This window comes from Suillus clintonianus (assembly GCF_016758775.1).
Source record: "Suillus clintonianus strain FC179 chromosome Unknown DEU56scaffold_103, whole genome shotgun sequence".
NCBI lineage: Eukaryota > Fungi > Basidiomycota > Agaricomycetes > Boletales > Suillaceae > Suillus > Suillus clintonianus.
In genome coordinates, this window is record NW_024539327.1 from 1 (window position 1) to 65,073 (window position 65,073).

The 65,073-nt window shown below is 48.2% G+C and overlaps 17 protein-coding genes across 17 annotated transcripts; 12 read left to right on the forward strand and 5 right to left on the reverse strand.

The window, feature by feature from the left end:
* Positions 1-481: 481 nt before the first annotated feature.
* On the forward strand, positions 482-2,912 carry DEU56DRAFT_745016 (Pkinase-domain-containing protein; the record flags this gene model as incomplete). Its single annotated transcript, XM_041349124.1, has 2 exons — positions 482-590; positions 643-2,912. The coding sequence occupies 2 exons, from the start codon at positions 482-484 to the stop codon at positions 2,910-2,912; spliced, it is 2,379 nt and encodes a 792-aa protein (XP_041203798.1).
* DEU56DRAFT_828683 (uncharacterized protein) lies at positions 2,901-3,839 on the reverse strand. The gene is made up of 3 exons (XM_041354432.1): positions 3,601-3,839; positions 3,323-3,541; positions 2,901-3,272 (listed from the first exon to the last, which is right to left on the reverse strand). The coding sequence occupies exons 1-3, from the start codon at positions 3,758-3,760 to the stop codon at positions 2,992-2,994; spliced, it is 660 nt and encodes a 219-aa protein (XP_041203799.1). The 5' UTR covers positions 3,761-3,839; the 3' UTR covers positions 2,901-2,991.
* Positions 3,840-4,588, forward strand: DEU56DRAFT_828685 (mitotic-spindle organizing gamma-tubulin ring associated-domain-containing protein). The gene is made up of 4 exons (XM_041354433.1): positions 3,840-3,893; positions 3,950-4,012; positions 4,070-4,173; positions 4,228-4,588. The coding sequence occupies exons 2-4, from the start codon at positions 3,961-3,963 to the stop codon at positions 4,291-4,293; spliced, it is 222 nt and encodes a 73-aa protein (XP_041203800.1). The 5' UTR covers positions 3,840-3,893; positions 3,950-3,960; the 3' UTR covers positions 4,294-4,588.
* DEU56DRAFT_828687 (uncharacterized protein) lies at positions 4,589-7,981 on the forward strand. The gene is made up of 3 exons (XM_041354434.1): positions 4,589-5,424; positions 5,485-7,560; positions 7,616-7,981. The coding sequence occupies exons 1-2, from the start codon at positions 4,773-4,775 to the stop codon at positions 7,542-7,544; spliced, it is 2,712 nt and encodes a 903-aa protein (XP_041203801.1). The 5' UTR covers positions 4,589-4,772; the 3' UTR covers positions 7,545-7,560; positions 7,616-7,981.
* A 301-nt stretch (positions 7,982-8,282) lies between these two features.
* Positions 8,283-10,419, forward strand: DEU56DRAFT_923760 (FAD binding domain-containing protein; the record flags this gene model as incomplete). Its single annotated transcript, XM_041358539.1, has 10 exons — positions 8,283-8,399; positions 8,451-8,609; positions 8,661-8,874; positions 8,924-9,024; positions 9,074-9,108; positions 9,163-9,342; positions 9,393-9,458; positions 9,568-9,592; positions 9,645-9,671; positions 9,724-10,419. Coding segments are annotated over 10 exons (1,620 nt in total), but the record flags the coding sequence as incomplete, so codon positions are not given.
* A 111-nt stretch (positions 10,420-10,530) lies between these two features.
* DEU56DRAFT_863695 (glycoside hydrolase family 13 protein) lies at positions 10,531-16,237 on the forward strand. Its single transcript, XM_041355360.1, has 14 exons — positions 10,531-10,904; positions 10,959-11,104; positions 11,155-11,741; positions 11,792-12,380; positions 12,432-12,943; positions 12,998-13,404; positions 13,454-13,550; positions 13,606-14,146; positions 14,200-14,667; positions 14,723-15,237; positions 15,297-15,383; positions 15,432-15,754; positions 15,815-15,895; positions 15,956-16,237. Exons 1-14 carry the CDS (start codon positions 10,647-10,649, stop codon positions 16,157-16,159), a joined length of 4,815 nt encoding a protein of 1,604 aa, XP_041203803.1. The 5' UTR covers positions 10,531-10,646; the 3' UTR covers positions 16,160-16,237.
* A 102-nt stretch (positions 16,238-16,339) lies between these two features.
* On the forward strand, positions 16,340-19,926 carry DEU56DRAFT_828693 (topoisomerase II-associated protein PAT1). Its single transcript, XM_041354435.1, has 10 exons — positions 16,340-16,602; positions 16,662-16,796; positions 16,851-17,845; positions 17,896-18,208; positions 18,261-18,463; positions 18,516-18,667; positions 18,715-18,786; positions 18,842-19,178; positions 19,231-19,343; positions 19,401-19,926. The coding sequence occupies exons 1-10, from the start codon at positions 16,410-16,412 to the stop codon at positions 19,741-19,743; spliced, it is 2,856 nt and encodes a 951-aa protein (XP_041203804.1). The 5' UTR covers positions 16,340-16,409; the 3' UTR covers positions 19,744-19,926.
* Position 19,927: 1 nt separating this feature from the next.
* DEU56DRAFT_863702 (uncharacterized protein) lies at positions 19,928-22,360 on the reverse strand. Its single transcript, XM_041355361.1, has 3 exons — positions 21,199-22,360; positions 20,797-21,148; positions 19,928-20,741 (listed from the first exon to the last, which is right to left on the reverse strand). The coding sequence occupies exons 1-3, from the start codon at positions 22,331-22,333 to the stop codon at positions 20,033-20,035; spliced, it is 2,196 nt and encodes a 731-aa protein (XP_041203805.1). The 5' UTR covers positions 22,334-22,360; the 3' UTR covers positions 19,928-20,032.
* A 150-nt stretch (positions 22,361-22,510) lies between these two features.
* Positions 22,511-24,154, forward strand: DEU56DRAFT_828709 (uncharacterized protein). Its single transcript, XM_041354436.1, has 4 exons — positions 22,511-22,966; positions 23,042-23,234; positions 23,289-23,347; positions 23,421-24,154. Exons 1-4 carry the CDS (start codon positions 22,624-22,626, stop codon positions 24,083-24,085), a joined length of 1,260 nt encoding a protein of 419 aa, XP_041203806.1. The 5' UTR covers positions 22,511-22,623; the 3' UTR covers positions 24,086-24,154.
* DEU56DRAFT_893391 (ribosomal protein L37ae) lies at positions 24,155-24,980 on the reverse strand. The gene is made up of 6 exons (XM_041356347.1): positions 24,910-24,980; positions 24,807-24,851; positions 24,716-24,751; positions 24,618-24,665; positions 24,454-24,563; positions 24,155-24,401 (listed from the first exon to the last, which is right to left on the reverse strand). The coding sequence occupies exons 1-6, from the start codon at positions 24,910-24,912 to the stop codon at positions 24,365-24,367; spliced, it is 279 nt and encodes a 92-aa protein (XP_041203807.1). The 5' UTR covers positions 24,913-24,980; the 3' UTR covers positions 24,155-24,364.
* DEU56DRAFT_828715 (transmembrane protein 6/97) lies at positions 24,981-26,208 on the reverse strand. Its single transcript, XM_041354437.1, has 4 exons — positions 26,032-26,208; positions 25,784-25,974; positions 25,680-25,729; positions 24,981-25,626 (listed from the first exon to the last, which is right to left on the reverse strand). The coding sequence occupies exons 1-4, from the start codon at positions 26,092-26,094 to the stop codon at positions 25,349-25,351; spliced, it is 582 nt and encodes a 193-aa protein (XP_041203808.1). The 5' UTR covers positions 26,095-26,208; the 3' UTR covers positions 24,981-25,348.
* Positions 26,209-28,569, forward strand: DEU56DRAFT_828720 (WD40 repeat-like protein). Its single transcript, XM_041354438.1, has 8 exons — positions 26,209-26,353; positions 26,402-26,569; positions 26,619-26,702; positions 26,755-26,997; positions 27,050-27,466; positions 27,514-27,730; positions 27,789-27,846; positions 27,899-28,569. Exons 1-8 carry the CDS (start codon positions 26,265-26,267, stop codon positions 28,192-28,194), a joined length of 1,572 nt encoding a protein of 523 aa, XP_041203809.1. The 5' UTR covers positions 26,209-26,264; the 3' UTR covers positions 28,195-28,569.
* An 8,298-nt stretch (positions 28,570-36,867) lies between these two features.
* Positions 36,868-41,124, forward strand: DEU56DRAFT_873379 (uncharacterized protein; the record flags this gene model as incomplete). Its single annotated transcript, XM_041355855.1, has 13 exons — positions 36,868-36,928; positions 37,298-37,662; positions 37,709-37,729; positions 37,763-37,904; positions 38,041-38,201; positions 38,263-38,459; positions 38,520-38,697; positions 39,606-39,685; positions 39,715-39,749; positions 39,823-39,986; positions 40,037-40,246; positions 40,318-40,592; positions 40,701-41,124. The coding sequence occupies 13 exons, from the start codon at positions 36,868-36,870 to the stop codon at positions 41,122-41,124; spliced, it is 2,313 nt and encodes a 770-aa protein (XP_041203810.1).
* A 450-nt stretch (positions 41,125-41,574) lies between these two features.
* Positions 41,575-44,281, forward strand: DEU56DRAFT_759879 (uncharacterized protein; the record flags this gene model as incomplete). The annotated part of the gene is made up of 12 exons (XM_041350364.1): positions 41,575-41,754; positions 41,800-41,963; positions 42,042-42,159; positions 42,212-42,469; positions 42,507-42,650; positions 42,716-42,865; positions 42,959-43,034; positions 43,243-43,465; positions 43,645-43,785; positions 43,811-43,975; positions 44,001-44,090; positions 44,218-44,281. 12 exons carry the CDS (start codon positions 41,575-41,577, stop codon positions 44,279-44,281), a joined length of 1,773 nt encoding a protein of 590 aa, XP_041203811.1.
* Positions 44,282-53,636: 9,355 nt separating this feature from the next.
* Positions 53,637-54,346, forward strand: DEU56DRAFT_917257 (uncharacterized protein; the record flags this gene model as incomplete). The annotated part of the gene is made up of 3 exons (XM_041357966.1): positions 53,637-53,850; positions 53,909-54,117; positions 54,173-54,346. 3 exons carry the CDS (start codon positions 53,637-53,639, stop codon positions 54,344-54,346), a joined length of 597 nt encoding a protein of 198 aa, XP_041203812.1.
* A 3,735-nt stretch (positions 54,347-58,081) lies between these two features.
* DEU56DRAFT_759882 (uncharacterized protein) lies at positions 58,082-59,464 on the forward strand (the record flags this gene model as incomplete). Its single annotated transcript, XM_041350365.1, has 7 exons — positions 58,082-58,477; positions 58,522-58,538; positions 58,602-58,651; positions 58,806-58,947; positions 59,006-59,078; positions 59,136-59,256; positions 59,349-59,464. The coding sequence occupies 7 exons, from the start codon at positions 58,082-58,084 to the stop codon at positions 59,462-59,464; spliced, it is 915 nt and encodes a 304-aa protein (XP_041203813.1).
* A 2,905-nt stretch (positions 59,465-62,369) lies between these two features.
* DEU56DRAFT_917259 (uncharacterized protein) lies at positions 62,370-64,343 on the reverse strand (the record flags this gene model as incomplete). The annotated part of the gene is made up of 7 exons (XM_041357967.1): positions 62,370-62,794; positions 62,843-63,125; positions 63,228-63,244; positions 63,291-63,458; positions 63,525-63,662; positions 63,711-63,918; positions 63,969-64,343. 7 exons carry the CDS (start codon positions 64,341-64,343, stop codon positions 62,370-62,372), a joined length of 1,614 nt encoding a protein of 537 aa, XP_041203814.1.
* Between the last annotated feature and the right edge of the window lie 730 nt (positions 64,344-65,073).

A 65,073-nucleotide genomic window follows, 5' to 3' on the forward strand; every position in this document is an offset into this window, starting at 1 on the left:
CACGGAATGGATATTGATGGCGGGAACGGGACCCTCCGCACGTGCTACTGAAAAGAAGAAGAAAGTTGCTTGAAGGGCGTGCAACGCCCTTGGAGGGGAGTATGTGGCGAAGCTGACAAATAACGATGACGAAATCAGCTGAACAGCGGATGAGCGCTTATGACAGCGGAGAAGCGCGTATACCATTTTGACTTGTGATTGTTGTTTTCTTACATATGATTTGTTTATCACGGGCTTCATACTAAATACCTACTTAAGTAGTATACCCTTGTACTGAAGCCCTAGTTCTTTTCCAATCAACCCAGACTTTTACCTGGCTATTGCGTTGTGGGAAGACTCTTCTTACCTTGTGCCGATTACTCAAGCATTACCCTTCGAGCAAGCGTCACATATTTGGTCCTATTTGGTTACTTTTGCACTCGGCTCCGAGACTCGGCGGCGCCCAGATCCTGTCAGCCCCTCCTTCCTTTTACTGACCGCTATGGACGACGACGAATATCCAAGGCTTCCGAGGCGGAATCGTAGCGAGGATGACCCAAAGATGATTGGACTATGGAAAGTTGGCAGAACTATTGGCAAGGGAAGCTCAGGTATCTATTTGGGTTGCTGCAAAGACTATGCGCTTTCACTGACTTCAAACAGGACGCGTGAGGATCGCACGACATTCAAAAACAGGGCAATACGCCGCCGTAAAGATCGTGTCCAAAAACGCCCTCATGAACTCTATCACCAAGCTCGCCGACTCCGCGGAACACATGCTTCTCAGCATCGAGCGCGAAATCGTAATCATGAAGCTCATCGACCATCCTAACATAATGCGCCTCTATGATGTATGGGAGACATCCAGCGAGCTCTATCTGATCCTAGAGTATGTGGAGGGTGGCGAGCTCTTCGATTATCTGTGCAATAAGGGGCGGCTATCCACCTTCGAAACATTGGGCTATTTCCAGCAAATCATCTCTGCAATCGACTATTGTCATCGACTCAACATCGCGCATCGAGACCTAAAGCCTGAGAACCTTCTCATGGATCAAAACAAGAATATCAAGGTCGCAGACTTTGGCATGGCAGCTTGGCAGGCAAGCTCCAAAAACGGATTACTCCAGACGGCGTGTGGAAGCCCTCATTATGCGGCCCCGGAGGTTATCATGGGGAAAGAGTACAACGGACGCGCTTCTGATATCTGGTCTTGCGGTGTAATTCTATTTGCCTTGCTTGTGGGACGCCTTCCTTTCGATGACGAAGACCTACCGACACTGCTGGATAAAGTCAAGTCAGGAAAGTTTGACATGCCAGCCGGCATCGATCCCTTGGCCAAGGATCTTATCACGAAGATGCTGCAGAAGGATGTTGTAAAACGCATCACGATCCCTGAAATTCTCACACACCCATTCTACCTTTCCCAAAAGCCAAAGCCTGTGGACGCGAGCACACCGAGGCTTAATGATATTGCAAGACCTCTCTCTACTCTTGAAGAAATTGATCAAGATATTCTTGCGAATCTTCGCACGCTTTGGCACGGTACGTCCGAGGAAGACATCAAAGCTAGCCTCAAGAGCTCCGAGCCAAACTGGCAGAAAGGCGTCTACCGACTGCTCACAGAATATCGGGACAAACACCTAGAAGATTACGATGAGGACGAGGAGGTAGCGCACAGGAAGACACGCAAGAAGAAATCGATTAGGAATGACCCTCAGGGCATGGCAAGGATCTCATCTCAAATACCCCATCTGGCACGTGCGCCTTCATTTCTTCCTCCTCGCGCAGCCCCTCCGACCCCACGTAGGGCAGCTGGTCGCACACTCCCTCCGCACAAGGATGACAGCGACTACGTACAGCTGGGCGCTCCTCGTATAACCTTTTGTTCGCCGACACCGCCACGTCCAGAGGCTGATCTCCGCTCTCCCTTATCATCATATATCACATCTCTTACATCCCCATTATCACCAATGCTCGGTTCTACGAATTTGCCCGCGATTGAAGTGCCGGAGCTCAAGGATGATAAGATGCAGTATTTCTTCCAGCAAATCGTGGAGCACCTCAATGCGATGGAGGCGCGCACCGCAGGCACACCCCATCTTGGCATTGGCAACTCCTCAGCTCCACCCACACCCGTCAATATGGAATTCGGCAATCTTCACAAAGGAAAAGCTGCACAGACTAGAAACTATTCATCGCCTCGGGAGATCATATACAATGCAGATATGAGGCACGAACGACACAGCCAGTTCGGGGAGGACGACAAGGAGAACCTATCTCTTGGGGTCACTGGACCCGGAATCATCAAGAAGTCATCTCTGCGGAGCAACGATGGTGACAGACGCCCTGCGTTGCGTGTGCAAATCATCGAGCCACCACACAACAAGCTACGCAAGAAGGGCGGCGACACCCCGGCCGCCGTCTCACCAGCATTTTCTGACAGCTCATTCACGCTTCCCTCGACACCGCGGCGGCGTTGGCTTGACAGTGTTTTTAGGTTCAAGCCGGTAACGTACCAGCTTCTGTCTACGCATGATGGGTTCACAACACGCGAGGAGTGCCGCCGAATGCTGGTGAACATGGGCGTCCGCGTGGTGCTTACGCATGCGGAAAATGCAGGAGTACTCAAATGCAAAATGGATGAGACGAGGGATCCGTCTGGAATTTTGCCAGCGCTGAAGTCGGTGCGGTTTCGGGTAGAGGTGCAGAGGCCGACGCCCGTGCAAATCACTGCTGGATATCAGGTCGTACTACACTTGATACAGGAGAGGGGCGCGTCGTCAAGCTTCCAGGCGATTTATTACAGGCTGAGAAGGAACTGGGAGCTGGACATTCCGCGAATGTTGATGGCGCCAAATAGTCCACTTTTCAGCCCCACAGAAACCGAGATGGGAGGGTACGAGTTTAGCGAGAGGTTGGTGTACGCCGATTAGATTGCTTGGACGATCTGTATGACATGTACATTATTTATGGTAGATACTGCCAACACTGGTATTCAAATTTGTGCCTTGGCTATGAGAGTGGACCATCCATCATCATCATCGTACTTGCGAACCGCGATGGTGGTTCAATGAGGAGTGCCTCGTCACGATCAGTGACCATAGCTTCATCGATTGCTTGCGGAGGAACTGATTCTTTGAGGGAATGGTGTTCCCCTTGTTTTGATACTACTGCAGACGTAGAATCTACACTGTTGATTCGGATGAAACGTAGGAGTTGGATGTAAGCAATTTCCTTTTGATCCCATTTGCGGAATAGATCAACGGTAGCTTCATGTGTAAGATCTGGCACATCTGTGCAGTACCATCAGAAGCAACCAGGGAGAATGATGACTCGATCTTACCCATCCCTGTGCGGTATTGTTCTGATTCACGGAGCTTGATCTCCTCCAGCTTGAGCTCTTTAGTACTTTTCGGTCGACCCTTGCGGCGAGCAGCTCTCTCCTGCTCGAGCTCATCGTCGTGGCGTGTTAACCACACGTTGCTAATGATAGCATGCAGCTCTTCGAGGGAGAGCATGCCTTCTGGAGGTATAGCATGGTAGAAAAATCCGTATACATCGGCTGGGGGTCACCTGCGGCATGAGAATATGCATGACATCAATAAAACATGGGGTACACACCTTGTGCAGATTGCTTCTTTGTTCGCTTTGATGCTGCGTCCGCTAGTTTTGCTTTTCGCAGCTGGACGCGGCTCAGCTGGCCGGCCTTGCGTGAGTCTGGGTGAAAAACTTTTTCTTTCTTTGGCCTCGAGGTGCTTTTGGGTGCTTTTGAGGGAGCCATCCTTGAAGCTTCGGAAGCAGGGTACTATGTGGTGGCTTTCCGCGAAACTGAGAGAATAATAATATTTATCTCCTTTCTGGGACTGTTGTCACTTGGAAGTGCCTCCCTCAGTTAAACTTCATCTAGGAGGCTCGTAAGTCAAAATTTCTCATCCGCTCATGGCAGTTTATCTAAATACTCTTCAAACAGGCGTTGGCTTGATGTCGTCTAAAGAGGCAGACAGAATTAGTGCTGCTCAGCAGACCCTTGACAGTGCGTTATCGATGTTGCACATGCGCCGTATTGCGGCCTCATGAATGCGGTTCTCAGCCCTCTATGAGATCTCGCAGCTGCTTAACACGCAACTTGATAAGGACACACTTGCGACATGCGTGGGTATGATAGAGAGTGGCGTCAACCCAGAGGCCCTTGCAGTATGCTGATTGATGTCCGAGTCATCTAAAGGTAGCTAATAAACACCCATGCAGGCTGTTATCCAGGAGCTGCGCCGTGAAGCCGCTGCTGTACAGAATTCACAGTCGGATGGGCGGTGAACCGATAAGTAGCATGGCGGTGATGCAAATTTCTCATCCGTTCGACGGCCGTCGGGTCCGAGTGCATGCGGATTTGCTTCAGGTCCTTTTCTTATCTTGGTTGAACAACGTTCAGGCAGGCAGTCCTCACTGTGCCACCTAACCTACCCTTTGAGGAGACCAGGCTTCATTTGTAACTTGGTTTGTTCTGAATGTAGTTATTACCAGTAGGACATTTGTAGACTTGGAACGCATCCGAGCCAGTTTGAACTCAGTTTGATGGCATGCCGTAGTTGCCGCGCCGGTTCGGTTGATCAAGAAACGCTTGCAAGGAGAGCTTTAGCAAGCGTTAAATTTATACCACCGCAAGGCAACTTTGGCCAGTCTTCTCACTAGTACTGGCCACCATTATCAACCTCCTCAACGTTCAAATACCTTTTCACGACGACCACGCGATCTTACTGACACTCTTTTCTTCTTGACGCCCGCTTCTCCCAGGCATGCAGCCTTCGCAGTTGGAGATTCAGCGCGAGGTCGAGGCTTTGCGAGACATTAGGCGGCGTTCTACAGCACAAGGTGGACCAGGCGCTCTCATTCTCGACCCTGATCTTCCGAATCCATCGTCTCCGACATCACCAACATCCAGCTATTGGTCTGCCACTCCGCCTCAGCAGTTACCAGATGGTGACACCAGCAGCGGCTCTCACGAAGACAGCTCAAGCTCAGAGGAGCGAAGCGCGGGCTTAGACGATCCTTTTCATCTTTTTTGGCTCCCAGCTCGTCTTCATCCCGAAATCGATCCGGGCCAGTTTAGCGCCTTTCTCAAGGAACATGCCCGTACTCCACCCCCAGATGGAGCCGCTGGACTTGTTCGATCAAGTTCTTTGAGCGTCCCTTCCACAGGCTTGGGACGCAAGCGTTCAATGCTCAGCAGGCAGTATAAACCATCAGAAAATGACCAGGTCGAGGACGAGGATGAGAAGATTGTCCCTTCGCGCCCCAATCGCACACCCCTCGCAAATACGCCACAGCTGACTATCAGCGACTTACAAAGGCTAGAAGCACTGGCAGAAGAGGCGTCCAAGAGTGACGATCCTACAAAACTTAGGAACGTGCTCAGGCGAAGTTTAAGCCTTAATGTATCTCCTTCAGGTCAGTATGCAGAATAACTTCCGGTCATCCTTAGCATCCGCTCAAGGCCCTTGTCTGTAGCCATGGACAAGATGGACGATATTTCTGACATGCCAGATGAGGCTGATGCACCTATCATCGTTCCTCCTCCCGGCCTAATTCTTCGTCGAGCTGCGCGCACCAAGATCCGCAAGGCCACCTTGCCTGGTGATGGCGGTGGTCATCGGTTTGGGCCCGGCCGCAGGCCTCGTGCTGCCACGCAAGCAGAACCGCGCACCTCCAGTGACCTGTCTTCCAGTGATCACGTTTCTTCAAGTGATCACGGTGATGTCACGGAAACAGGTAGACGACCTCGCGCACTTTCTAACGAAAGCATGACAAGTGATGGGCATACTTCGCAAACTGACGTGTTCATAGATGAAACACTCATCCTCGAAGCATACCTTTGTGATGTACCTGATGGTGAAGCCCCTTCGACCTCATCGCTCAACTCCAACCCCCCGTTATTGTCACTTTCCCTAGCACATGACGAGCTTCTACCAGCCCAAACCGAACCGAACATGGACGCGTCTACTAATGCGCTAGTTTTGCATCATCCTCAACCCCAGAGACTTCTGAGCGCCCCTTCTGAGGAGTCGTCTCGAACGCCGTCCCCTGATGCCCCCACCTTAGCATCATCTACCGAGGCTATAGCGGCATCTGGCCTCCCCCAGAAGATCCCAAGTCCTGTGCCGAAGAAGGAGAAGGACAGAAAGGGGCTATTCAAATGGGGCAGCGACAAAGGTGGGAAGAAGAACGGCAAGGATAGGGAACGTGAGAAGGAAGTGCAACGGGTGGAAAAGGAGAAGGAGGGCGGGTTCTTCGGGTCCTTGTTCAGCAGTAAGAAGAAGGCTGACGAGCAGGCCTCTCAGCCGCATACATACGGGTCTGGGCGAGAGGCTGCTACTGCCTTGCTCGGCCAGTCAAAATCCTCAAAACAGTATGTTCCCTCGCCATCGCCACAACTGCCCGGCGGGCAGGGCACGTATGCTCGATACCCTATCCATGTGGAACGCGCAATCTATAGATTAAGTCATATCAAGCTGGCAAATCCCCGAAGGCCACTGTACGAGCAGGTTCTCATCAGCAATCTGATGTTCTGGTATCTAGGTGTCATCAACAAGACGCAGAACCCTGCGGCGACTCCCGCGGCGCAAAATCAGCCAGCGGCTACCGCCCCGACCGCGTCCAATCCTGATAATGAACAAGTAGAGAGGGAGAGTGAACGTCAAGAAGCGGAAGAGAGGCAGAGGGTCGAGAATGAGCGGCTTGAGAGGCTGAGGGTGACGGAGCGCGAAAGAGAGCTTCAACTTCAGCAGCAGCAGCAGCAGCAACCACAGAAAAAGGAGTCACAAAGGAGAGGCGCACTTACAAAGCCACCCAGCGGATCGCAAGGAGCTCGAAGGGTCGCTGAAATGCCAATCAAGGGTCCTCAGTACGAGATGCAGCATCGGGAAATGGAGCAGCAATACAATGGATCCAGCTACGGATATGGTTCCCCATCTCCGACGCCGCCTGGTGGTGATCCAAGGGTGCAGCGACAGTCGAGTCCGCCAGTGCATGCGCCTCAGATTGTCCAGCCGCCATCGACAAGTTATGTGTACCCTGGATACTCGAGGCCTGGGGCAGTAGATCAACAACAATTTCCACCTGACACCAACCAGCCCGCTGAACCATGGGCTTCGTCATCCACTTCGGGAGCTCCGCCCCTGTCGCGCACACGATTAACTCCATCACCCCCTCCTAATCATGGTCCAGGTATTGCTATCACTCCACAGCAAGCTCCTGCACGCCGTTCTCGGTCTCCACCAGCGCAAAATAATAACAGATACTCTGCCAATGTATCATCCGTCCCTAACCGTGTCCAAGCCACACGGAGCACAACACGCTCATTATCTGCGACGGCGACTGCGGGCGCTACTCCTTCGCCCCTCCCCGCAGATGGGAAGACCAGGAAGGTGACCAGTGCGCATGCTGTCATGGCAACGCCACACAACAGAAGACCAAGAGCACATGCAGAACCTCCACTTCCGCCCCGCACAGAGCGGGGCGAGGAGGAAGATGTCCCCCTAGCAGTGTGGCAACAGCAACGCCGAAAATGATTTCTGGGTGGTTAATGTGGGTGCAGGTCTCTTTGGTCGATACACGCTCTTTCACTGACGACATAATTAAGTTTTACCAATTTCGCGCTTTCGCCTTCCATTCGCTAAATTGCTTTTACATCTCCCTGAGCTTGTAACCCTGACATTGGTCTCAGCCATCTAAGACCCATCACGTTCAGGATATTCTTGGGATAAGTCATTCACCCATCGGACCATTTTACCATATAGTACTACTGCTTTATTCCCCCAGCATTACGTTGTATTTGCGTCGTTCAGCAGAAGCACCGCGGCATCTTCCTGCTTATACGTTCGTTGTATTCACAGTGGACTCGTAATCAAGGATCTATTAGAATTTGGACGTTAGTGATTCTTTCTGACATCGGTTTTTTTTTGGCGCAAGGAAGGAATTCAAGTTTCTTCCGGTGAGACAGTAGGAGAAGGCTCATGTCGTCATTGTGTGTAGTCGCCAGGGCAGGTGCTTTTTTATAACGTCTCGTTCCCTTCAGCATCTTTCATTTCACCAAACACCTCCAGCTTCCTCTCACAGGGTCTCGTGAGATGAGCCGCCCGCCGACTGATAACTCTATATAAATGGTGAGCCTGTGATATCGGACAGCTAGTGGAGGACCCGTCGTATCGAGTCATTGACTTTCAGCATGGACAGCTTGCCTCCAGTCCTCGTCGTGAGTTTGCTCGCGAATCTTACGTACTCCTGGCTGATCCTCTACCTTTGAGGTTGGGGCCGGTCTTTCTGGTCTTACTGTTGCCTTGACGCTCCTTCAAAATGGTATACCGGTGAGAATTATCGAAAGAAATGTCGAGCATAGACAAGGACAGCGGGGCGCAGGGATCGCAGTGCGTCAATTTTGCGCTTTGCTTTGAATTTCCTCCAATCACAAGTTGCAGCCTCGTGGCATGGAAGTGTACCATTTCCTTGGAGTAAATGAGATTGGCAGGGACAAGCAGCCAATCCTCCCGCTTCGGACATACCATGTGGGAGGAAAGGAACCATTGCAAACCCTACCCATGTTTCCGTCCTATGAGGCAACACCCTCACGGCCATATGTAAGTTGGCTTTAATAAACGATTATGACGGGTTGATTCAGTGTTTATCAGATTAACTACGCTTTTCTTGGTCAAGATATCATGGAGGGACATTTACGAGAACATCTTGCGAAGTACTCCTGTTTTGTGGAGCTCGGAACCGAGCTCCGTTCCTTCCAACAGTACTCGACACATGTTGAAGCACGGATCGGAAAGGTTTCTGATCCTGGCCACCCCGAAGAGGTTATAAATGTAGAATGGCTAATTGGAGCGGACGGCGCGAGGGGTGATTAACATGCTCATGGTACTGATATGTCTTAACGTTTGTCCCTTAGGTGTCGTACGAAAGAACCTCGGAGTAACGTTTTTAGGGGAGACACGAGATGAATCAGCGATGCTGGTTGGTGACGTTAAGGTAGGGGGTTTGGATGAGGATGTAAGAGAATCTTTGGGATTACTGTGATACTACTGACCGAGTTTATTAGCATTGGCATATATGGGGAACGATGGGCTCAGATCTGTGAGCATCATGTGCTTGTAGACTATTAGCCCTGCTGACTATGAAAGTCAATAGCGTCGCCCTCCGAGCAACGAAGGACTTGGGCGAGGGTGGATTTGTACTATTTGCAAGTGGCCGAGGAATCAACGCAAAAGTACTTGCTACTGACAATGACGCCCTCTTCGAATGGATGCAAACTGTGACAGAGAGGGACGATCTGACATTTGAGAGAGTACACTGGGTGTCCGAGTTTAGGTACGAGCTCTTTTTCAAAGCAAGTTTACATCTGAACGACTGTGATGCAGACCAAATATTCGGATGGCTAATAAGTTTGGGGATGGAAGAGTATTCATTGTTGGAGGTGCGTATGGGTACCGCGGGTTTCACCAATCCACTAATATCGTCCATTCGTAGATGCAGCACAGTCAGTAGCCATTTTGTCATTATCATATTCAGCTGATCACCCTTTTTATCTCGCAGCGTCCATAGCCCCACTGGCGGACAGGTGCATCCAAGTTCTTAGCTGGCTTTGAAGAGAGTTCTGATATTCTTCACAGGGAGCCAACTCCAGTGTCCAGGATTCTGTATGTTCCATACATCGGTCTGTGCCCACTCTGACGAACTTTGTGTTTCTAGCTCAACCTTGGATGGAAGCTTGCTCTCGTGGTTAAAGGATTCTCTCCCCCATCCTTGCTTGAAACCTACACCGAAGAACGCCTCCCCGTAATCGCCGAGATGTTGAAATTGACGACATTCCTGCTTGACAAAAATATCGAAACAGACAGGGAATGTCAAGGCACAAGCTGGCAGCGGGGCCACGAGTACTTTCAACTCGGCGTGAACTACAGAGGCAGCCGCATCACCCTCGATGAAGATCAGTCGGGACAGGTTGAAGCGAATCCTTATGGGGACTTCAAAGCTGAGACTCTACGATCAGGCGATCGGGCACCCGATGCGCCTGGACTGCGACCCCTTGGATCATTACACGACCCAAAATTGAGGCTGTTTGATGTGTTTAAATCGCATTGTCACACAGCCCTCGTCTTCGCCAATGATTCTATGCAGGCCGGGCCCATTCGGACCGAATTGGAAAGGCTTCCAAGGGGCATCCTCCATTCTCTTCTGTTACTTCCAGAAGGATCAAGCGATTCAAATCGCTATGGAGTCGATGGAGTGGTAATTGATACGCGAGGGCATGCTTATGATGCATATAAGGCAAAGAAGGGACAGTTGAAAGTTGTCATTGTGAGGCCAGATGGAACGATTGGAGCGATTGTTCGAGACATTGGGGGGATACGAAGATACTTCAGAATGATTCTCTGGAACATCGAAACGACTTGAAACGCGGCTGTGAAGCTAGAGTACAGAGTAGGGTCTAGACATTATCAATATCGTGTGTCGTGTAACAAGGGGAAGCCTTCCCATTTTGGCGGCCGGGCCCAGGTCTTGACGTCACTCTCACAACTTGCCATGAAAACATCATATACTAGGTCTATCAAGCTCCGCTCCGCGCCATTTCCACCGTATTCCTTGTATTACTTACCAGCTCCCTCAGTGTTATGGCGAATGCAGCGGATGAACTCGATAGAGTGACACAGAATCAAGTCCCATCTCTTCCACATCTAAATCAGACAGATTCAAGTACAAACATCGCATTCCACGGAGTCCAAGCGCTCGATGGCGATCCAATGACGCCAAAGACACCAGCAGATGAAGGAAAGGAATATTTTCTCAGTGAACGGAGCGCAGATGAGCGGCCGATATGCGTCTACGAGCTGAGATTGGATCCCGATGGTGGTCCCAACAAAGACCGATCTGTGAGTGCAACTGGTGTCGCTCTAATCCATCGCAACCAAGTTGAAATTACGTAGTATATCCGCCTTCCGCCAGCATATACGCCATATATCTTGCGTGTCTCTCTTGACGCAGGCACACCAGCTTCAAAGAATGGCGTGTTCAAGACTAATTTTCCTTTGGATGGCGGCGTGTTCGAACGGAACAAATTTGTTGAGCGCGAGTGAGTCTCGCATACGTATTCAAGACATGCTGATTTTAGACGTCGTATAGGCTTCCTAGTAACTTCTCGAAACCTATTCAAGTGGATTTGCCCATCTCTCATGCGGGAGCATTCAAGTATTGGGTCGAGTACGACGGTGAAGTTCCTGGAGAACGTGCTAAAGGGAGAGAAGGTTACTTCAATATAGATCCAATCTTGCGCACCAAAGCGCGATCCCCGATTCTTTCGTCAGATCTGAAGCCACTGACTCCTGCTCAGGGCGGCGCAGTTCTTTCACCAGAAACTGTATACTTACCTCTTGACGGTCTGGCTATACTCACTGTTGTCTCGAAATGGATGGGCCCAATTTCCAACTGGCGAGAACACTTCGCAGAGGCAGGCGATCGTGGTTATACCATGTTACATTGGACACCACTACAAGAACGGGGCTCGAGTGACAGTCCATATTCCATCAAGGACCAGAAACGCTATGATCCCTCGATCTTTATGGGCAGTGTCGACCCAGGTACTATCGACGCTCAGGTCGAGGAGATTCTGCGCGTGGCAAAAGAAGAATACGGTCTACTTAACTTAACAGATGTCGTGTTAAATCACACTGCTAGCGACAGCCCCTGGCTCGTCGATCACCCAGAGGCTGGTAAGTAGCAGGAACACGGTACTGGAAGTCGCAGTCTAACACATTGCCAGGGTACAGCCCAGCGAATACCCCGCATCTTACTCCCGCTTTGGAACTCGATACCGCGATCCTGGAATTTTCTTCATCTGTTGCATCGAAGGGCCTCCCTACACAAGTTCAATCCGAAGCAGATATTGACGTGCTCATGACTGGACTAGCCAAGTCCATCAAGGCGCGCGACATGTGGCAGTATTATGTCCTTGATGTTGAGCGGGAGAAAGAAGTGGTGAAAGGTGCGATAAAGAATGGGAAAATTGTACCATGGAGTGGCCCCGACGTGGCTGGAAAATCTATAATTGCACTGGCCAAAGTTGTTAAGACCTCATCTATTGTTGCAGGTCTCGACGAACTAGGTTCACGCTATGGCGCTCGCTCAGACGGCGAGATGGCAGCAGGACTTATCCAAGCAGCGTGTGTAAACATCGCATACGATGTCGATACCCTGGTGGAAACTTGGGGTCGCGTGGTTGACGCGATCAATGTTCCCCTCTACGAGGAGTGGGAAAAGGACACAAAAATTGCCCTAGATCACGTTAAGAGTCGCCTGAAGTATACTCGGCTGGAGGAGAATGGTCCAAAGCTTGGTGAGATTTCAGCGAGGTAAGCAACGAAACTCTATCTCGACTATACACACACTAATTTTGGGAGTAGTTGTCCTCTCGTGGAGCCATACTTCACTCGTTTAATGCCGCCTGGTCCATTTGACCCGGTGAAATATAGCGTCGCCAATAACGGCTGGATATGGGATGCGGACCCACTTCAGAATTTTGCCCTCCCACCCTCAAAGGCTTACCTCCGGCGCGAGGTCATTGTATGGGGTGATTGCGTGAAGCTTCGATACGGGTCGGGGCCGACTGATAATCCATGGCTTTGGGGACATATAATGTCATACGTGAAGATGCTCGCAGCCACATTCGATGGTTTTCGTATCGATAATTGCCACTCGACGCCGTCGCATGTTGGTGTTGCAATGCTCGATGCGGCACGTGTCATTAATCCAAATCTTTACGTTTGTGCCGAGCTCTTTACGGGCAGCGAGGAGATGGATCTGGTATTCGTGCAGAGGTTAGGAATCAACAGTCTGGTTAGGGAAGCAGGTAATGCCTGGGATCCAAAGGAGTTCTCGAGAGTTATGTATCGATTCGGGCTTGGAAAACCGCTTGGTGAGTCGCAAAGGTGATCGTGGAGCGTAGTGGATATTGATGTACCCCTTATAGGATCTATGGACAGCGCATGCTTGAAAAGCCTGGAACAACTCGATCCTCCCTTCGGAAAGGGACCAACGCGTCCATGCATCATTAGCCCTCTAAACGGCTCCGTGCCTCATGCGCTCATGTACGATCTCACGCATGACAACGAGTCTTATCTTGACAAGCGTTCTGCCGAGCATGCACTATCCGTCGCTGGCATTGTGACATTTGGTTACTGTGCAGTTGCTTCGGTGAAAGGTTTTGACGATCTGTATCCGAAGCTACTGAATTTGGTTGAAGAGAAGCGGCAATATGAGCTAACCCGACTTGGCGAAAACTCGGGCATTGGAAGGGCAAAAAGATTGCTCAATGGCTTGCATCGGGAAATGGTTCTTGGTGGGTTCGAGGAGGGCCATTACTGGCAAGAGGGCAATGTAAGTATATGATTGGGCTTGCTTCGTGCGGATGCTCAAATTCAAACAGTATATTCTCGTTCAGCGGATGCATCCAACATCCCAGAAGGGTTATCTGCTCATTGCCCACACTGCGTTCTCAAAGGGCTCGAAAGACCGCGGCATCGGTACGTGCTACAGTATGATGTATTCGTCTCACCCTAACTAGTTTTCGATGAATAGTGAACACTGTAGATTTGGTGCGCACCAGAGCTAGATTCGTATATGGCGCTTCGACAGAGTTTTCGTCATACGAAACGCCGTATGACTCTGACACAATCCGGGGGCTTCCTGGGAAGCTGGTCGAAATGCCCGATATTTCCGTCCCGCAGATATCGCATGATGATGCACCGTTCTGCAGGATTACAGTTCCAGAATACTTCCCGCCCGGAAGTATTCTCATTTTTGAAGTTGAGGTTCAAAACCTGGACGATGAGTTGGACACCTTCTGTGCCTCGGATGCAGACAAAGCCTTTGGCGACCTTGACCTCGTTGATTTGAACGTTGTATTATATCGCGCGGATGTTGAAGAAAGGGATGCAACCAGTGGCGATATTGGTGTCTATGATGTTCCCGGCTTTGGTAAGCTGACTTATTGTGGGCTGGAGGGATGGATGCATCCTCTTCGGCACATCATGAGGTACAACGATCTTGGACATCCACTGTGCGAAAATATCAGGCAAGGGCTTTGGGCACTCGACTACATTTGTTCAAGAATGCACAAGTAGGTGCTCATTTACTTATTTGCCTCTGGTGTAGCTGAAAAATTCTCGCCAGGCAAACAATTCAGTTCCCGAAACTTGTGCAGCCGGCGCAGTGGTTCAAAGAGCGGATAGAGCGCATCAAAGCCTCTATTCCTTCTTATTTGCGTCCAAAGTACTTCGCTATATTGATATCTACTGCATACAAAGCCGCTCGCCGTGCAGCGATCGAACAATGCTCTGAGTTCGTGTCCGCAGGGCACGATTTCACGCAGAGTCTCGCGATGTGCGCCATTCAGATGCATGGAAGGGTACAATCCGCATCCCTTGATCCGGCCAAATCCACCCCATCGCTGGCAGCTGGACTGCCGCATTTCACCACAGGGTGGGCACGTTGTTGGGGTCGTGACGTCTTCATCTCTTTAAGGGGGCTGTTTTTGACCACGGGCAATTTCGAGGACGCCAGAAAACACATACTCGCTTTTGCGTCGACTTTGAAGCATGGACTGATCCCTAATTTGCTGGACTCCGTCAAGAAACCACGGTACGAATCAAGATACGAAATCATTTTCGTTTTCATTATCTGATGCCCTTCTTAGGTATAATTCGAGGGATTCACCGTGGTGGATGTTACAAAACATTCAAGATTATGTGGCCAGCGCGCCTGATGGTCTGTCGATCCTATCGGAGCCGGTTAAGCGTAGATTCCCTGTAGATGACACCTGGGTCGCATGGGATGATCCGCGCGCGTACGCATACACGAGCACTCTTGCGGAGATCATCCAAGAAATACTTCAGCGTCACGCAAGTGGAATCGCATTCCGCGAGCATAACGCTGGCCCCGACATTGACATGCAGATGAAGGACGAGGGCTTCAACATAGATATTCGAGTCGACTGGGAAACGGGGTTTATTTTCGGGGGGAATCAACACAATTGTGGGACTTGGATGGATAAGATGGGCGAATCTGAGAAGGCGGGCACTAAGGGGATTCCCGGGACACCGAGAGACGGCGCGCCGGTTGAGATCACCGGTTTGCTGAAAAGTACGCTGCGATGGCTCGATACGCTGTCGAGCATTGGAAGTTTCCCATACAAGGGCGTTGAAGCGACGAGTGAGACTTTTTTTACTGATTTGTTATATAATGCACTAAAATGTTCATTTATATTGAAGTTAATGGGCAGGATGCCTTTATCACCTACAAGGCTTGGAGTGACATCATACAAGAGTCCTTCGAAAGATGTTATTATGTTCCCCTGAGTAAAACTGTCATTTTCGTTGTCATACGGCATTCTTATTCTTAAACAGACGTCGACGATGACTCGCGCTATGATGTGAATCCTGCTATCATCAATAGAAGGGGTATCTACAAGGATGTGTACGGTTCTGGTTCAGGCCGGGAATGGTCCGATTACCAGTTCAGACCAAATTTCCCGATCGCTATGACTGTAGCGCCAGAGCTGTTCGATGCTCAACATGCTTTGCATGCACTCCGCCTCGCTGACAACATCTTACGAAGCCCGCTTGGCATGAAAACCTTGGACCCCAGTGACATGCAATATCGGTCTCAATATGACAACTCTAATGACACTACGGACCGGTCTGTTGCAAAGGGACTGAACTATCATAATGTAAGTTTGAGTGATGCATTGTGTCATAATACGTGTCTAAGTGGCGTGCTTGCACTGAAGGGCCCTGAGTGGGGTTGGCCGCTTGGATATTTCCTCCGCGCTTACCTCTACTTCGACACGCGATTTGGTGCAGGCAAAGAGGTCAGTGCAGATTTTCACAGACGGTCCCAACCTATGCGAGCTAACGGACACTGGTTGCAGGATACAACTCAGACCCTCCACCATCTTCATAAGATTTTGCTCACCCCTAAACATCATATCCAGAGTGACCCTTGGGCAGGCATCCCCGAGCTGACAAATAAAGATGGACAGCATTGTGCCGATTCATGTAATACTCAAGCCTGGAGCGCCAGCACGTTGTTAGACTTTTTGGAAGAGGTTCATGGAATGGGGTCATGTAAATGACTACGAGAATACGTTTGACAATTTTTTTTGTAGGAAATATTTGTAGTTGAAAAGAAGCGCATCAAACTTTACACTGTCACTGATCTGAGAAGCGTTAGAGAAGCGCACAAATTTACGTTGGGAATTTTGGCGGTTCTGGTGTAAGTCTCGTGTATGGTCATGTTTGTTGCGGGGAGATGGGCTTGTAAGTCTTGATTCCAACTTTCGCAATCAGACTCATCAGCTCGCTGAGAGTTCTCCTCTCTTTCTTATGTCTTTCTTTGGGTTCGAAAGTAGCAATTTAGAACAAGAAAAGAAGAAATTTTCGGAAGGAGGCCTCCAGGAAACCGAGGACCTTGCGGTCTACACCTGGGGTGAAGAGAGCTATGACGGGCTAGGAGATGCACTCCTTGAAGGCGGCGATGAACTGAACGACGAGACCTTTGGTGCGACAGGTGCTGTCGGTGAGATGCAATCATCATTGGCAAGGGCAAAGGAGTGACAATAATGTCTGCTCTACCAGGCAAAGACTTTGATTTTGCGAGTCAAACTCTCCCTACGCCCATAGGAAGTACACGTGGCAGGTTCACTCCTGCTGCAGAGCCTTTCAGAGAGCGGACACCTGTGATTGAACCTGCGTCGAAGTCCCGTGATCGAGGTATGTGTTCAGATACACCCAATCTGTTTCGGTTCTCATCGTTTTCCGTCACAGGGCTTTCTCCAGCTCCAAAATCCCTCGAGTCAATATGGGACGACAAGTCGCCGTTCTCCATGCTAAGCCGTGCTGCAGGTCATCAGCGTGCACCCTCCAATTTGATGAAGTCTCCGTACCCGCCTTCGAGGTCCCCAGCGCTCAATGCATACGCGGACCACCGGCCTCTCAGTCAACAACAGCCCATCTCTCACGGTATCACCCAAACGGGCGTTCGTACTCTACAGGAGATTGAGGCTGAAATGCGGGCTGCTCAGCAGAAGCGCAAACAGCAAGAAGAGATGCTTCTGCAAGTCCAGCTGCAACAAGAGTTGCAAAGAGAGGAAGAACTCCGCAGACAAGAAGAGTTACGTAGGCAAGAAGAGTTCCGCATGCAAGAACTTGAACGGCAAGACCATCAGAGGCTCCAACAGGAACATTTGCTTGCAGACCGCATGCGAGCTCGTGTGGAGCAAGAACAGCAGCTTCGCTTGCAACAGCAAGCCCGAATGTCTACTCCGCGAGTAGTTTCTCATCTCGCGCCATCCCCTCGCTTCAATCAGCAGCACCAACACCAGCAGCAAATACTCCTCCTCCAACAAGAACAGGAACGTCAGCAGCAGGAGCGGTTGAAGGAGCTTCAAGATCGCCTCCGCATGGAAGAACTCGAACGGCAGCTTCGCGCCCAGCAACTATCCCAGTTGCAGCAGCAGCAGCCGAATTTGCTGGCGCGCAGACAGTCTCCTTACGCAGACACGCAACGTCGCACGCACTCTCCTGCCACTGACTCTCAGTATGCACTGTTCAATCAGCAAAACACTCAATACATGCCCCAGAGCATCCAGCTGCAACAGAGGCTTTTGTCAGAGATGGCGCAAGTCGAGTTTATGCGCGATATGCAGGGCATCAGTCAGGCTGAACAAGAAGCATTGCGGGTTGAGGCCATGCGTAAGATCATGGAAACCGAGCGGATGGAGGAGAGGCGCCGTCGCAAGGCTGCCAAGATCGCACACATGGTGATGCCCTCAAATCCGCCCACTTAACTCACGCTCATGATGATTTGCAGTCTCGCTATAATGATCTGATGACTCAATCTGATAAGGATTTTATTACTCGTATCCAAGTCTCGCAGCTCGTTACACAGGATCCCTACGCCGAAGACTTCTACGCTCAGGTTTATGGTGCTATCCTTCGTTCACGATTAGGACTCCAGTCACAGGATGAGCGCGTGATCAAATTTGGCTCCAGTGGCGGCGTCGGTCTCGGACTGGCACAAAAGGGCAGTGGCAGAAGGCAGAGTGCGATGCAAAAGATGGAAGCCCAGGTCGAACGCATCGTCAACAACGCGCGGCTTAGGGAGAAGGAAAAGGGATTGCACTGTACGTCTTCCATGAGCTTTATCTATCTTTCTGGTGCTCAGCGCTTCGAAAGCATTACACAGTCTCCAGGGCGCTCTTGGTAAAACATCTGGCCGTAGTTACAAGGCAGCACCGCGACAACTTTTGCAGGTCGATGCATCTTCAGCGACTCCTACTATGTCCGGTACCCATCCTCACATATCCAAAGAAGATGGAAACGGTGCCGCACAAGAGGCTGCGAAACTCGGTCGCGAGGCGCTCGGACAAGCTGCTGGAGTGCGTTTCAATGCCTGCGTTCTAACATTAACGTTTTATGTGTTGTATCTAGAGCGACGCCGTGGTGCGCAAGGACCCACTCACCCAACGCCAAATACTTGTTGTGTTGGAAGGGCTTTATGATCTTGTCCTGAATATTGAGCAACTCAGGCGAGATCAGCCTCTAGAGGAAGACGAGGAAGACGAGGAAACTTTTGTCGCATGGTATTTCGTCAACTTCTTATCGGGAAACAGCACTGATAGTTCTTCAGGTCAACGACATACAATGATCTTGTCGAGCAAATATGGATGAATTTGAAGGTCATGTTGCCTCTTGAAACGAGGTGGGTTACGGTATGCTTTAAAACTGTTTCGTTTTTTTTTGATGTATAATCTCAGTGATCCCCACCCATTTGTCTCTCTACTTACGCCAGTCAAGGGGAAAAAGATTCTGCCGCGGCTCAGCCGTCACATTGCGCCGCCTAGGATGCTCACGCTACTTACGCTTTTGGTCGCCTGCTTCTCTCAGCTTGATGTTGTCAAGCATGCCCCTCTTCTCGACTCACTGGAGGAAACTCCCAAACGTCAGGACGTCGAGCGACAGACCCAAGCGTTTCTGGGAAGTGTTCTACAGAGTATCTTGCCTGTGGTAGCGAAAGCTGAGCTGAGGGTCATCACTGGGCTGCTTGGATTACTCTTGGACCGCACCAACATTGTGATCTCTGCTCAGACTCGGGTACGAGCATTTTGTCTCACCTTGCACGGAGTTACTTATCCATCGTACTCAGCCTGGCATCGCCATGTTAACGTTGTTCTTGAGCCGAGTTGAGATTGTCAAACAGGGCATGAGTAGCGCGCAAGAGTCCTCAGAAATACCAACGCCTGCGGAAGCTCAACAGTGGTATGCAATTTTGCAGTTTGGAAAAAACGGTCTACTCTAATATAGGATCGTTCGCAGGCAAACCATGTTTGATCATCTATTCCAACTTTTGATGCCCCATTTCGTGCTCTTATTTCCCTCAACTCGTCTTGTTGCCCAACCCCTCCCCGTAGCGGCTCCCCTCCCACCCACGGACATCCTTGACCAGCCCGTTTGGCAATTCCTTGCCGCACTGGCACTTCACGCCTCTCCCGAGCAACAATCTATTCTCGTCACCAGCCTACGCGAAAAAGTACTGGATATCGTGACAAGTGTCAGCAAGGGCTGGGTAGCAGATGAGGAGGAGCGACAGACGAAGCTTGCTAATGTCAATCTCTTCCTCCATGCGCTTGGGCTGGACAGTTCGCAAATATCAGTATGATTCTGGTTGTGGTTCGGACAACATCATGTATCACTATCATTACTCGCGTCCTTAGAAAGATAAAATTACTCGTGGCTTGTCACTCATGCAAGCAAAATGGGCTGTTCGTTTGCTTAATTACCTTAGATTGAATCGATTTATGTGTTTGCTGCAGCATATTATGTTGAAACGTCGCTTTGATATTACTGCATAGCTATTGTTTTTACAGGATAGATTTTCATTTTGTGGCCAGACAATGGAAAAGACCAGTGTAAGTCGCATTGAATAATTACTACCGAATGCTCGATAATCAAGCGAACTCCTGAAGACACATCAGCTCACGGGCGTCATAGGTCAGAGAGACAGTAGCACTACAGCCAGTAAGCTCCATCCGACGCTTGGCGCCTCGTTCCAACAGGTCTGATGCCGAGGAAAGACCTCCCATGAGATCCAGAACAGGCAAGGAAAGTAAGGAAGGGAGTTTCTGTTCTGGCAAGTCAAGCAGGCTGGGAGAAGAAGGCACTGAGGCATGCGTCAATGGCATCAAGGGAAGCATGAACAACGCTTTTTTGCGGAGGTATTCATCCTCTGGCTGGTCTTTGACATGCGAGCCGATCTCGAGGTGATTAGTCGACAGCGATGTGAAGTTGGCGTAGTTCGGATAGAGCATGACATAGCCACGAAGATAGACGAGCTCGATGAAGTATTTCTTCCACGACTTGACCCACCTGTTGGAACGGATGTCGGGGACGACAATGTCGTGTATCTTCATAGAGTACTCGGAGAGGCGGATGGAGAGGTAGTCGTGAAACTCGCGCCAATGCTCTGGGAAGTAGACCGCACCCCAGCTGCAGGGTATCTGGGACAAATAAGGTGTACTAGGGTTCATGGTGCCATCGGTGGTGAAAAGCGCCCTAGCGTCGAATGATCTCCGGCCTTCTGGTCTGAGTTCTATCATTTTCTGCTGGTAAAGACTGATGCCAAATACGGATGGCGAGACGTTTTCGGGTTCACCGTACCTCCAAGGAATTTGTTGATCATGGGAAATTTTGCTGAAATTCGTGGTTAACTTACCGGTATCTTAAGACAGTCATCTTGATCCACGCAAAGAACAAGGGAGACACCTCGATGTCATCTTCTAATAGCAAACCATAAGAGTGGTTGGAATTTGGGTACCATGACTCGACGACGGCAGGGAGGAGACCACCATGTATGACCCTGTAGTGGACAAAGACGTCGCCGTGACGCCATTCGAAGTCTTGCAGGACTCTCAAGGTTTCGAGGTCGGCAGTTTGTTCGAGATTTATACGCAGTCCGATTCTTTCTCCAAAGTACCGAGCACGGGCCAAGGACATCAGCAGCCGTTGCAAAGAGTAAGGTCTATGATCGGTTATGACGCTAATGGTGATTTCGGGTACGTTCCAGTCTGCTCCCAGTTAGATAATATCATATTAAAAAATGATGCCCATAACTGACTGCGAAGTTCACGAAGGGTGAGCGAGCCAATCCAATCGGAGTACGGTATGTCAGCTCGGGGCAATCGAATTAACGTGGTTTTACGGTAGGGCTCGTATAGAAGAACAATGGTGAGAGTGATAGACAACAAATCTTGAACATCCAAAGCGAAGACAACATCGGGCGAGGCATCCAGAGACCCTAGCCAAGCATCGAAGGTCGGAGTGGTGTGAGAAAGCGTTGAACACTGGAGAGCGCAGTCTTCAGAAGAACAATACATGACATCGCTTGATGACGCCTGGTACAGTAAGGCCAAAACAGTATGACCAACGGCTTGGAGTCTGCAGGCAACAGGCATGAAAGCATGGAGATCTTCTAAATGAGGAACGACCAGAACGAGATGACCAGAAGCTGATGCTGGCTGTATCGGCGTACGATCGTCGTCGTCCGCTGATAGAATCGCTTTTGGGTTGTGCTCTACCTGAGTATTTTCGATGGACGAAAGGAGAGAATTTTGTTCGCAACAATTGAGGATGCTGATGTCGGATGGAAGAACCAACCCTCCTATCATCTGCAGATGGGTCTTCGCAACGTGCACGCCAAAAGCTACCCAAGGATCAGAATCGGCGAGATGTGAAAAAATGCGAGGGAAAAGATGGGCCGGTGCCACGAAGGGAGGGATGAGGTAATCAGCAGGCTCGAGATCGCTGATCGCAAGTATACGGCTAGCATTGGCGGGAAATCGGAGGAAGCCATGAGGTCCGACTGGTAGGGAAATGAATAGTGGACTGAGTAGATAAGCTCGCTGTCCACTGCCGAGGCCTTGTAAACCATGGTTATCGAGAACAAGAACCCATTCCGTTCTAACTCGAGACACAGCACTTATAAGTGTGCTATTGTAGAAGGAAGAACTCGCATAGGGTAGCAGCGAAAGATTGGGGTGGTCAACGGTGTCACTGTGTGATAGGATCTTCTTGAGTACCCGCCGCGCATCTGTAAGGATTATTTGTGGACAGATCAAGATGACTTCTTGAATGGTGTCGGAAGGAACGAGAAACGGGGACAACAAAACTTCGAGAGCTTCGAAAGAATTTGAAAGAATTGGTAACACCGCTGTTAAAGAGTTGTTTCCGATGGGTGGTGTAGAAAAGTTCATTGGCGTGCGCAGAGCATCGTTGACATTGTCCGACGTATCCAGTTTAGAACGTTTGGGTATCCAGAGCCACAAGGTAGCAGCGAACAGGCCCAAGAAAAATAAAGACCTCCTCCGCGGCAATGGCACCTTGCAATATTGCTGTTTAGGCCTTTTGTATCGAGTCATTGTCGTGCTCCAGATCTAAAGGGTTGCTCTTTGAACTTCCTGTATGTACTTATGTTTGTTGTGGTGTTTGGTGATTCATCATTTGGTGCTGACCAACAACACACACTTCTTCTTCGACATTCATCATGGCTTCGACATCGGACACAGCGCTCAAGGAAGAAATCGCTCGACTAACAGGTCATCTTGCTCTGTTATATCGGATTTCATATCTAACAAGCCACTTAGGCGCCATCAATCAACATAAATCCACACAGGGATCCTTCTCAGCCCCCAGGAGCAACGCATATTTCAATCCAAAGTACAAACCGCCAGCATCTTATAGACCCTCCGAATATCAGAAACCAGCAACAAAGTATATTCGCCCACCAACAAGGTTACCCCATCCACCTCAGGCCTCGTCTACCCGTGACGTTGTTATCGATGGCGTGACTTTCGAATCATCAACGAGATCTCTCGTGCGCAAGGATTGTAAGTGTTTTTATTGATCAATATTTGGTTGCGGGGCAGTTCTATTTTTTGTAACCGCGTGCCGTTTGATTACAGTGCCCAAGCCACCATCTGCTCCACCCAAGGCTCCACTTCGGCCAATTCCTCAGCAAGTAGATTTTTCCAGGACAACCACAGGGCACATGGTCCCGGCTGGCCGTGCATACAAGCCCAAGGTCTCATCGCGGGCTCGTCAACGTCGGCCAAGAAACCGAAACATGACTCTCGATAATACTCGAGGTTCTCAACAGTCCGTCCACCGATCAAGTTTCTGCTACAGATTCAACCTGATGACATCCACTAGACGTAGGAACAAGCGCATGAAATACCTTGACAAACCCTGCCCCCGGTTCACAACTACAGGTGCGTGGCCATCCTCCTGTTTTCACAGAATCGTTGCTAAATTTATATTCACCCAACGCTCGTGCTGCAATAGGTGCCTGCAGCCGCGGTCTAACTTGCATGTATCAGCATGACCCCAACAAGATCGCCATCTGCTGGAGCTTTTTGCATGGCAACTGCTCCAGCACTGTTGAAACCTGTAACCTCTCACACGACCCGACCCCTGAACGGACGCCTCTATGCGTGCATTTTGCCAACAACGGACGATGCACTCGAGAAAACTGCCCTTTCCCGCACGTCCGTGTGGGACAACGACGCGGCGTGTGTCGCGACTTCGCAGTACTTGGTTACTGCGCCAAGGGCCTCGACTGCGAGATGCAACATGTCAGAGAGTGCCCAGACTTTGCTGAGAAAGGAATCTGCTCGACAAAGGGATGCAAGCTTCCGCATGTCATTCGCGCCAACCGCAACCGCAAGCCTCCAGTGCCAACAGCCTCATTGACCTCGGGTGTTGCTGCTGCGACTTCTTCCGCTGTCATTACTGGTTCTGATACTAGCTCTGACAATGTTTTGAGTTCACAGCATGTCCCAGTCGAGGATGCCCGGCTCGGGGATGAGTATATTTCTCTCATGTTCAATGAAAGTGAGGAAGAAAGCGATGATGATGATGACGACGAAGAAGGGGATGACAGTGGTGAGGAAGAGGGCTTAAGCCCCAACGACGAAATAGATGGTTCAGACGACGGTCCATTGACGTGATCTCATTATCATTTTTTGTTGATGTACATATCACTTCGGCACATGTATACAATTTCTTGATTCTTCAAGCTTCAAGCTTCAATAACAACTCCCCAATTGAACTCCGTTTACAAGATTGATTAGTCCACGGTATTCAACAATCCTCAGAAATGATTTGAGGCAAAGCTCTCATCCATGTTTGAGGGTGATAAAATGTGCATCATGAGGCTTATAGTCATTGGATCGAGAAATATGTAACAAAGCGAGAAAAGCATGGCAAAAGAATCCATGAGATTTTATCTATGCCTCCGTCAACTCCCGTAGACGACGGACGGTGCTAGGTAAATAGTCAGACTCGACATCCAACAATGTGAATGGGGACGACTCACCTCCGTACGGTAGCAGCTGCAGTTGTCGATACTGTCCATGCACCGCCAGCGATCGTCTTTTTGCAAGAGTTGCAATGCCAGATACCAACAGCAGTACGCTTTACGGAGTCCTGTGATGGAATGAGAATGGATGCGCACATACGCCCATTAGATCATTCACTGACCTTGCCGCAGAAGGTGCAGGTGTACCGAGCGTGTTGAGTGATTTCCATCTGAAGATCGCAGGTCAGCAGACGGCATGATCTTGGAGCGAATAACGCACCTTTTTCACCTGCTTACGCAGGGAAGCCCCATAACGCTACAATGAACACATCTGAGATAGCTGTCCTCCTGCAACAGAATAGCATACGCACAGTGCCATATTTTCCGGTAACACCAACTTTGCGTGTGCGTTTGGTCTGGAATGTGGGTTATGGTTGTTAACATAAAAACATGGTTCGGAGTGATAGCACCCACCATATCGAGGAGCAGAAGTCTTGACGAGGGGAAGTGCTAGACGAGACTCCCGATATCTTGAGTATAGACGGCGATGGATCGTGAGAAATATTCGATAAACTGTATAGGCAATAAGCCACACAACTCCATCGGCAACTCGGCTTCGGTCATTCAATTGTCCAGACATGGGTACTTACCACGACTTCGAACCGACGAATTCGATGCTTATGTCTTGAACAGTGCTTTCCCCAACTTTCGACAGGTGAAAGCGGCCGCTCACGAGCAAAAGACATATGACCGGGGGACCTCTCAATGACCACTGTATCAAGTTCAAATAAAATCTGCACTTGTTCTAAATTCACACGTCAATTTACCAAGCGGTGGACCGAAGTCAGTGGAAAGAGAATACACAAGGTTCTGTTTTGAAAGGAAACCTTCAAAGGGCTGCATCATGATGGCATTAAGACGACTTCTTGTCATCAGCGGCGTCTATCCCCATCGTGATCAGGTTTGATAGCCGGGAAGCCATATCGACCGTCATAATGAAGGGTATCACAAAGAATGGAATGTAGCTCGATAGCAGCAGGAAGCGTTGAAATGTCGTTACAGAGACTACTTTGTCAGTTATGGTCTGCGCACTGGTTGTAGGTGTCGTCAGCAAGACAGACAGGCACGGTAAAGTTGTGGTAGTGGTAGATGCGGCGTAGATGAGGAGAAGCACATAGACGGATCGCGAATCTGATTGCTCATCAGATATTCACGTTCCAAGCAGATATAACGGGGTGTCTCACCTCGCCATAGGCCCCGTGCTCCGAGCACAAAGACAGGGAGTTGAAAGAGACTAGGTGGATGAGGTTTAGGATGTAGAACAATATTTAGTCGGAGACAATCGTACGCTTCTACTGCAAGGAAGGTCTTGAACCAAATGAAAGGCTTGCTATCTCCCAACATGCCCAAGACGCTTCCAATCAACGGGTCGTTCGACATTTGCACATAGAAGTGCGGGAGAGCGCGTATGAAATTCGGTGTCAACGAAGAAGGATACAGGGCTTGCAGGTCAATGAGCAGAGTTGCGGGTATATGAACCTGTTTCCGACAAGTGTGTAAAATGCTACTAGCTCTGAATCTAGCGACTTGACGCACCAGAAAAAAGGCGAAGTAAACTAGGTCCAAGGGACGAGAAGTAATTGGAATCGCGGTACGCATAATTCGCAACGACGGCGCCTTCAAAAGCAGTCGCAATCTTCAGTAAGGCAGACGAAAGATGCTAGTAGTTGAGTCGGAGTCTGTGATGGTTGAAGAAATTTGAAGTACATGTCGGGCCGCCGTCGGTACTCGGATACTCCTACTTGGACCGATAATCTTCACCGTTCGATATGTCTCGATACCCTTACACCCGTTTATTTTGGCAATCAGAGCGATCCGTCGTCATCGCAGGACCTCACATACAAGTCCTTGACACTAAGTAGCAGGTTTCTTTCTTGTTTGTATTTCGACACTCACTACTGCTCAGCACGGGCAATGTCCTACATTCTACCGCGAGATGCGAGGAAGATCAAATCGCATCGGGGCCCATCCGTTGTGCCGCATTGAGTAATTGCGGAAAGTATCTCGCAACTTCAGGGGACGACAAAAAGCTCAAGACATGGGAAGTTAATGGTCTAAAACTCCTCGGTTCAAGGTACGTACATCTAACGGTCCAACCTTTCGCTATTTTAAATGCAGCGCAGGGGGCTGCCGAAGAAGCCAACATATATTAATTTTGTGGACAACAACGACATACTCGTTGCAGACAAGTTCGGTGACATATTCCGGTAGGAATGTTTGACATCGGGCAACATCACGCAATAACTCGTTATATCCTAGTTATCAGCTGTACCCTCACTCTGAGTCAAATGGATCGTCCAGTGGACATACGCGTGATGCTTTAGCATCTCACGAAAATCCTTCTGGCGGGGAACTCATTCTTGGTCACGCCTCTCTTCTGACTTCATTTCTCCTGACCGCCGACGAGCAGTACATCGTGACCGCCGATAGGGACGAACATATCAGAGTCAGCTGGTACCCACAAGGATATACGATCGAGAGCTACTGCCTCGGTCACCAAAAGTGCGAAGCCTAGTTCTCCTTGAGCCGGGAACGCTAATACCACACGATTCAGATACGTTTCTGCAATTCATATTCCTTCATTCTCTCCAGAGACGCTCATATCTGGTGGCGGAGATTCCGTCTTGAAACTATGGGATTGGATGAGCGGGAAACTACTACGTAATATTGATGTCTTTTCTGCCGTTCAACCCTTCATTGCGGTAAACGCGCCTAAAAAGAAAAGGGATTGGAAGAATGAAGACGAGGATATAGAGCCCACCGAAGGAAACAGAGGACGAAGAAAAAGTAAAGGGAAACGCCAAGAAAAACAAAGTGCTGACGACGGGGACGCGGAAGAAAGCCAAAAATCTACAATACCTGAAGGACGACCCGGAGAAGCGTCGACAGAGCAAAGCGAGGCCGTGTTTGTGGTGCACAGGGTGGCATCTATACCCTCACTAGCGCCAAGAATCGTGTTCAGTGTAGTCGGGTAAGTGTTGTATATCGCATATTTTGACAGCTAACGATATCCGACAGAGCTACTGCTATCTTCTGGTTTTCGATGGACGACAACTCTGAGCCTTGTATACAGCACGAGCCATTTTATAAACCTATCATTGACTTCACTCTGGAAGACGACGGGTTTGTTTGGGTTTTACTTGATGCTGACTGGTCTTCACAAGGAAGCTGGAGTAGTAAAGGTGAAGGTAGTGACTCAAATTTGGTCGAAGTACGAAGGTGGACACCAGACAATGTTACCTACTTTCTCCTTTACCCAATTGGCTGGCTACTCACAGTGCTATTCTTACCAGTTCCCTGCAAGCCATCCTTCGCCATTGGCCTTGGCACTTAACTCCTGCACCCTGCCCGGTAAATCTTTGTATCATTTCTACTGTAGACTCAACTATAACGAGAATCTTAGCTGCTCAAGCTGATCTCAAAGCCCTGGACTTGTACTCAGATCTCTTGGCACTTCCAAAAAATGTCGAAGCAGAGGATGAGGACAGGACCCAGTTCTTGTCTGAGGTGGTTGTCGATGATGCCACAACCGCAGATGGAAGATCAAATGACGGGGGCATGACCAAGAGAGGATTAGGGAGGTTGAAGCATAAGCAAGCTCTGCGGCGTTTGCAGGAGGTAGGTCGGGCAGAAAGTCTGGATTTCGAGCCACTGGCAAACAACAAGAGAGCGAAGAGCGCCGGAGGAGACGTCCGGTAAAGTAGGCATGGATGCGACATACACTTAACTCTGTGCACGAGGGATGACTGTCAACTGAGGGAGGTGATGCCGTTGGTAACGAAATGGTACATGAGTCAGGTTCGGACACAGTCCTGCACCTGCCCGGTCCATGGTTGTTCAGTGCTGTAGGGGGGATCATCGGGATTAATCGGGGTTAAACTTGTTTATCCAAGTTGAATCAATCTAAGGCGCCATGGGTGGGGACGCGCGTGCAGCTCGCATCAGCAAACTAGAAATTTCCCCACAGACATTACTATTTTAGACTTTTTCGCACAGTAGCTCACAGTGCGGACAGACGCCACAATGGACATAGATACACAGACACATACTTTGCACAATCTTCCAATCACAGACAGAACTAGCCAGTTGCCAGCGGAAAACACTGAAGTCTGTAGTAATTTGAATCTTTAGCTAGTCAAATTTCCCCACAGACAATTGTTTTGCACAGTAGCTCACAGTGCGGACAGTACTGCAGTGTACGAAGCACTAGGATACCATCTCCGTAGGGACCTCTATAGTACAAATTTCGATGTCCAATGAAAATTCTGTAAGGAAACAAGCAAAAATAAGCAATTTTTCGAAATTTCCCATTTTGTTTCAAATTTTCCCGTCGGAAAAAAAAATTACCCCATGCTCCCTAGACCCTGTTCATCTCCCCCAGACCGTTCATATGCCTCCTGTGACAAAGAAAGCTGCTCGAGCAAAGAAGCAACGAGCCGACTGTCCTATATTTAGCTCTTTGCCATCACCTCAACCAGAAGAGGGGTCAGACTCGGAGTACGAGGGCTCTAGTGGGGAGAGCGAGATTGAAGCAGATGACACACCTGGGTTCATTGTTGCCGTACAGAACCTCTATGGCATGTTTTTACCTGCAAATCTTCAAGCCAAGGGCAGTAATTTAACTGGGGAAGATGGGTTTGATGGCGAACCACGGGTGAATGTCTCTGAACACCTACGGAATTCAACCATGCTTACCATCAAGCCTGGCATACAGCAAAAGAAGCAGAAAACCATAAATAGGCCAGCTGTTTACCGGGGAAACTCTCGGACATCTCAATGGAGGAAGAAGTCTTTATGGGACCGAGCAGCTAGCGGAGCAAAGACAATAGACACATTTTTTGTGAAGGTTCGGACATACCGTAAATGACTGCTGAGACTTACATCGAGTTAATTAGAGAGATATGACTCTCATGTCCAAAAAGGAGCAGTTCATCGCTGAGGAAGTGGAGCCTATACAGCAGGATCCAGCACTTGAATATTCTTTGGAAATGGGTTTTGACCTGATGGAACACAGCGCTTCGTTACTCCAAGACGAGCTGAATGACATCACATCTATACCGTGGAATGAAGAATTCGATCCAGATGAATACCTTGAGGTAAGCGATGAATTGATATTGCTGCTTTAATTAGGCTGATTCCACGCTAAGGCCATTCATGACGGCGATGAGCTGGAAATGGAAAATTCAGATCTGACATTTGGATCAGAAGACACAAATGATGTTTATCACGAGAGTCCACTGGCGCCTGGGGCCCAAGAGTGGCTAAAGGATGATCAAGATGATGTTGAAACTGCGCCCGATACCGACATTTTCAAGATCGTGGATGCCTGCCTTCGGATGGTTAAAAACCTGCGAACAAAGAAATCACTGAAGATAATTACTCAACTTACCGCAGTGACACAATATGTCAAACTGCGAGCGCAGTATCGCTGTCATCCAAAGTGTAAAACTCCGTGTTTGAGTGCAAGTCTTGCAATTGCACGACGGATGGGTAAGGGAAAGAAGGGCACTGGAGCACGAGAGGGAGGAAATTTTGCACGTCAAATTCGCAGGAATGAGCTCTACCTTCTGCGACATCACTGCCTTCCTCCGTCAAAGAAACTTAATCACCGTGGACAATACACATTGTTGGATAATGAGGCAGTCGTTCACAACGTGCGGAGGTATCTTGCCATGCAGAAGCTCGGCACCATCACGCCAAGTGCCATGTGCCGTCATGTTAACGAAGTCATTGCACCCACACTTGGCTTAACCGGTCCGAACAGCCACATCAGTGAACGTACTGCGGAAACCTGGCTGAAGAAACTTGGATACACTTGCAAGAGTGTCCGGAAAGGCATATACCATGATGGACATGAACGCGATGATGTTGTGGAGGCACGGAAAATATTCCTTGAGAAGATCGCCAGTTACGAAAGGTAACTGAACATGATCTGACTGTCGTACGTGCCACTTACTTGAACTATGTCTTGTGCCAGATTGATGGCCAAATACGACAATGAAACTCTCGTACCCATCCCACCATCCCTCACCCCTGATGAGCAAGAGCATGTCCTCGTTACCCAGGATGAGTCAATTTTTCATACAAATGAACACCAACGTCGCTCTTGGCTTTGCGGTGATGAGCAGCCTTTGAAAAGGAAGGGGAATGGTCGCGCGATCCATGTTTCCGATTTCATTTGCGAAACAACGGGCCGACTCGCTTTATCAAAAGAACAACTCGCACAACAGGCTACTCTTCTGACGGAACAACAACTCAAGGTCACAGATGCCCGAAAAATTATCTATCCAGGAAAAAACCACGACGCAAATTGGGATCTTCCTCAGCTTCAGACCCAAATGGTTGATGCCATCAACATTTTCGAGTTCTTGCACCCGAACAAGGTTGCTGTGTTCGTTTTCGACTGCTCTTCTGCCCATGAAGGTCTCGCTGCAAATGCACTGAACGTGAACAACATGAACATGAAAGGTGGCGGTAAGCAAAGCCACCTACGTGATACCATCATCCCCCTCAACAATCCACCTCCGAAACCTGGTCAACCGGACACACGTGGAATGCCACAACAAATGGTATACCTGGCAACACACCCCAACCCCGAGTTGGCTGGGAAACCAAAGGGAATGAAAGCTGTTCTTCAAGAACGGCAATCTGTTTGGGACACGCTGATGGAATGGCACAAAGGGAAGGTGGTTGGGAAGTGTCAGCGCTGCCAGAAGTCACAGGTAAAAAGGGACGCAGAACGGAGACTCGCATTAGCGGAGGCACTCGGACAAGAAGCACCCGAAACAGGCGAGCTGCAGGCAGAGGAGGACGAGCCAGAAACAGACTTGAACGACAATTGGTGCTGCATGTACCGTGTGCTCTCACTTCAAGATGATTTCGTCAACGAAAAGCCACTCATCCAGCATTACATCCAGCATTACATCGAGAGCCGTGGCCACGTTTGCCTGTTTCTTCCGAAGTTCCATTGCGAACTCAACCCCATTGAGATGCTTTGGGGATATGCCAAGTACCGTAAGTTTTCTTCTTGTTTTCCGCTGCAATTTTGATTGATTGATATTCCCGCGTGGCACAGGCTATCGAATTGTCGCTGATGGCAAATTCTCGACCGTGAAAACACTGGTTCCGCAATGTCTCGACATGTGCGATGTTTTGACCATTCGCCGTTTTTTCCGCAAAGCTTGGCGTTATATGGATGCTTACCGGTATGTTTACTGTCGAGTGATCGTGCAACGCTGAAGTTTGAACAGTAAAGGACTCGACGCGCAACAAGCAGCCTTCGCGGTTAAGAAGTACCGCTCCCACCGTCGTGTTGGGCTTGCAACGGATATTTTGACCGCGCTGGATGCTCAAATTGCGAGCAGACGGCTTCTGTAGATCATCTGATTCATACTTGCTATTGTATACCTGCTCAGTTACCCGGTAATACCATTTCTTGCAACATGTTTCAAATTTCGTTGGAAAATTTTTCAACACCTTGATTTTCAAAATTCTAATGAGATAGCCTTAATCTACAAGTAAAAAGATTGTATTTGCGCTACTCTACGGTACAAAGCGGTCAAATCTCGAGGACTAGATACATTTTCAAGTTCGGGCTACTCCGAGAGGCTGGAAAAGTGCTTCGTACACTGTAGTAGTGAAAGACTTGAATTCAACATCAGTAAACTAATATGCGCTGTACAGAACTGTACAGAACTGGACAGCGCCCAAGAGTGCAACACCTATGTAATGATAAACTCTACCTTGTATACACATAATACAATGCTGCTCGCAATCTTATTGATTTGAATCATACCATCACATTGTTATGGGGCCCTCTCGCACTTCTAGGTCAAAGTACAATCACTCAGTACAAACTCTCACACAGCAGCATCAACATCAGGAAAAAAACCATATTGCCATAGCCCTGGTGGCAGCTATATAGCTTGGTGTAGGCACTCATAGTCACTGTAGCGCTATATAGGCACTGTTACGCTGAAAGCGTAGACTCAGGTAAGAGCTTCGTACTAAGTCTAAACAGAGACAAAGATAATGCGAAGGTTCGTGTATCGTCGTTGGTGTCAATACTTGGTGACAAGAGTCGTCAAGTAAAGACAAGGCTAGTGATATCGATCGAGTATCAGACACTTAAGACAAAGAGTCTTAAGTGAAGAAGTAATACGAGAGCGATCCTGCTCAAGGAAGGTCTATCAGAATACTGAGTAGATTCAAGTTAGAGAATACAAGACAAGGTGATCGACTACTTTATAGGTAAAGGTTACTTCAGGGCAGGACTACCAGGGCAATGGTAAGGGTACAGGGTACAAGATAAGGGATAAGAGATAAGACGGCGATCAAGGATGCTGTACAAGAAGATGATAGGACGTCATAAGGCAGTACAAGATAGGAGAAAAGATAGGGGGTACGGTCCGAAGCATGTTATTGTAACAGGCACACGCTACACTAGCATCAGCAAATCATGGTGCTCCTTATTGTTCCTTAAGTTACTTAAAAAAATTACCAAGGTGGCTAAGGAGAATAAGTAGAATTAAGTCGGTGGCTAAGGAGAATAAGGAGAATTAAGTAAGTCCAAATTGGTTAAGGAAAATTAAGGAAACATCAGTCATATTACTTGTGTGCCTGAACTTTCCTGAACACACCACTTCATAGTATTTTGCTTATAACTCATTAGGATCTTAACTAAAAAATGTCATGAGACTATGGAAAGACTACCATTCACAAGGGCTACAACTTTGATTTTCATCGGAAAGATTCCCACGGTCTACCCTAGTCATTCCTTATCATGGTCCTTAATCAAAATCCTAGTCCCTAATAAGCAAAAACTCGAATTTTCATCAAGTCTTTCTTTACTATTGGTATTCCTGTTGGTATTCTTAGTCTTAATAAGCAAACATCAGTCATATTACTTGTGTGCCTGAACTTTCTTGAACACACCACTTTGTAGTATTTTGCTTATAACTCATTAGGATCTTAACCAAAAAATGTCATGAGACTATGGAAAGACTACCCTTGACAAGGGCTATAACTTTGATTTTCTTCGAAAAAATTCATAAGGTCTACCATAGTCACTCCTTATCAAAATCCTAATGGTAGACTATCGTATTAGACGATAAAGTATCGTATTTTATTCTAAGTCCAACAGATATGGCATATATATTAGTTGCTGCCTTCACAAATACAAGGTCATTTAGTCTAGTGGTAAGTGATGCTCAAAATTGTGTGAACTAATCAGGTGATCTCAGCTGGATAGTGCATGGTCGAGAGTTCAAACCGAGTCAGTGGCAGAAAATAAAGTGGTGAAATTAAGTAATCATTTTTCTTGATCTCCTCACACTTTCCGACTGCCTTATTCTCCTTAAACCACCTTTAAAATTAAAATAAGGAGGTTTCGAGGAAAGCTCCTTAGTTTAAGGCAATGGATCTCCTTATTCTAAGGAAGATTTAAGTGTGAATTAAGGTGAATAAGGACAAATAAGGAGCAAATAAGGAACAATAAGGAACACCATAATTTCCTGATGTAGCCCAAAGCTTCACTACATGCAGCTATGGGTACACATGTGCAGCTATGGGTACACATGTGCTACAAGTAACAACTGGCAGCTACAGGTTGCACTTGCGTAACACTACCATCTACAGACTATTTATGACAGACACCAAAAATCTCGCTATCAATGAACTCGTTTAATCACTTAGGTCTACATAATAAGACAGGGCAGGTGACTTAGGTGCGAAAGGGTGGAGCATCAAATCTGTCAGCGAGCTTCTCGATCCACTCAGCAGACACGTTCAGGATACCGTTGGCGTCGATGTCGAAGGTGACATCAATCTCAGCGGTCCCAATACCAAGCGACATCGAGAAGCACGAGGTCCTGTGTCTTCTCGGAAGTGTCACCAATGGAAAGGATGGCGGCTTGAACGGCGCGTTCAGGGTTGATGCTCTAGGTGGGCTCCTTGACATTGAAGAAGTCAGGCATGAGCCTGACGATACGGGGGATAAAAGTCGAACCGCCAACAAGGAAATTTCACGCACGTTCGACTTGTCGATCTTTGAAGGTACAGGTTACCCACCCGTGCAGATCCCTAGGGAGGGAGAACAGGGCTGTGGTTTGGTTTGGCGTTCAGAGAATTTGCCAGAGAACCGGACGCGGCAGCACTACCACAGGTGGCGAGAACTACAAATGTAGTATTGGCATCCTTCAGAACTGGTTACAGTCTGCCGGGAGGAACTTGTTGAAATCGAAGGCGAAATTTAATTCCCACAGGTCATGTGATGTTGAAGTTCAAGTCGCAAATATTTCAAACTCAGAGTAAAACAACAACCTGAACTTGTACCACGTCGCAGCGGACATGTCAAGCCTTGCTGACCGAAGATGTATTCATTGTCCTCCGTCGACGGCTAATTCATTGACAGAACATGAGTATTTGATCCTCCATCAAGCTCGAGTATCGCTGACCGACAGAATGTGAGTTATTAATCCTGCATAGAGTTGAGACATTGCTCATCAACACTAAGCCTGCTGTTAACAAACTGTTTGTGGTCCAGGTCCATTCCTTCTACACCCAACATCAAGATTCGTGATTTCAAGCATACCTCGGCAATCTCAGTATCACTGGCGCTCTTCTCGACAGTGGTAAACAGTGAGTCTTTACACGTGTGAATTACTTTGATTCTCACCCTCCATCCAGGAAGTTGAAATACTGGCGCTGGTCTGGCTAGTGTGCATAAAGCACTTGCACACTATTGGAGCTTGACTTTGTGGACGAGGACTAGATATATTTAGCATAGTTGCAATTCGTGCTGTTATTTCATGTATACCAATAAGATGCTAATTTTTTTTCTTGTCGTTTTTGCCACTAAATACCATAGATTTTCATCTATGTAATGTAGTAGTGTGTAGCTCGTAAAAGCCAACTACAGTACCGTGCCATTGCACCCTGTAGCAGCCTGTAGCGTGCTACGACCAGCTACAGGTGGCTACTATAGCGCTATATAGCATGGCACGTGGCTATATAGCTGCATATAGGCGGAACTTGACACATATCACTACAGGTACTACAGCGACTATATAGCACCCTGTAGTCATAAGTAGTCATACGAGTTTTTGCTGATGAATGCCCACACTGCAACAAAAATTTTCAGACACAGGTAGTGTTTTAAAGTCTGGTTGCAGGACCAAAAAAAAGACTGCAACCGGACTGAAACCGGACCGAAAAAGACCGGACCTCAGTTGCCAGTTGCCTCAGATCCAGGAAAGTCCAGTTGCAGTTGCCTAACTTTGCAAAAAATGAAAGACCGGTAAAAAACCGGTCTCAACCGGTCCATTGTGGGACCGGTTGCCTATATATGGGTAGTACTCATTTAGGCGATTCTATTGGTGGTCTGATCTTCAAAATTGGTTGAGATTTGGGAAAGTTACAAGCATTTTAAGAATGGCTCGTATAAATCTGTGGGGCATGTTTTTAGGCTTGTTGGCACTGAACCAGGGATTGATTTCCAAGCTTAAAAACCTTTACCAGTGTGTTCGTAGACCTCAAAAATGGTATGGAACATCAAATTTAGATAACTCTTGATGATTATCATGCTCCAAGACTAGCACAAAGATCAGACGTGTTAGAACGGCAAGTCAAAATCAGTCAAAATCACCGATTGGCTCATAATGTACCCAAAACTTGAGTGCTTGACAAGATATGAGTAGCTATAGACTTGCCTAGACTAGGACTACAATTACCATTGAGACACCTAAGCCTTACAACAACTTTTATTTTTCAAAGACGAGCCTGATAACGATTTTTTGCCAAGCTTATATCTTGCTTATATCTTACTCTATTGACAAGATAAGACTAGCTATAGTGTTGCCTTGACTAGCAGCACATATTTCGTCAAGACACCTAAGCCTTATAACAACTTTTATTTTTCAAAGACAAGCCTGATAACGATTTTTTGTTAAGCTTATATCAATCTTATATCTTACCCTATTGAAAAGTTAAGACTAGCTATACAATTGCCTTGACTAGCAGCACATATTTCGTCAAGAAACTTAAGCATAGTAATGACATTTCATATTTGACTCACATGCAGGGCGGAGTTTGGGAACCCTTTTTATAATGCTCATATCTTGCTCAGATCTTAACCGTTTACTACAAAAATTAGACCGTTGGAATCGTGGGAAGGAGTATAACCGGTTGTAGGACTGCAAGAGACTGAAAATATCGGTCTTTTGAGGTCCAGTCCAAGGTTGCCTGATATTGTGGGAATCAGGCAACCGGTCCTGGTCCGGTTGCCTCCAAATAAGGCAAAAGACCGGACCCAACCGGACTTTTAAACTCTAGACACAGGGCTTCAAAAAGCATGAAACCAGCTGCAAGAAGCACATGGACATTGAGAAGGAACAAGAGGCCTTTGCTCTTGAACACGAGCAAGATCAAAGGAGAGGTGAGTTCTCTCCTACTCAATTTTTATTTTCACTGACAATTAGAGGTTCTAATAGCTCACCGGCAGGCATATATGGGAATCAGGCATCCCAGTGCTGGCCCGTCATCTCGATTGATCAACAATATTAATGTTCCCTCCACAAGTGGAGATCAGGAACTGATCGTTCCTTCAGGTGTGTTTCTGACTTTTGACTTTTGTTCCCATGCATCTCTGAATCTAACATCAATTATCGTAGTCGATTCAGACCCTCCGCTTGATTTCGAAACTTTGGGCAATATCAACTTCGGGGGTGCCATTGGCGATAGCCCAGGTCAGCATGGTATTTATTTATTTATTTATTTATGTTAACTGATTTATCTTTCCGCATAGTTAATAGCCGATTAGGCTCTGTCAAACCTCTGCCTGCAATATCTGCTCAACGGCCCCTGGAATTCAAAACAGAATACCACCCTTCTGCTGATTGCGAGCCTCTCCATCAAGCATTCAATGAATTTGGCATTAACACCCATCCTGAAGAACAGCTTCCCATTAATGAAGAGCCTTGGCGTCCTTTCGTTTCACATGGCAATTTTGAGTTCGCTGAAATCGCACTGGATGCTGCACTCAACAAGTCCCAGATCAATGGGCTCCTTGCTCTCATTAGTTGCATCTCGAGAGGGGAGACCCAGATGATGCTCAAGAATGATGCTGATCTCTGCAAGGCTTGGGAACATGTGACTGATCAGGTGACACCGGTAGGTCACTAATAAATCTGACAAAAGATATTATAAATATGTCTAGTTTACAAAACACACCATCACTGTCCCATATAAATGAGAAGAACAAATGTATGAGACCCACGCACTCCCTCTTTGGGAGTGGGCTCTCGATTTACCAGATACCCCAGTGCTCGCTCCGCATTTTGTGTGGGATGCACAATGTGTGTACAAGCATAATGGAACAGAGTTTGAGCGTTTCTACAATGAGCCCTGGACAGGTGATCAATGGTGAGATGTCCAAGTACGTAAATTTACTTTGTATCTGAATCTGTATTGCTGGTCTGCTGCATGCACTGACATCAGTTTTCTTCCTTCTATCATTATATCAGTCTTGCCTTCCACATGGTCTCAAAGCGGCCCCATTTTGTTTCATCTTGTATGCAGACAAAACGAGACTGTCATCCCATGGCACAGTCAAGGCATATCCTGTCGTAGTGCGATGTGTGAACTTGCCGGTAGCCATACAGAACAGTGATGGCATCAGTGGTGGTCGTGTTGTAGGGTGGTTGCCCATCGTACATCAACACTTACGAAACTTTAGTTACTACTATTGTGAATCTGATGGAATGATTGCAGGTCTCTAAAGATGCAGATGAGGAAGGCAAACCGGGGTTTGTAAACTTCAAGCATGTTGTATGGCACAAGTCATTCCAGAAACTCTTGGAAATAGTTGCGCATTACTCGAAGACTGGTTATTCACATCAATGCTTTGATAAGATTACACACTGGCTTTTTCCCATTCTGCTGATCCTTTCTGCTGATTATAAAGAGCAGTATCTTTTAAAGTTCTCTGTACTAATATACATGAGCCTGGTCTGATAGTTTATTCATAGATGTATGATGTCACTTATCCGCAGTCAAAATTGCAAATGTTCTTGCCCTGTGTGCATCATGCCACTTGAGGAGCTTCACGATCTGTCCAAGACATTTGCGCTCAGATCAATGCAAGATGTGATCAAAGCACTCAACATTTACAAGATCAGCAAAGGTTGGGGTGAAGCACTACTCAAGGTGTTAGGATTATGTGCTGTTGTGATAAGCTACAATTTCAGTTATTGTCTTGTCTCCCCTCTCCATGTTTCACTCAGCTCAATTCTAATGGTTCGCGCCACTGCTCACTCATTGGGTGGACGAGTCTGGAGCTGGCCACTAACTACTGTGTCACATTTGGACACTGGGGCTTGCTGGCAACCCCATTAAACCCTTTCCTCAGTTTCTTCCCCCCCCCCCCCTCTTCACATCTCATTACTCCCTACAAGCACCGCTGTACCTGGCATGGTTAACCAGCCCTCTGTGGCATCTCTCATCTATTCGTTTGATCGGTTACAGTATGTTGCATGGTATCAGGCCATGATCGCAGGATGAGTCTGGCCACCAACCACAATGCCACATTCGCACTGGCAACCCTATTATACCACCCTTTCCTCAGTTTCCCCCCCTCCTTCATATCTCATTACTCCCTACAAGCACCACTGCACCTAGCCCTCTGTGACATCTCTCGTCTATTCATTTGATCAGTATGCTGCTCAGTATCAGGCCACTATCGCAGGATGACCAGCCACAACATCACATTCGCACTGGCAACCCAATTATACCACCATTTCCTCAGTTTCCCCCCCCCCCCCCCCCCCCCTCATATCTCATTTCTCCCTACAAGCGCCACTGCACCTGGTATGGTTACCAGCCCTCTTTGGCTTCTCTCATCTATTTGTTTGATCGGTATGCTGCAGCTGCACAATTGCAGGACGAGTTTGGCCACCAACCACAATGTCACATTCGCACACTTGGGCTTGCTGGCAACTCTATTATGCCGCCCTTTCCTCAGGTCCTACCCATGCACACCCTTTCTTTCTGTCTTTCTTTTTTATTCTTCATATACTTTCTAATACAAATACTGATTGTTATTTATCTCTCACTAGAATATCTTCTGGCTCATTGCCTACTCCAACCCTCACGAAGCCATTAGCTTTGACCGCCTACATGCCCTTTATCTGGGCATGTGGAAACCATCATCCACATCACATTCAGCGATGGCAACAAGATGCAAGACCTATCTAAAGTTGGTATTGCGAGACTTTGGACTTATAATTTCAACCTCTATACTAATGACTGACCAACAGCAAACCTTTTATTCAGCATTGAACATATTGACCCACAGGGCTAGCCCAGAAGGGTTTCAGCTCCTTTGTCTCATCGGTAGCTATCTGCAATTGGATAGCAACATTGGTCTCAATGTGCATACAACAAGCACACTGGCAGCGCTCGATGCCAAACTACTTGTTTTCAATGCTGCGCTTAAGGTAAGCTTTTCGATCACACCAATAATCACATCTTAAATCACCCATTCTAGGACTATGTTGAATGCGCTTTGATGTCCCCGATCGAGGATCTAAAATTCAATTGGGACTTTCTGAAAACACACCTTTGGAAGCATGTGACCCGAGACATCCAAATGAAGGGCGCAGTGTGCAATTACAGCACATATCTGAATGAAAAGCCTCATGGCACGCTGAAAGAGGCCTATGAGCGCCAGTCAAATGGTAAGAATGTCACTGACCAGGTGTGTTTTCATTCTGTGATGCCTTATATGTATCACTCACGCAGGGACTAATATCTGAATCATTTTCATAGATACCGCATATCAACCAGCACAAATATGCAGTCAAACTGTTGAGACTGCATGTGGGCACACTTGATGAACAGTGCAGTTTGCCAGATGATGAAGCTGAAGCTGAAGCAAGACCCAACATTTTTGAGGGACATGTCAAGCTGGGTTCACCACAGCCACCTGTATCAATCCAGGACATCGAGAATAGTCACAGCCAAGGGAATCACATGTTTCGAGGCTTTCATCGCAAGTTTTCTTATTTCATCAATACTTCATTGCCTGGGTACAGATACCAACTGTAAGGATGGGTTACTATACCAGCCAATTTTCAGGTGCATTGATATTGTTTCACTCGTTGTCTCACACTGATTTACACGTTTCAGATTCAAGAACATCAGTATCTTAGGGTGAACTACAAGTCAGTTGTTGACTGGCGACAAACAACCAACTACCTTCGATGCAACCCACACTTCCATGGGCACCTGCACTATGATTGTGCGCTTATCCAGCTCACGCAGGACATATCTGTTTTCATTCAGCTCATTCTAATGTTCAAATGTCAACTACCCGATGTCAGTTCCTTTGAGTTGGCGCTAGTTCAGCCATTGACTGCTGGCGTCATTGGGGCTCCTCGCCGGATAGATCGTGATTTCCAGCTCACTCGCATCAAAGCTGTCCCAAGGGAAAGTTTGATATTCATTCCACTTCGTTCTTTCATCCACGGTGCTATGTTATACCCCGATCCTACACATCAAGGTGAATTCATTGTCATCGACCATATCGACAGTGATATGTTTATGTGCATGAAGACGCGGGCACACTATCAGTAATCACCACTACCTGGAAGCCATCACTTCAACTTCTTTCTTGCTCTCAATGTTCTCCTACCATGTGCATAGCACGTAATAAACAAATTCATGCCTTCCACTCAAAGTACTGTCCTTCTTAAGCTATATTACTGACAACATATTTGTAACAGTGTTTTTACTAATTATCAATTCCAAACCCCACCAATATCAGGGTGAGTTTAAATTTTATTCAAGTTGGTCATCGGCATAGACAGTATTACTAAACTACCTGCAGGTTTAATTACATCTCAACATCGCCAAGGCTGAACTAGATACACTGCAGAGTCACATTGCAACACAACTGACCACCATGCCCCATCGACACCTGCGCTGGGTGGCCTTTACCTTATATACCGTAGGATTCAGGCAAGTGTTGTGTCTTATCTGACTTTCTCCTTCACTCAGCCTTGCTCGTATCTCAATTCCACAGTCATGCCTCCAGCTGAAGACTCCGATGATTTCATGGCGGCACTTGATGCTGCAGAGGACACAGACTCTGAGTCTAACAATGATGAGCGCGACTCTGATTCTGACACAGGGAACGATCTTAGGAGCCTGAGGATGATATTGGCAGTTCCTCAGCCAGATGCACCTATGCATGAAGTTCGTAAGGTAAGTGTACTTACGCTCTTTTCACTCGTGCACTTGATTTGACAGGCTCTCAAAGTAGCACAACAAGCGTACACCAATGTGCGGTCTGAGTTGCGGGTTCTCAGGAAGGAATATGCTACACTCCAGGCTGCCATTCCTGCCCATAGGCACAATCAAGTGCTCAAGAAGACATCTGCCATTGACAGCGACATCAGCCATGCAGGCAAGATGTACACAATGCTCAACTACTTCTAGATTATAAACCGCCTCTTTCCAACAACCCCACAGCCAAACATTGATCCACACAGCAATTCGTGCTGGTCCTCACCTGATGTGAAGCTCAAAGGTGCCATGGCTGAGCTATACCTCTGTGTACCCAAGACTCTGCACAAGGCGATGGAAACTTACACACAGTTTGGACCATTGGTAAGTTAGATTCATCAATATGTTGTACCATGGTTTACATGGGCTTTATTAGTTTCACACCGCAGTTAGCTCTGAAAGATCAAACATCCTGCACGTCATCAAGGATTGTGCCGGTTTGATCTTCTCTAGTTTGAAGCTCAATCCCACCATTTTTACTGACAAGCCCTCTAAAAAGAAAGAAAACAAGCAACTCCTTGCGCTTCTCAAGAAGAACGGAGAAGGAGAGTATACATGTCTGGCACCCATATTATTCAAGGACCCCGGGGAAATTGTTCCTGATGACTTTCCCAAGTCACCCGTCCTTGTCAAAGTAAGTTGGTTGCTGTCTGATTGGTATATGAGCACAGATTCAGTTCATGCAGATTATTTGTGTTGAAATCTTTGGGAAGGCTGTGCTCTCTGGAAAGACCAAGGGGCATCCAAAGGCCAGGGGCCAGCGCTGGGCCACACAGTGCATGACAGAAGGTTTGATTGTGGCCGCTGCGATCTTGGTGAGTGCACCATTCTTTAACTCAAAGACTTGCCTTCATGTTTACTCATCCATTCTGAATCTCAGGTGCGTTTCTTATTGTCACACAATCATGAACTTATGGCGACTGGACCGGCCACGAAGGTTGAGTACCAGCGGGATTTTGACTTTTACCTCGAACAATTATTCAAATGCAGCTCGTGGGCAATCAGCATCATGGACTACTACAACAAGGAGGTATTTGGGACTAGTTCAGAGCCAGCTAGCACATCAGCTGCACTATCCTCCGTCTCTCAATCTCACACTTGAGAGGATGACTTCCTGCAACAGTTAGATTCAGAAGCTCCTGCTCTTGCACCACCACCTGCTCCCATTTGCATTCCACAACACGCTCCCGCTCCTGCTCGTGCTCTCGCACCACCACCTGCTCCTGTTTCCATACCACGATATGCTCCCACTCCCACTCTGGCTCCCACACCATCTATTTCCGCATCATGACAGTCATTGACACCTATTTCTTCACAACTTACCTATGTTTCTGCACCTCTTGAGAGTTATACTGATAATATGGTCAACATCGTCTCCAACTATCATTTTACTGCAAAGTCCATTAGTCAGGGAGGGGCCACCTCTGCCTCCACCACCATTGACACTCAGCCAGCTGTCACTCCAGGACAGCACCACATCCAAGGGCTGCAGAGTGCCAGCAGCTGCTCACAAACGTCACACTGCTATTCAGCAAGCTCAACTCGCAATAGACTCAGATGCGGCCCCTCCTCCAGCCGCCAAATGTGTCACACGTGGTGGCAGCAGAGCTATCAAGAAGACAGCAGGAAAGTAATAGATTGTCTAATCTATTGCTGTAATACATTGACGACGAGGGATAGAGTTTTAGAGATACATTGTTTGCTATGATTTCTAGTCTACGAAATATCAATTCCACGATACTGCATTTTTTTTCTCGCACAATTTTCATTGCCTTACTACGTATACTACACTATTGACACATATTGCAGTAACATATCTCCGTATTATACGAGTGAACAGACGTGCATAATATCCCGTATGATACGGGCCAGCGGACCATGGGCCGAAGTTAGATATATCCTCAATTATGACGGATGGGCCGGGCATGTTATTATTCCCGATAGAGATGGGTGGGCCCATGTAGGGAATATGTAGAGTAGATGAGTGGGCTGATGGACATGAATATTCAATAGACGGATGGGCTGAGGTAGTGGGATATTATGTAGATGGGTTTACCAAGGTAGATGTGTATCAAATAGCCGGGTATGTCCTCGATTATGATGGATGGGCCGGGCGTGTTATTATTCCCGATGGAGACAGGTGGGCCCATGTAGGGAATATGTAGAGTAGATGAGTGGGCCGATGGACATGAATATTCAATAGACGGATGGGCCAAGGTAGTGGGATATTATGTAGATGGGTATCAAATAGCCGGGTATGTCAAGGGTGCTTGTTATCAAATAGACGGGTGGGCCCAGATATATATCATATTAGATGGGTGGGCCGACGAATTAAGATTATTTTGTAGACGGGTGGGCCGACATATTGGTACCATTTTTTAGACGGGTGGGCCGAGGGAGTGGTGAAATATTTATTGGATATACGGGTGGGCCGAGGGAGCTGTAAAGTATTTATTATGTATACGGGTGGGCCGAAAGTAGTCATATATTGGATATATGGGTAGGCCGAGGGCGAGGTGAATTATTTATTAGATAGACAGGTGGGCCGACATAGGGAATATTAGATAGACAGGTGGGCCATGTTCGTGAGTCGCTACCTGCTAACAACTTCGGGTGTCATTTTTTCCTCCCCATAACTGCTCACCAGAAATTCTGAGATGGAGAATAAAGATAAATTTGATAAATACCTCATCCAAACACTGGTCATGACATGGGGTATATAATATAGGGGTGGGCCGAGGGAGCTGTAAAGTATTTATGATGTATATGGGTGGGCCAAAGGTAGTCAGACTGCGCTTCGGCCAGATACCCGTCGGATACACTACAGTATATAAACCCTTTGTAACCTGTAGTATTTCCTGAGTTTGAATATTAACTTAGACTCTGTTCAATCCTCGTGTTCTCTCGGCTCTTAGGATTATTATCCTAGTCCGATCCTCCGAGCCTCGGGATTATATCCCTAAGGCTAAATACCTCCGCCTCTACCTTCGGGTAGTCTTCCCTCTTTCGTCCGGCCCATCCATACCCCTCGGCCGATGATATCTACCCCCCCCCCCCCCCCCCCGTAAATTAGGGGCACGTACTCGGGTAAAGAGCGCAGCACACGAGCTGAAGCTAAGCCCCTCCGGTCCGACCCGTTGAACACGGTCTTAACAATATGGGTAGACCGAGGGTGAGGTGAATGATTTATTACATAGACAGGTGGGTGTCATATTCCGTACCTGAAGCTTCTCGTCCGGTCCGGTCCGTCCGTTCTCTCGGTTCCATTCTAGAATTCATTTCCCCGTGTCCCCATTTGTATATGCTTCTTGATGCCCCTATACGCCCGGATCCTTCTGACAGTTAATATCCGGGTTCATTCTGATCCGTCCGTTAGTCTATTCATTTTCCTTTCATTTAACTTGTCCCCCCTGTTTCATTTAATCTCCGGCTCCATTCTCGATCGTCCGCAGCAGTTCATATCCGTTAGTACATTTTCTACATAGCCCTCTGATCCGAAGACTGCGCTTCGGCCGGAAACCCGTCGGATACACTACAGTATATAAACCCTTTGTAACCCGTAGTATTTCCTCAGTTCGAATATTAACTTAGACTCTGTTCAAACCTCGTGTCCTCTCGGCTCTTGGGATTATTACCCTAGTCCGATCCTCCGAGCCTCGGGATTATATCCCTAAGGCTAAATACCTCCGCCTCTACCTTCGGGTAGTCTGTACCTTGTTAGTTTCTACCCGGACGAAGTCTCGGGTAGTCTTCTCTCTCTCGTCCGGCCCGTCTATACCCTTCGGCCGACGATATCCAAACCCCCTGTAAATTAGGGGCACGTACTCGGGTAAAGAGCGCAGCGCACGAGCTGAAGCTAAGCCCCTCCGGTCCGACCCGTTGAACACGGTCTTAACAGTATATTCGAACTCACACTTTACCGAGTATACTTATCATCATGGCTCCCACCCAGACAACCAGAACCAACCTCGCCGCGGCCGGTTTTCTAGCCAGCTCACGTAACGCTGCGTCCGACGCACAGAACTTTACCGGCTTCACTCGTCGTCGTACGAGCGTACTAAGAACCCCCACGGACAGCGTTTCGCAAATCATAAACCGCCCGCACCCAGAAACTCCTACTCGCCCGACAACCCCCGGACCATCAGACCCGGAAGGGCCTGACGACGGTGGTGATTCAGATCCGCCGGGCGATGATGGGGATGACCCATTTGGTGGGCCCCCAGGTCACGAAGACGATGGGCTAACCCCCGCTGACAGAATCTTCCTCCGCTTCTCTCAAGCCATTGAGAACCTTGCCCGCACTACGCGGAAATCCCCATCCGAAGACTCCAAAGTCAAGGTTCGGGAACCCGATACTTTTGACGGGTCCGAACCTCGCAAACTCCGCGCATTCTTCGTCCAATGCGAACTCAACTTCCAGAACAAGGTCCGCTCTTTCCGCACGGACCGGGCTAAAGTCAACTTCGCCCAGTCCTACTTGAAGGGCATGGCCCTGGAGTATTTTGAGCCTGACCTCCTGTCCGGTGCAACTAATGACTGCCCGGACTGGATGGATGACTATGCTGAGTTCATGCTAGAACTCCAGACCAACTTCGGCCCCCATGACCCGGTCGGGGATGCAGAAATGCAACTCGAACAACTCGTTATGCGCGACGGACAGCGCATTAATAAATATGTAGTAGAGTTTCAACGACTTGCTTCCCAGGTCCGAGGTTGGGGCGACGGAGCATTACGCCGTCAGTTCTATAACGGACTTCCGGCCTGCATCAAGGACGAGATTTGTCGTCAGGGTAAACCCGTGACCCTCGCCGAGTTCAGATCCCTATCCCAGTCCATCGACGCCCGATACTGGGAACGCAAGGGCGAGACCTCCCGCGAGGTTAAACCATCCACATCCGCGCCTCCAACAAAACCATACGTACCTCCTCCCCGATCCTTCGCACCCGCTACTGACCGGACAACCCCTTCCGGAAGTAAACCCTCCAAGCCCTCCACCTCCTCCTCACAGCAACCGGACTTGTCCTCAAAATTAGGCAAGGACGGTAAACTGACATCCGAGGAGCGCCAGAGGCGCATGGACATGAGGCTCTGCCTTTTCTGCGGTGGACCCGGCCATACGGCCCGGGACTGCTCCAAATCGACCTCACGCGCTGCCAAAGGCTGTGCAACTACAGTGGCCCCGGATGCTATTCCCGAGGCCCCTGTTGAGGCAAAAAACTAGTCCGTGACCCTCCTGACTCCGCGCGGGACGAGGGTCGCGTTGACTCAACCCGCGCACTGGAGTTACGACTCAACGCTGTCGCACTCACGAACCCATCATCACTCCGTCCATCCGTATCCATATCCGCATATCCGAACATTGCCGCTTTTCCGGCCTTAATAGATTGCGGGTCTTCGCATTGTTTTATTGAAACCAGCTTCGTCCGTAAGCACGGACTTAGTACCTATGCCATTCCTCCACTCTCGCTTCATCTTTTTGACGGTACTTCTAATGCTACTATTACTGAAGCTATAGATCTACCAATCCGATTCACATCTGGTGTAGTTACCTCCGATACATTTTATGTAACTCCGTTGGATTCATCCTGTTTGATCGTTCTTGGATATAGCTGGCTCTCCCGACACAATCCGTTGATTGACTGGGTTAAGGGCAGCATCGAGTTCCGTACGATTCCACATGGAATGCCAACACCTCCTCCGACGTCACCATCTCCGGTTCATCCGGATATATCTCTACCAACTACCCCGGACCCATCTACTGATAAAACCGCGCCCCATATATCTCTTGTCAATGCAGTAGCCTTTTGTCGGGCCTGCAAACTAGAGGGGGCGGTCCAGTTCAGCATCTACCTCCGTCCGACCGGCGTTGATTTGCGCTCCGCATCACTCTCCTCGGATCCCCCAAACATGTCCGGGATCCCCGAGGAATATCATGAGTTCGCGGACGTTTTCGACAAAGGCAAAGCCAGCCAACTTCCTCCTCACCGGCCATACGACCTAAAGATCGATTTAGAGGACGGCTCTGCCCCACCCATCGGTACCATATATTCCCTTTCCCCGGTTGAGCTGGTAGCTCTCCGCAAGTTCCTTGATGAGAACATTGCAACCGGTCTCCTCCGCTCCTCCTCCTCCCCGCACGGAGCTCCGGTCCTTTTTGTCAAGAAGAAGGACAGATCACTTCGGCTCTGTGTGGATTTCCGAGGCCTCAAACAAAATCACGAAGAAAGACCGCTACCCACTTCCCCTCATAGCCGACCTCCTAGACTCTCCGAGCCGTGCAAAGGTCTACACCAAAATCGACTTGCGCTCGGCTTATCACCTTGTCCGCATGGCGGAAGGTGATGAGTGGAAAACCGCGTTCCGGACCCGTTACGGGTCCTACGAGTGGTTGGTTATGCCCGAGGGACTCACTAATGCCCCGGCGGCTTTCCAACGTTTTGTCAACACTATCTTTGCCGACCTACTGGATGTATATGTCATCGTATATCTTGACGACATCCTTATCTATTCTCACGACCTCGCATCCCACAAACAACATGTCCTTGAAGTCCTTCGTCGGCTCCGTAAGCATCGCCTATATGCAAAACCGGAGAAGTGCGAATTCCACTCCGACTCGGTTGAATACCTCGGCTACCTACTTTCCCCTACCGGCCTGACCATGTCGTCCGAGAAGATCCAATCCATCATCGACTGGCCCGAGCCCCGGAAGGTGAAGGACATTCAGTCCTTCCTCGGGTTTGCCAATTTCTACCGACGGTTTATCTTTAATTACTCGGACATTGTTGTACCTCTCACCCGGCTGACTCGGAAAGATGCCATGGGATTTCTCTGATAAATGCCGGACGGCCTTCACCACCCTCAAAACCCGCCTTTACGTCGGCCCCGGTGCTCACGCACTGGATGCCCGATGTCCCAATTGTTGTGGAGACAGATGCCTCGGACTATGCCATCGCTGGAATCCTTTCTATTGTTTGCCCGGACACAGAACTTCGTCCGGTTGCATTCTATTCCAGGACATTAACGGCTCCCGAGCTCAATATGATACCCACGACAAAGAACTCCTCGCCATCTACGAAGCATTCCGGTCCTGGCGCCATTATCTTGAAGGCTCGGCCGAGCCAATTGATGTTGTCACGGACCACAAAAACCTTGAATACTTCGCTACAACCAAACTCCTTTCTCGCCAGCAAGCTCGCTGGTCAGAATTCCTTCATCAATTCAACCTCATCATTCGTTTTCGGCCAGGAAAACTCGGTGCTAAGCCCGACTCCCTAACTCGTCGTTGGGACGTCTACCCCAAAGAGGGGGATAAGGACTACGCTCGAGTTAACCCTCACAACTTCCGGCCCGTATTTGCCACGGAGCAACTCGCTTCGTCCCTACGAGCATCCGACCTAGCAATCCCAGTACTACGCGCATCAGTATTAATGGATGTTGAACAACTCCATACGGATATCCTATCCGCCCTTCCGGACGACCCTATCGCTTCAACTCATCTCCCGAACCCGTCGGACCCGAGATGGACAGTGGACGACAATGGGTTCCTCTGTTGCGATAACCGCATATTTGTTCCCGAATCCAACGACCTCCGTTTACGGGTCCTACGGAATACCCATGACCACCCCCTATCCGGTCACTTCGGTCAGAACCGGACCCTAGAGCTAATCCGTCGGGAGTATACTTGGCCGGGAGTACGTGCCTATGTCAAGGATTATGTTAAGTCCTGCACTACGTGCTCTCGGGCTAAAGTCCCTAGACATAAACCCTACGGCCTACTCAAACAACTCCCCATCCCCGAGAAACCCTGGAACTCTATTTCCATGGACTTTATAGAACAACTCCCGTCCTCGGCCGACTTCACGGCCATATTGGTCGTCATAGACCGCTTATCTAAACAAGCCATATTCATCCCTACTTTCGATACAATCACCTCCCCGGATCTCGCACGACTTTTCCTGTTACATGTATTCTCCAAGCACGGAGTCCCGTCCCATGTCACCTCCGACCGAGGCACGGAGTTCGTCTCTCACTTCTTCCGCTCCCTCGGGAAAGCACTGGACATGACCCTGCATTTCACCTCGGGTTATCATCCAGAAGGCGACGGTCAGACCGAGCGCGCCAATCAAACCCTCGAACAATACCTCCGGATCTACTGTAATTACCAGCAAGACAACTGGTCCGAGCTCTTGCCCTTGGCAGAGTTCGCATACAACAATGCCCCTAGTGCTACCACGGGTGTTTTCTCCCTTCTTCGCTAATAAGGGATATCACCCGAACATATCCATACATCCAGAACGAGACCTCTCATCCGCCCGGGCCCGAGAATACGCCATTGACCTCGATGAGCTCCATCAATTCCTTCGGGATGAGATGTCTTATGCGCAGGATCGATATCAAGGCCCGGCCGACGCTAGACGTAAGCCCGCACCGGACCTCCAGGTCGGACAACAAGTCTTCGTCAAAGCCAAGTACTTCCGCTCCACCCGTCCGTCGAAGAAACTATCCGAAAAGAACCTCGGACCCTTCGATATCATCGCCCGCCCGGGCACCCATTCCTTCACAATCCGCCTCCCGGACGCAATGCGATCCGTACATCCCGTCTTCCATGTTTCCCAGCTCGAACCCGCAACCCCGAACACCATCCCTAACCGAATCCAACCACCTCCCCCACCCGTCTCAGTCGACGGGGAACCGGAATACGAGATCTCTGAAATCCTTGATACCAAAATCGACCGAAGAAGACGGACGTGTCAACTCTTTACCTTGGTTAGGTGGGCCGGTTATCAGGGGACGGACGAAGAAACATCGTGGATCCTCGCTACTGAACTTGGAAACGCGTCCGAACTCGTACAAGACTTTCATTCAGCATATCCGGACAAGCCGGGGTCCTATGTTGTACAGTAAAAGACGAAGAAAAAGATACATTGTACATAGGGAAGAAACATCCGGACCATCCGGACCACCCTACTCCTCCATTTCAGCCTCATCTCCGGACCCTTCCTCCTCACCCTCCTCAGTCTCTTCCTCAGTATTCCGGCCCCTTCTCCAACTCCCTCTCCCTCTGGAAAAACATCCTCATCTCAGTCAGAAAGAGGGCCTGGAAGACCCTCTGTTGTTCCAGGAGCCGGCCGATGGCACCCGTGCTACTTTCGGCCGCTTCAACGGTCCTCTCGAGAAGACTGTTGGTCCGGGCCAACTCTGTGACCATGTCATTGACAGCCGCCACCCAGGCCTGGTCGTCATACTCCTGGAATTCCAGCTCCTCGCCGATGATGCTGGGCAAGGGGCCGGGGACGATCTCAACAGATCGTCCGAAGGAACCGGACTCCTCTGACGCCTCTTTGCCTTACCCTTAGGAGACGGAGTCCCCGCAGCACGGGGCCGCTTCTTACCCTTGCCCTTGTCAGTATCCATCCGGGCGGGTGGCGCCCCACCATGGCACTTCATCTTCGCAGTGCGACAGTGGTCACACGCGTTGACCGGCTTCAAAAACATCAGTAAAACTCACATCCGGACGAAAGAAGTCCACTCACCCGGCCCGTGGCAGACACGCCCGAGTAAACGCAGGCCCGCTTCTTATCGGAGCAGGGCTTACAGGGTCGTCCGACGTCCTTGGGTCCGACAGAAACCTATGTCCATCAGACAAAAACATCGGCCGAGAAAATTCGCTACTCACTGCAGGGCCCGGACGAAGCGGACTTCTCAGCAAGCCTCTTCCGGGTCTCCTCTATATCCTTCTTCTTCTGCTCCTCCCTTAATCTCTCCTCCTCCTTCAGCCTCTCCTCCTCCTTCAGTTTCTCCTCCTCCAAACGCTTTCTCTCGGCTTCCATTTCCGCGAGTACTCTTTCTTCCTCCTGGGCCAGCTCTTGCTGCGCTGCGTTTAGCCGGGCCCGGATGGCCGCAAGCCGGGCATTGGTAGCCTGGGTAGAGTCGGATGGGGTCTGGGACATGGTAGTGGAGTTGGTGGGTGGTAAGAATCAAAGGGAATGGCGTCCCATCAAAACCCTCAACCCTTTTATCAAATTTTCAATAAAACCCGGGTCCGTTCTCGCGCTCTTATCATCGGATCGGACAACCGGCCTCGGCCTCATGGGCTCGGCCTTAATGGGGGGATACTGTCATATTCCGTACCTGAAGCTTCTCGTCCGGTCCGGTCCGGTCCGTCCGTTCTCTCGGTTCCATTCTAGAATTCATTTCCCCGTGTCCCCATTTGTATATGCTTCTTGATGCCCCTATACGCCCGGATCCTTCTGACAGTTAATATCCGGGTTCATTCTGATCCGTCCGTTAGTCTATTCATTTTCCTTTCATTTAACTTGTCCCCCCTGTTTCATTTAATCTCCGGCTCCATTCTCGATCGTCCGCAGCAGTTCATATCCGTTAGTACATTTTCTACATAGCCCTCTGATCCGAAGACTGCGCTTCGGCCGGAAACCCGTCGGATACACTACAGTATATAAACCCTTTGTAACCCGTAGTATTTCCTCAGTTCGAATATTAACTTAGACTCTGTTCAAACCTCGTGTCCTCTCGGCTCTTGGGATTATTACCCTAGTCCGATCCTCCGAGCCTCGGGATTATATCCCTAAGGCTAAATACCTCCGCCTCTACCTTCGGGTAGTCTGTACCTTGTTAGTTTCTACCCGGACGAAGTCTCGGGTAGTCTTCTCTCTCTCGTCCGGCCCGTCTATACCCTTCGGCCGACGATATCCAAACCCCCTGTAAATTAGGGGCACGTACTCGGGTAAAGAGCGCAGCGCACGAGCTGAAGCTAAGCCCCTCCGGTCCGACCCGTTGAACACGGTCTTAACAGTGGGCCAACGTAGGGAATATTAGATAGACAGGTGGGCCATGTTCGTGAGTCGCTACCTGCTAACAACTTCGGGTGTCGTTTTTCCTCCCCATAACTGCTCACCAGAAATTCTGAGATGGAGAACAAAGAGAAATTTGATAAATACCTCATCCAAACACTGGTCATGACATGGGGCATATAATATAGACGGGTGGGCCCAGGAGAATGATAATTGTAGACATGATGGAGCCCAGGTAGTTGTATATCATCCAAATCAAAGAAGGTAATAACACAAAGTCATCTAATGATGTCGTATGGCACTGTTCCAGGCCCTGTTCATCAAAGCTTTGAGATGGAAGAGGAAGGTCTTGCAGTATGGCACGGAGATCTGCAAAGGGGTGAAGTGGAAACTCGAGCGGTGTACCGAGTTCCGGGACCTGGGTCTCGACAAACGAATATGTGATATGCATCACACTTCCAATCATCTGGTATTTCATTGAGCAATGGATGATAATAGATCTTTGAAAGCCAACATCATCCAAGCCTACCACATGCCAAATGCCAGGTTCCGACTACCGAAAATCGAGTGAAGTGTACCCGAGATCCGAGCCCCGACTATTGAGTCCCAAACATCGAGAGACAACTCAAAACTCAAAACACAAAATGTGAAAACCATATTTTTACACGTTTTGAGTCCCAAACATCGAGTCCCAACCATCGAGACCCGAAACCCGAGAGTCGAGTTCCGGCTATGGAGTCCTGGGTATCAAAAATCGAGTGAAGTGTACCAAGATCCGGGGCCCGGGTCTCAACAAACGAATATCAGATATCCAACAGACTTCCAATCATGTGGTATTTTGTTGAGCAATAGATGATAATAGATAATAGAACTTTGAAATCTAAGATCATCCAAGGCTCCCTTATCTGATCCTCTCTATCTCCACCCCCTTGAACACCAAAGTGCGGACATCCAGGATTCAGCTTCTGATCTCACAAGATCAATTCAATCATGGATGTTTCTTCCACTTCCGAAGATGAAATAACCATCTTGAACACTTGGGCCCTGGGTGTCACTCATGTGGCATGTGATTATACGGAACAGAAGTTCAATGCAGAGAAGACAGGAGGAGACCCAGTCATACCTTCTCCGAACCTAGACACTGATCTGGTGATGGCTTGTGATCAATTGGTTGATCGGCTCATAAAGGCATATAAAAATCCCAGTGAGTCTTCCTGCAGATTCGGAAAATTCGTTTGATCAGTGAAATTGCTTCATCACAGTTCAGATGCCTATGGATGTTGCAAGATATAGCAAATTGATCTCCCCGAAGGACACAGGACATAATGAAGAGAGAGAGGCGAGGTTGCTGGAGAGGTGTCCTCCTGGCCATGAGGGCACAAAGTTGATCGACATACCCGCGACAATTGTTGATGCATCCGGTGCAATCATCGCATGGTACCTCCCGGACGCCCTGACAGATGCCACCCAGGTGTGTTATATATATTGCTACTGGATGGATATTGAACCTCAAATGGTACCTACAGAAGGAAATTTGGGCGGCCTCAGATTTGCTTTCTCCCATGCTTGGAAAAAGTGTGAAGCTCGATGGGATTTGGCGTACAAATCAAGAGTGGTTCAAACCAAGCTCAGAAAATGATGTCCTGACTCCCGGATGCATCAATCTATCTCCCGCATGGTTCCAACAAATAGCCAACTAAAGACAGGTCATAAAAGTTCAACCCACCTTGCTGTAGTTGTCTCTGAATGTCTATGAATGACTTTATTTGCCTTTTTGACATTTTCGAGTTTTTGACAACTGCACCAAGGGGGAATTGAACTCATGACTTGTGATGCAAGTTAAAAGGTGATCAAGATCACTACACCATAGTCTCTTTTATATATCCCAACCAGAATGTCAATATATACCAATGATTCAAGTCACAACTTATAAGCTACACATTTACTTCAACAAATTTTCGCATTTTTGCTTATTAGATAAGGGTAACCATTAGGATGGGTAATGGTAGACTGTGGGAATTATTTCGAAAAATCAAAGTTGTAGCCTTGTCAAGGGGAGTCTATCCATAGTCTCATGACATCAATAGCATAAGATCCTATTGAGATATAAGCAAAATGCTTGAAAAACATCGGCAAAATTTGACTTTTTTGATTTTTTTTTCAAGTGAGGTGGTGATGAAAGTCATAGCCCTTGTCAAGGAGGGTCTGTCCATAGCCATATCACATCAATAGGATAAGAACTGATCAAGTTATTACTTGAGACATTTTCAAAACAAGCTGATGATTTTCGAGTATTTTGCCTATATCTCACTAGCATTTTATCCTATTGATATTTCGAGATTGTGGATAGACTCCCCTTGACAAGGGCTACAACTTTGATTTTTTTTTGAAACAATTCCCACGGTCTACCATAGTCATATACTGGCACAATATACATCCAAAACCAAAAAGTGCAAAAGGGCAGAAACCAATTTCCTAATCAAGTTAGAATTAGTCAGCCTCCTGTCGAATTAGGATTAGGATTAAGGTTAGAATTAGGGTTTGGATTGTGGTGGGATCAGGATTTGGAGTCAATTTTTCTCTATGCTGCAATATATGTATCTATAAGCATTAGTGGCACTACATGCACTTAAAGCCATTCAGATCCAAAAATTGCAAGAACCAGTTTTCCTGATGTGGGACTACCACTTGTATATCTGACTCCCCACGGGCATCTTCAACTACCCAGATATCACCTCCTGTCAGCAAGCATGATTATCTGGACATCAGATTCTGGACTTGCGCAGAATGGGAAGAATGGTGTGTAATACCAACAGGACTCAGACAGTAGGTAATATGTGGGCCTACACCTTACCTGGAACACCAGAATAGTCAGGCAGTCACTAAAGAGTTACTCAATTCCATTTGCAAGACTATCTGTTGCATCTGGTTCGAGTTCAGGACCAGAGGACTTCTCCCAATGACCTGGAGGAAATTAATCCATTCAAGCAGGTTACTTTTTCACAATATTGTAGAGAACAAACATCCTTTGTTTAGATTCACAGTGGACGGGTGGAAACTAGACCCACCATGCAGTACCTCTTACCCATTGTGGCGGAAGAACCATCTCAATGCTAATGGAGACTACATCAAGCAATCCAAGAAAGCCAAACAAGAGGACAACACTGACAGTGAATTAGACTCTCAGGATAAGAAACAATTACGGCGCCCTGAGTCTGAGTTGGAGGGCACTAAAAAGCACGTGAAAGGTGTTGTATTTTTTTTTTTAAATTTGTGACACATATACTCACACATCTTATCAGTTGAGTCCGCAAACTCTCCTGCTTCCACAACTACGAGCTCTCCGGCCATTATAGGTATGTTACTTTGTCTTTGTTATTCATATACTCACACCTGGAAGCTACCCATGAGGGTAGAAACACTAAGCAGAGATCAAACAGTGATAATGTGTCAAGCATATATGATTGAATGGGAATAAGGGACGATGCCTGATACATGTGTTAGTGTCTGGTATAAGTAGTGTCCGATGCAAACAAATCAGCTGTGATGCAATCAGCTATGATGCAATCTGCCATGATGCAATCAGTATGTGATATGTAAGCCACACTTACACCCTCCCAACCTATGAAGAGTCTTTTTCTTTCTCCCAGACGTCCAACGCCTCGCAGTCCTCTAAGTCACGTCACGGTAACCATTTGTCTTCATCAGCGCCGTATCCAACCCAACGGACCAAGTACTTCCTGCCTCTGCCAACACGTTTCTTGTCGATGATGCGTTCTATGAAGTTTTCTGCTTGTCCGTTTTCCGTAACAACAGGTCCTGGTTGTTGGAGCTTATGATGACGACAACCGCGGGAATCTAATGTTGGAATACCAACTCATTTTCCCTATATATCAGACTCACGCAGACATACTTATCCCCTCAGTCTCTTTCATTGAACTGAGGGGTACGTTGTCTGTTTTATTCCCGCCCGTATTAATACTAACGTGTACCTAGTCTAATCACTGTCTAGGTACACTAATAAAGTCTCTTTCATCGAACTGAGGGTCTAATCACTGTCTAGCTCTAAAAGGTTATGAGCCCTGGTTCTGTTTAATGAGCCAGAACCTCTAGACGTACCAAGACCATAACAAACTCTCTGAGCGGTTATTACACCCTCAGACCATACACCCATGACATTTTAGCAGGTGCTAAACACGCGTTTTCCACCGGCGTGCACAAGTACATATAATCGTACATTACGCTCGGGCCATCAACCCTCCCTTATTGGGAATACTTCCTCAAGTGATCCTCAAGGCGCACTGCGCGTATATATACCTCGACGCCTCGCTTCGGTACACTTGCTCTTTCCCATCATCATGGCCCCTCACACGCGTGCGAGAACCGAACTCGATGGGACCGGTCCCGTACAATCTGGACTAAACGTCCCAGCTACATTAGTTAGCATCAACCCTCCAATAACTCCTGTCACACCACAAGCGAGCACGACAACCACCCATGCGTCATACGGGTATTACCCAACGCACACCTCGTCAGTGGTATCCATCACCGCCTGTCGGCTCTCGAAGACTGATCTCGATAAAATTGAGCTCCTCGATAGGGTGAAGAATAACTGGACCTCCTGGTCGGAACTCATGCTGGAAATTTTCCACATGAACCTCCTTGAGGGATATACCACAGGTACGGTTACGCGTCCAGACACAGCACACGAACCAGTAGTGGCCAGAAACTGGGATTTAAACAACGCTGGAATCGTCACTGCCCTGCGCAACTGTGTGTCTCCTGATGACAAACATGTCCTCGATGGTATCACCAACGCTCATGTAGCCTGGAACACCCTGCGTTCACGCCACCAGAAACTTGGCCCCATCGCGCAGATCTTAAAGATCCAAGAGCTACTCAATGTACGCTACTCTAGAGACACGAACCTCGCTGAAACCAGCCATCGCCTCACAGAGGGTATTTGCGCCATCTTTGACATGGGCATCCCAACACAACAAGTCTTTCTTTCCATCATCATGTTGAACACCCTCACTGGGGACATGTCACACGTCCGTGACCACGTCGCAAGCTCTCTCACCGCCAGCACCTCATCCAACCCATTCACTCCTGACGACATTCGTATTCGCCTTGACATGGAACAACAACTCCTTGACGCTGACAAGCATCGCACATCCACCGACGTCGCGCTCATCACTCAAGGAGGCAGGTCCAAGAACTGTCTCACTTGCAGAGGACCGCCCCACAAAGGCAATTGCTGCTCCCACTGCTCCAAACGTGGGCATGTCATTAGTGAATGTTTCGCTGAAGGAGGAGCTGCGCACAGACGCCGTGATGAGATTCTTGCTGTCAAGCGTGCCACACGAGACAAACACAATAAAACCAACAGTAAGCCAACCCCCGTGTCCACTGCTAAACCTACCTCTACTCGTCGCATGGACTCGTCTGGGCGAGCTTACCTGTTGGATAGTGTCACGGGTGAGGTGTTCTACATAGCCACACCCTCCTTGGAGGAATTCGCGGGTCTCACGCATGACGTGTTGACACCAGCGCATATCCAGGAGCTATCTGATGCCGATCTAGCGGAGTGGGACACAATGTTCCTCGATTGGGAGAACCTGCAGGCGACCGTTGATTGGTGCACCAACAGCCGCGATGTTGAGTTCGCCGGTATCGCAAATGACGCCCTTCAACATCCCAAATACACGCCTGTCAACCTCGAGACCACTCCTTTCTATCTCGACAGCGGGGCCTCAGTCCATATCTCACATGAGCTTTTGGACTTCCACGAGCTCACTTGTCTCCCTCCTCGTGCTGTTCGCGGCACTTTGGTCACCCCATTATAGACACCTCTTAGGTTGATTGTGACCTATAGAGGTTTGTACCTAAGAGGTATGTTTCTGATGGTCTCTCCAATGTTCCATGGTCCTTCCCTATTACTTTTGTGGACCAAAGGAGTATGTATGGTACACAGACCAAAGGCGATTGGGAACATGTCATGGAAAGTACCATAGGGTACTTTGGACCATATATCTTCTATAATAAAATCGCTCGGTCACGTGCACCAGAGACAAACTTGACAGACAAACTCGAAAGACATTCTCATTGGCTGGCTCAATTTTAAATTTTCATCACGTGTGTGACTCGCTGGCCAACCAGATTTTGGCGCTCGGCGTACAACGAACTACAAGCGTAGCGCTACATACAGATTCAGTGCTGCAGCTTATACAGATGACTCAGATGCACACACGTTACAGATGACTCAGATGCATACATGTGCAGCTAATATCAGATCTGCGAGGTATGTGATTACCTTCAGCTAACCTGTGGTCTTCTGAAGTGACTCAAGGCTTCACCAGTTCTACGACAGATATTCTATCTGACACGTCTGCCACCAGTCGACATGCTTTGCAAGAGAATATCATTCTCCAGGTAACGTGATATTCGACTCATTTGTTTACTTATTCTGTTATTACTACCATCCAGCAGCAAGGCATATCTCAGCCACTCTGTGACACCTTGAACAGGCTGTCAAACACCGCTGTTGAGGTGGATAACATCACATTCCTTGGCCGTCCTGTCATTGCATCGACTGGTTCAAGTTCACATGGTGAGTACTAATTTTCCGTCTTCTCACTATAGGCTAAATCATTCTTACACACTGTACATGGCATGGCGCTGCTTCTACAACCCCGACTCCAGGCCGATTGCAGTTGAAATTCAGCTTCTCACAGGTCGACCGCACGCCAGCAAACAAACACTCTTTACTCGACGATAGCTCTGAGGACGGTACACCATCCAAACGTGGTCGCACCTAATTTTGAAGCTGAATGCGAGTGTAATCACGGTTACTGTACATTATTTTCACATTTGCTACTTACCTATACATGTATTTGCTATGCCATGTTTTGAATCTATCGGTGCACCTTTGCTTTTACTCTGAGTCAGACGATAGTCCACCGTGGCAAAGCCACGGGTTACTGCTAGTCTTATGGATTTTCCCAAATATATATGAGTGTCTGGGGTCCACAAACCACCTAATTTTTAATAGTTTGCGGTAGTTTTCTGTTGATTCTGATGGTGAATAGCCTCAAACTACAATGAACCTCTGTGTTATATCTAACATATATAAGCATATAATGGCTAGCTTTGTGGATTCAATCATGTCTTGCTCAGTTTGGTCTATCTCTCGCTGTTCACAGGTATGTAAGGCTGACAGAGAGTTCAAAGGGGATCAGGAACAGCTCGATGTAGTTTTGAGGGTGCGGGTACGAGTCCAGAGTACCTGTTACCCAATGTCTCTCTTGCATGGCACTAGATTACTTGACAATTCCAGGTAAGTTGTTTAATGTGTTTAATGTGGCTTTGCTGCAATGTCTGTTGATGTTGAGCATATTTTCTGTCGTGGATGGCTCTGCGTTCAAGAATTTCGGCACAAATGACATGAGCTTTTCTTTGCCTTGGAAGTTGGAGGCTCCTCAGTCTGGTGAACAACAAGGATGTTACACCGTGACATGTAAGCCTGACCTTGAAGGAGAAGAGCGGGAGTTGGATGAGGGTTGGGATGATATTAATGTATAGTTTATGCATGTCTAGTAGCAAAATTTGTATACCTGTGGGTATACCCCTCATGGGTACCGTACCCCACTGTACCCATGTGAAGACCTGTACCTGCTCAAACCTATGCAAAGACCTGTACCCACTATTACCCTTTGCTCAGTCATGATATAGGGAAGACCACAAAGGGAAACAAGGTGTGACCACACAAGTTTATGGGACGGACCATATGATATTTAGGGTGGACCACAATGACATTATAGACTAACTAGGGCGAACTACAGAGACATTATAGCCTAACTAGGGCGGACCATATATTTTTTAGGGCGGACCACTGTGTCATTATAGACTAATTAGGGAGGACCATATGTCATATAGGGTGGACCGCACAGACATTATAGACAGGGTAGGGCAGACCATATATCATGTAGGGTGGACCACAGCAACATTATAGACTAACTAGGGCGGACCACAAAGACATTATATCCTAAGTGGGGTGGACCATACACCATTTAGGGCGGACCACCACATCATTATAGGGAGGACCATATGTGATGTAGGGCAGACCACAGTGACATTATAGACTAACTAGGGCAGACTGCAAAGACATTATAGCCTACATAGGGCAGACCATACACCATGTAGGGAGGGCCACTGCACCATTATAGGGAGGACCATATGTCATGTAGGGCAGACCGCAAAGACATTATAGCCTACATAGGGCGGACCATACTTCATGTAGGGCAGGCCACTGCACCATTATAGGGAGGAACATATGTCATGTAGGGCAGACCATACACCATGTAGGGCGGACCACCACACCATTATAGACTACATAGGGAGGACCATATGTTATGTAGGGCAGACCATCTGAGATAGATGGGTTATGAACCGGGGAGGACGGGGGCGCTCTAGCAAATAGATGGGTTATCAACCGAGGGGGATGGGGGCACTCTAGCAAATAGATGGGTTATAAACCAAGGAGGATGGGGGCGCTCTAGCAAATAGATGGGTTATAAACCGAGGAGGACAGGGGGCACTCTAGCAAACAGATGGGTGAAGAACCAGGTGCTCTAGCAAATAGATGGGTGATGAACTGAGTACTCTAGCAAATAGACAGGATATAAACTGGGGAGGACAGGGGGCTCCAGCAAACAGATGGGTGATGAACCGGGTGCTCTGAAAAAAATGGGATATAAACCGGGGAGGACGGGGGGCACTCTAGCAAACAGATGGGTAATGAACCAGGTGCTCCAGCAAATAGATGGGTGATGAACCGGGTGCTCTCAAAAAAAATGGCATATAAACCAGGGAGGATGGGGGGCACTCTAGCAAACAGATGAGTGATGAACCAGGTGCTCTAGCAAATAGGTTATAAACCAGGGAGGATGGGGGGTGCTCTAGCAAACAGATGGGTGATGAACCGGGTGCTCTATCAAATAGGTTATAAACCAAGGAGGTCAGGGGGTGCTCTAGCAAACAGATGGGTGATGAACCAGGTGCTCTAGCAAATATGTTATAAACCGAGGAGGTCAGGGGGCGCTCTAGCAAATAGATGGGTGATGAACCAGGTGCTCTGAAAAAATGGGATATAAACCGGGGAGGACGGGGGGCGCTCTAGCAAACAGATGGGTGATGAACCGGGTGCTGTAGCAAATAGATGGGTGATGAACCGGGTGCTCTCAAAAAAATGGGATATAAACCGGGGAGGACAGGGGGCGCTCTAGCAAATAGATGGGTTATAAACCACACGCACAACCATGGACATGGTTAGGTGAGGACTGGGTGATGAACCGAAGAGCACAGGGGGTGCACACACACGACAAGGTCCTGTCCTTGAGTTGGCCATATCCCTACCTTCGAAATGACCTCACATTGCTGTTGTCATTCATGTACAATGTCTATGATTACTACTAGGAGCCTAGCTATTCTACATTATTTTGAAATGTGCCTTGTCATTGCACAATTTGCACAATGTGTTTTGGTAAATTAACTGGCTAAGCTTCCATATATGGTAATATTAGTGTTACAGTCACGCTGTGACAGGGGGTGGGGGGGCTCGAAGTTTTCCAAGGTTGATGTCAACCAGTTTAATTTCTGTACAACTCAGATACAATAGAACAGAGGAAGTGGCAGAGAAAATCTTATTAAAAAATACACTGTATTCTAAATGTTGCACCACTTGTGTAATGATTTTATAGGGGAAGAAGGCATGAAGTCATCCACAATGTCATCCAAGTCATCTAAGTCATCCGTGAACTCCGCATTCTGACCATACCTATATTCATCCGCTAATGCAATCTCCTCGATAGCGTCCATCAATTCCTCATCTTCAATTTCGCCATACTCAAGGTCACTCTCACAATCATCCTCTCCGTCTCCTTCCAGACTCTCGTCATCATCCTCACCCCGAAACGACGATTGCGCCTGATTATAAGCGGCTTGAACCAAAGCTTCGTCAGAGGGTCCCCAACTCGCAATCATAGGCCACGCGCACGGAATGTTTTGAACCTTTTTCTTCCAGATGACGCAGATGTCAAGAAGTTCATCTGTGCGAGATCGAAGGTGGAAAAACATCACTGGATCTGCGACTGTGAAGTAATATTAGATACTGTTAATAACATTGCACGCTGACGCACCTGCTTTATGCAAGGCAGTTTGCGTACTGTCCCACTCTGCTAACATCCATTCTTGAATGACGGCCCTCTCCCACGTCAGTTGAGCCTCCTCCTCATTGCACCGGTCTACTTCAAGTTGCAACCGGATACCATTCCTGACCATGTCATTCGATAGCCACGCTGGAGGGTTCAAAGTGTCGTCATCCAGCCCAACGTCTTGCCAGATGTCGTCATCAATGTCGAGCTGGAAGATGCCATTGCGCGGGATGATATGAGGTGGAACAGCAGAACGGGGTGCTCGCCGCTGTTGTATAAGAGACCGTAGTTGAGAGCACAAACTATTGTAGGTAGTAATTAATTTGAGGATGCCAGGCTCTCAGTGTTTGATTGAGTGTTCGGTATTCACATGAAGCTTACGCTCAGCTGGAAAATTATGAGATGCATCACTGTAAACAAACTATCAACACACCATTGACCGTGGCTCTGTACGATCTCTCAAGTCTCTCAAGTTCAATTTTTCGTTGACGAAGGCGATCATGGATGCGAGTCTTGATTGCGAGCGCATTCAAGCGAACTGTAAGGTAAGTATCCTTCTTCATCTTCTCCAGGTTGACCTTGTCCTCCATTCCAAGTGCCGCTCAACGACGTCGGAGAGTGTCAGAGGTTTTTTTATACCGGGACCGAGCATCTGCAAGCTGCAGACTGACTTCCCCAATGTTAGGGACACGGACACCATGGAGTTGCATCTCGAGTTCGTGTATGGAGGCCTCCTGAGTTTGTAGTGTCTTCTCTAGTGCTAGGATGATAGTGATAACCTCCGCTGCCTTGTTCCTAGATTGTCCTACATGGCATTCAGTTAAGCAGTAGGCACACTCAATTATCTACATACGTGGTGTGGGTCGCATCTGGTGATCAACCTGGGCCTTCCACTCTACACGGAGGGCATTCTCGTCCAACTCCAAGGCGTGCAAACGGTCCAGCGCATCATTCTTCTTCGATTGACAGTGGATCCAACGCCGATGGAGCCAGTGTCCGAATCCTTGCAACAATTTTGAGTGGTGAATTTGAGTATTGAGGACAAAAAGTCGCTGATTAAACTTCACCAAAGAGTGAGATAAATAGACAGATTAGAAAAAAGAATACGCACCCCTGAAACACGCAAGGAAGGGATGAGAGGCTTGAGGAAACTCCATAACCGCTCGCATCCCTTGCCATCAGACAAGCCGAATCCCTCACGCTTCCTGGGGTGGTAAACAATCTGACACGCCCACTGGTGACCATAGGCATGGAACACAGCTACAGCAAATGTGATGCGAGATAGAATGGAATCGTCCATGAAGTTCCACTTGCGACAGCTCCGTTCGAGCTGGCATCCGATGTCGTACAAAAGCCCGATTGTCATCTGAGTGGGGATGTGTTTGAACAACCAGTCCAAGAGAGCAAGTGCATAATGTTGCTTTTTGCCCGCAGATGTCAGGTTTGCAATCCATAGGACACGATCATGTCTGCAAACCAGTGCCATGAGGCCAGTATCGGTAAAGAAACGAGTACTCGCCTTCTCCCTCTTTTCGTTGGCAGCAATGAAGGAGTCACCACATCCGTTCAAGACAGATACTGGTATGCGTAGTATTTTAAAGTCCGGTCCAGTCCGGTCTTTTTGCCTTTTTTGGAGGCAACCAGACCAGACCAGTCTTTTCATTCCCACGATATCATCAAGACTGGACTGGACCTGTAAAGACCGATGTTTTCGGTCTTTTGCAGTCCTACAACCGGTCTTAGACTGGTTGCAACCGAGACCAGTCCTGTAGGAGTGTAGCACTCCTTCCCACAATTCTAACGGTGGTTTATTTGTATTAAACGATTAAGATCTGAGCAAGATACGAGCATTATAAAAAAGGGTTCCCAAACTCCGCCCTGCATGTGAGTCAAATATGAAATGTCATTACCATGCTTAGGCTTCTTGACGAAATATGTGCCGCTAGTCAAGGCGATACTATAGCTAGTCTTATCTTGTCAATAGGGTAAGATATAAGCAAGATATAAGCTTGACAAAAAATCGTTATCGGGCTTGTCTTTGAAAAATAAAAGTGGTCGTAAGGCTTAGGTGTCTTAATGTTCATTGTAGTCCTAGTCTAGGCAAGTCTATAGCTACTCATATCTTGTCGGACACTCAAGGTTTGGGTAAGTTATGAGCCAATCAGTGATTTTGACTGATTTTGACTTGCTGTATATGAAATGTCACAAAATCAAAG

What these genes read in the sequence shown, in the direction of transcription:
- DEU56DRAFT_828720 (XM_041354438.1), top strand. Translation starts at nt 26,265, where the DNA reads ATGTCTCGATACCCTTACACCCGTTTATTTTGGCAATCAGAGCGATCC. An exon ending in ATACAAGTCCTTGACACTAA is followed by an intron (nt 26,354 to 26,401) that starts GTAGCAGGTTTC and finishes ACTACTGCTCAG; the next exon opens with CACGGGCAATGTCCTACATT. An exon ending in TACTGCCTCGGTCACCAAAA is followed by an intron (nt 26,998 to 27,049) that starts GTGCGAAGCCTA and finishes CACACGATTCAG; the next exon opens with ATACGTTTCTGCAATTCATA.
- DEU56DRAFT_828683 (XM_041354432.1), bottom strand. Translation starts at nt 3,760, where the DNA reads ATGGCTCCCTCAAAAGCACCCAAAAGCACCTCGAGGCCAAAGAAAGAA. An exon ending in AAAGAAGCAATCTGCACAAG is followed by an intron (nt 3,542 to 3,600) that starts GTGTGTACCCCA and finishes GGTGACCCCCAG; the next exon opens with CCGATGTATACGGATTTTTC. An exon ending in ACAATACCGCACAGGGATGG is followed by an intron (nt 3,273 to 3,322) that starts GTAAGATCGAGT and finishes GGTACTGCACAG; the next exon opens with ATGTGCCAGATCTTACACAT.
- DEU56DRAFT_863702 (XM_041355361.1), bottom strand. Translation starts at nt 22,333, where the DNA reads ATGAACTTTTCTACACCACCCATCGGAAACAACTCTTTAACAGCGGTG. An exon ending in CACCCTTCGTGAACTTCGCA is followed by an intron (nt 21,149 to 21,198) that starts GTCAGTTATGGG and finishes AACTGGGAGCAG; the next exon opens with ACTGGAACGTACCCGAAATC. An exon ending in ATGACTGTCTTAAGATACCG is followed by an intron (nt 20,742 to 20,796) that starts GTAAGTTAACCA and finishes AATTCCTTGGAG; the next exon opens with GTACGGTGAACCCGAAAACG.
- DEU56DRAFT_828687 (XM_041354434.1), top strand. Translation starts at nt 4,773, where the DNA reads ATGCAGCCTTCGCAGTTGGAGATTCAGCGCGAGGTCGAGGCTTTGCGA. An exon ending in CCTTAATGTATCTCCTTCAG is followed by an intron (nt 5,425 to 5,484) that starts GTCAGTATGCAG and finishes CCTTGTCTGTAG; the next exon opens with CCATGGACAAGATGGACGAT.
- DEU56DRAFT_863695 (XM_041355360.1), top strand. Translation starts at nt 10,647, where the DNA reads ATGGCGAATGCAGCGGATGAACTCGATAGAGTGACACAGAATCAAGTC. An exon ending in CTTGGTGAGATTTCAGCGAG is followed by an intron (nt 12,381 to 12,431) that starts GTAAGCAACGAA and finishes TTTTGGGAGTAG; the next exon opens with TTGTCCTCTCGTGGAGCCAT. An exon ending in GATTTGGTGCAGGCAAAGAG is followed by an intron (nt 15,896 to 15,955) that starts GTCAGTGCAGAT and finishes CACTGGTTGCAG; the next exon opens with GATACAACTCAGACCCTCCA.
- DEU56DRAFT_828715 (XM_041354437.1), bottom strand. Translation starts at nt 26,094, where the DNA reads ATGCGTACCGCGATTCCAATTACTTCTCGTCCCTTGGACCTAGTTTAC. An exon ending in TTTACTTCGCCTTTTTTCTG is followed by an intron (nt 25,975 to 26,031) that starts GTGCGTCAAGTC and finishes TGTCGGAAACAG; the next exon opens with GTTCATATACCCGCAACTCT. An exon ending in ACCTTCCTTGCAGTAGAAGC is followed by an intron (nt 25,730 to 25,783) that starts GTACGATTGTCT and finishes TCATCCACCTAG; the next exon opens with TCTCTTTCAACTCCCTGTCT.
- DEU56DRAFT_893391 (XM_041356347.1), bottom strand. An exon ending in CCTGCACCTTCTGCGGCAAG is followed by an intron (nt 24,564 to 24,617) that starts GTCAGTGAATGA and finishes ATTCCATCACAG; the next exon opens with GACTCCGTAAAGCGTACTGC. An exon ending in GCAGCTGCTACCGTACGGAG is followed by an intron (nt 24,402 to 24,453) that starts GTGAGTCGTCCC and finishes CTATTTACCTAG; the next exon opens with CACCGTCCGTCGTCTACGGG.
- DEU56DRAFT_828693 (XM_041354435.1), top strand. Translation starts at nt 16,410, where the DNA reads ATGTCTTTCTTTGGGTTCGAAAGTAGCAATTTAGAACAAGAAAAGAAG. An exon ending in GAAGGAAAAGGGATTGCACT is followed by an intron (nt 18,209 to 18,260) that starts GTACGTCTTCCA and finishes GCGCTTCGAAAG; the next exon opens with CATTACACAGTCTCCAGGGC. An exon ending in CGCTCGGACAAGCTGCTGGA is followed by an intron (nt 18,464 to 18,515) that starts GTGCGTTTCAAT and finishes TGTTGTATCTAG; the next exon opens with AGCGACGCCGTGGTGCGCAA.
- DEU56DRAFT_828709 (XM_041354436.1), top strand. Translation starts at nt 22,624, where the DNA reads ATGGCTTCGACATCGGACACAGCGCTCAAGGAAGAAATCGCTCGACTA. An exon ending in ATCTCTCGTGCGCAAGGATT is followed by an intron (nt 22,967 to 23,041) that starts GTAAGTGTTTTT and finishes GTTTGATTACAG; the next exon opens with TGCCCAAGCCACCATCTGCT. An exon ending in CCCCCGGTTCACAACTACAG is followed by an intron (nt 23,348 to 23,420) that starts GTGCGTGGCCAT and finishes GTGCTGCAATAG; the next exon opens with GTGCCTGCAGCCGCGGTCTA.
- DEU56DRAFT_828685 (XM_041354433.1), top strand. Translation starts at nt 3,961, where the DNA reads ATGTCGTCTAAAGAGGCAGACAGAATTAGTGCTGCTCAGCAGACCCTT. An exon ending in TGCTCAGCAGACCCTTGACA is followed by an intron (nt 4,013 to 4,069) that starts GTGCGTTATCGA and finishes TGCGGTTCTCAG; the next exon opens with CCCTCTATGAGATCTCGCAG. An exon ending in TCAACCCAGAGGCCCTTGCA is followed by an intron (nt 4,174 to 4,227) that starts GTATGCTGATTG and finishes ACACCCATGCAG; the next exon opens with GCTGTTATCCAGGAGCTGCG.